Source organism: Mangifera indica, chromosome 10 (assembly GCF_011075055.1).
Source record: "Mangifera indica cultivar Alphonso chromosome 10, CATAS_Mindica_2.1, whole genome shotgun sequence".
NCBI classification, from domain to species: Eukaryota; Viridiplantae; Streptophyta; class Magnoliopsida; order Sapindales; family Anacardiaceae; genus Mangifera; species Mangifera indica.
In genome coordinates, this window is record NC_058146.1 from 10,122,058 (window position 1) to 10,194,146 (window position 72,089).

Below are 72,089 nucleotides of genomic sequence, written 5' to 3' on the forward strand. Positions count from 1 at the left end.
TTTAAGCATAAATCACCTTAATTCTAATACTTTACACACTTATACAAGTAAAGGGTATTTAAATAACCTAACTCAAATTATTTCAAGTATGTAAAGTATGAAATTCTTACCTTTTCTTTGCTAATTAGGTGATTTAAGTCTAATCTCCTTCTTTTCTTCTTCCTAACAACCTTAATCAACCAAAAACATAATCATCCATCAAAACTCTAAATTTGACATCTCTTAAAAATTAAACTTTTTACCTCAGAATTTATTAGAATTGATAGATCTACACTTTTTATAATTGGAGGCTCTGAAAATTAGGTAGTTTAACTAGGTTTTTTGATAAATTTTGCTTGAAGGAAAAACTTTAGTTAAAATTATGGAGATTCTCGGCCAAGGAAGAAGAAAATAAATAGTTGATTGGTTTTATAAGCCTTTTGGACTAATTTACCCTTAACCTTCTCCATAAATGACTATTTTATCCTTAGTCAATTACCAAAAACCCTTAGCACTATTATATAATTTCAAGTGTACCATTCAATTTACATTCTCACTTTGTCTCTTAAATCCTTTTAAAATAACAATTTTACCCCCTTTGAAAATTATTGCTCATTTAGTAATTTTCTATAATTCTTTTACAATTTATTTAAACAACAAGTTATAAAATCAACTCTAGAGGTAATTTTAGAAGTAGAGTTCACTGGCATACCTGAATCCGGTGTTATAGAATTAATGTAGGTAAAATATTATATATATATATATATGCATGCATGGAAAATCTTTAAATCATCATTTTGGTGGGCCGAAAGTAGAATTTTAGAAAACGACAACTAACCACTATTATAAAAGTATGAAGTTAGTTCATTCAAAAGAAAGTTAGTCTATTTCAAACTAAAATTTTCTCAATAAAATTACAAAACTCTTTCCCCTCTCTCAACCTCACAACAAAGATGGTTTTTTAGCTTGGTGATGGACTTTCTTTGGAGGTTTTGCATGTGGGAGACTCATTCCATTATCTTATTCATATAGGATGCAAAGAAGTAGATAAAATCCTTATCTTTTCTCTCTTTTACAAATGTATGTTTTGATTCTTTCTCTCTTGACATGTATATTTGTTTTGCATCTATTCTCTTCACCTAATCTTTCACCCTAGATCCAATCGAATTTGGCATTTGTGGATATAATTTTATATTAATCATTAATAAAATAATTTATTATTATTCAATTCCTATGTTGTTTATTTATATGATTGTATGAATATCATGCCCTTATAATAGTAGAATTGTAACAAGGAGATTAGATAACTAATCGTGAGAACTTAATGTACATATTAAGTAGTTATTCTAAAAATGTCCGTAATCCCAACATTGTAATAAATAAGGGCACATGTAATAATGTTAGGATTATCATAATATTAAAAGACCCCACTAAAAGTAGTGACAATTCTCACATGTCAAAATTGTTATAGACAGCTTGGTACAATACGTTGGTATACATTATAGATGTGTTCATTAGACTGACCTAACCAAATGATATTTTTCTGGATGGTTGTTCCAATGTCTATGGAATAAATCTTTTGAACACCATGGGCGCATGTGATCCTTTGACTTAAGATTACCATATCATCTCATATAAGAATCAGTATAATTTAATGTTATCCAATGTGCTGTCATAATTGGGATAACTATAAAGATTGTAATTAGCTATATCATGAGATAAATGGAGGTTATGGTTGATCGATAAAGGATTTGTCACTCCTGAGCATAGAAGAAGATATCTTACATGAGAATACTTAATGAAATAAATGACTTTAAATCTATGACCATAAGTGGATGAGGTTGTAACCTAATCTAAGTTAGTTATTTATGTGTATTAGTTTATATCGAGAAACCACTAAGATAGACACACTTTTATGTCTTAGCCTCAAGAGATATTGGATAATGAAAAAAATTGAATTGTGCATAGCTGTGATGTAAAAGTTAAAAAAGTGTCTGTTGACACTTTGTCATCCAAGTAACCATGATGTTTTGTTAAAGGCCAATCTTGGTCTATGCTTAAATTTGTCCCGAATTTGAATATTGCTACTCAATAGAGAGCTTATAGGTCACACACATAAAAGAGCTAAATTAAACTCAAAGGAGTGGATTGTTTGTTGATAATCCTAACGTTTAAAGTTGAAAGAAAGAGAGACTACAAATAGGTTGGGTTTGTCTAATGGGTTAAGAGGACCCAGTTTGAACATGCCTTAACTAAGTGCTAGTCATGCACTTGGTGAGAGAGGTGTCAACCATGCAAATGCATATGTCAATCAATACCTTGTAATAAGAACCTACTGGTCTGCATACATATATGTGCCAACCATGTAAGTTTGTGGCCTTATCGATCAACACACATATATGTGCTAGCCATTCAAGCCTTAGGTATGTCGCCCAGCACACACATTTGTGCCAACTATGAAAATGGCTCTGATAGATGTCAACTAAACAATACTTCATACTAGCTATGCATCTGTGTGTTGAAGGCGTCATGCACGCTTGGAATTCTAGTCGTGCTCCGATACCTGCACATATATATAGGGCATGATTTTTTGTAAAATAGAATAAGAAAAATAAAATGCACATAAACCCTAGTCGCTGGTTTTGTACTCTCTCTTTTTATCATAAACAATGATTTTAGTTAACAACCCTAATAGCCTCTTCATCTAGATTTTTCCTGTTTATGTTCGTGCTCCATAGGGATACTAAGGTGTCGCCTCATGAGGGTTAGATAACATACTTTCTCTAGCCACATGAAGGTTAAAGAAGCCATTAACGCAGGTATTAATTCTATAACACCGTATAAGTGTTTTGCATGTTTTATAATTATTATGTTTAAAACAAGTATCCTAACTGTGGTTTTTAGAATTGTTTTAATTGTAAATTTTAAATTTCGCTGCAGTGTAGGTTATTAACACCCTGAAAACCTTACACTTGCTAGTGTAGAAAGATTAGGATACCTTTAGAACCTAAGAAAAAGCAAAGAAGAAGAGTAATGGATATTCATCAAGGGATGATAAACAAAAGTTCATTAGAGTAGGAACGTCTATTCATCATGAACGAACGTTCATAGGAAAGAAACAATCATTGGTCGTGCTATTTGAATAATTTAAGAATAGTAATGAATCCTAAAAACTCCAAGTGTAGAAAAAAGACATGTAGCCAAGTTCCCTTAATGAAAAGGTGAAAACATAATAAGCACAAAGCAAGGCAACTCAAGTTAGCATACATGTTTATAATAATGGTACCACAATCAGAGGTACAAGTATTACGATCAGTACACAGGGCACCTGTGAGATACTCTTTTCATTACTTATAGTAAAGCACAGTCCGCAATAAGGCCAATAGTTCATAGTAGAAATTGATCACCCTCATTAAGATACGATGAGCTATAGTAAGCTCGAGTTTAATAGCAATCTGATAGTGGTGTAGAGAGTGGATTGCATTGTTATAATACTCATGTAGCTAAGATGCCAAATTCATGTTTCGACTTAGTCCGATCAGTAAGTCAATTATAGTTTAGTTAAGATTTAGTCAGCTTTCATATGTAAGTGCTTAATATGAAATAGGATCTTGGGAGATCATAGGATATGAGACACTGGGTCAAATTAGTGAGGCACGCTGGGAGACCTAGTAGGTCTTAAGAGTTTAGTTAGTTCAAATTGGATTCACGTTATTCAAGTGGAGTAAATAGTTTAATCTTGATGACCAACTGAGCCTATGGGCAAAATAGGAATTAAATATGCTTTACATTATGTTCCTACTTATATCACTCACCATCTTCTATTTTGTTTGTTTCGCAAAAGATAAAATTGAGAGATGGATGCAGTGCGAGGCTACAACAAGAGTGAGCAACAAGGGCAATTATGTCATTTTTATTTTTAAATGTGTTTCGGACTCGTTTGTTAAATCATGGATATTCCATTATGGTATTTGAATATTTAAATGCATTTTGATGTAATAATGATATTTTTACATGTTTTCGATCGTACGCTTGTAAATGAAGAATTTTAGTATTTTTATTAATAAATATGATTTAATGTTTTGTTTTCACTGAAATAACTGCACTAGTATTTAATATTAGTAATGTTTTCCTTTGCAAGACAATATTTCTAAAGGAGATATTACATGCCAACTCATGACACAATAGGAGTCAATCAAACTCTAGAGACATTAGATTATTCAAGTCAATCTAGTTCGGATTTTCAATTGAGGGTTTGGAGGACTTGTATTTGGTTTGAATTCAAACACATGAGCAATCATGATTTGAGCCAAACTCTTGTTTAAATTAAATATAGGAATTATGTTTTAATTTAAACTTGATAATCTTGGTGTATTTAAGTAAAAGTTAAAGTCTAAAATAATTGCAATATCTATTGAATTATGATTTATCCAAACTAGATAATACAAAAATCATATATGGGTTTGACTAAAACTCTAGCTCCAAGGTCTTTTCTATAAAAAGACCATTGTGTTTTCAGTTTTATTGATGCCCAATTTTACACACCAAATACCCATCCTATATACTGTGAATTTCTAGTAGTTTTCCAACATACAAAGTCTCCTTCCATTTGTGCTTTGTGTGGATATTGAGTTTCCTCTCTCTTGTGCATTGGAAAGCGATATTCTTGCTATGTAAAAACTAAATGAGTTATCCAATGAAAGTATACGGTTTTTGAACTTTCTTTGAATGTTCTATGCATATTTCATGAATCTTTCTTCTAAAAACAAGACCTACCCAAGGCTTTTCAAGTTTCTGAAAATTTTGTTTTATCTTTCACTGTCGTTGCCATTTTTCAATGCCCCAAAAACCTAACACATACATCCAAAACGTATGAGCATACATGGTGACTATTTATGCATGCACATTTTTGCAGGGTTTCAATTTTTTTAGGGTTTTTGCAATCACTGTTCACCCAAATAATGTCATGCCTATACATCTTGAAACACACTCCTTTGGACTTGACATTCCAACATACTAAAGAGTGTGATTTTGGCCTACGTTTGGTCTAAGAGCAACTTCAATATCTCCTAGCAACTATCAAAGGCAAAATAGTCGTCAACACAAGTATGATTATTATGAAGACCCAATATATGTTTATATATATTGTGTATTCGATGTTCTACGAAAGAGATATGAATGGAGATTTGTGATAATTGTTTAAATTTTAAATTACGATCAATGAGTATTTTTAATTTATGGATTATGCATGTTTAATAGAGAATGTATAAAAACCTAATAATAAGAACCTTAGGAGAACCACACCTCAAAAGCTAGCTATTGAGATGGGAGACCCCAAGGTCATATAAACCCTACACTAGTTGCCCATACTTTCCAATGTGGGATCCAAGTCTCATACCTTGCACTTGGGATCCTAACATATCACTACACTCTGCAGCCCCGACGCCCACACGGGTTAGCTGTGCGCTAGCTCCCTACTAGCCCCGAGCGAACACTGCAATGTCGATGTCACCACCTGTGCCGCACGATTGCAACTAGGAGACATGGTGATGGCTCTGATACTAAATGATACGAACCTTAGGAGAACCATACCTCAAAAGCTAGTTATTAAGATGAGAGAGCCCAAGGTCATATAAACCCCACACTAGTTGCCCATACTTTCTAATGTGGGATCCAAGTCTCATACCTTGCACTTGGGATCCTAACATAAGGTTGCAGAGCGTGGTGGTATGTTAGGATCCCAAGTGCAAGGTATGGGACTTGGATCCCACATTGAAAAGTATAGGCAACTAATGTGGGGTTTATATGGTCTTAGGCTCTCCCATCTCAATAGCTAGCTTTTAAGGTGTGGTTTCCCTAAGGTTCGTATTATTTGGTATCAGAGTCATCGCCATGTCTCTCAATTGCAATCGTGCGGTGCGGGTGATGATGTCAGCATTGCAGTGTTCGTCTGGGGCTAGCAGGGAGCAAGAGCACAGCCAGCCCACGTGGGCACCGGGGTTGCAGAACGTGGTGGTATATTAGGATCCCAAGTGCAAGGCATGGGGTTTTCAGAAGGACAGATTTCCTAGCAAAAGTGACAAGCTAGGAAATCTGTGAATACTATTTGACTGGAAAAGGTTGCACGTGTGCCATTATGAGTGACGTCAGTGTTGGCTGATGCTGGAATCCAACTCAAGCTCTTCTTTTTTCAAGTCTCCCTGCCAAACAACACGTTCCAACTATAACTCAATGGTAAAAGCACAAGAGTGGAAATTCCCCCACACATCACTATTTCAACAGTTGTTATCAACACTCCACTCCACAATAAGATGGTTATTTCCCACCTAACAGGACATTGAACAAAATACACTAGAATCCTCTTTTGTGGCCTCTTCAGATATTTTTCTCAGGTTTGTGAGTGTTTGTATCTTGCTAGAAACATTGACTTCATCCTATGTAAGAGATTTGAGCATTTTTTATTTCTAAAACTCTTACCAGATCAACTCTTATCTTTTATTGATTTTTAACCAACCTTTTGTTTTTTCTTAAATAGAACTTGAACTCCACTTGTTATTTGGCATATAAGACTCGGGCTGGAGTCATTATTTGATATGATGAATTAGTTTCAATGTAAGCACACATAAGAGGTTACCGTTGTCTCATAAAAGGTGTTTATACAAGATAACCCCTAAATAGTGTTTGTTAGCTCAGCTATTTACCTCCAAATGAGTCCCATGAAGCTAATGAAGTGATTCATGATACTGCTTGATTGTCATTTTCTTTGCCTTTTGTAAACGGCCAATTCTATAAATTGAGGATGTGCCCCTAACAAGTCCCCCCGTCACAATATGTAATGACTATTCAAGCTTTCTTGTCTCAGGGTTTCCCTATTGACTATGATGTGACCAAGAATCACATAAATCCGATAAATCTCTAAAACAATTTCATGCCACTTGATATGCTAATATAATATAACAACAATAATTATAAAATGCACTATCAAGGGCAAAACCTTTAGGCGTCATCTTGAACTGAATTATATACTAATACAAACCAAGCTTGGCATGAAAAAACAAATTTCTATCGCATGTTTCCCTCCCGCAAGACATCTATCATATTGTAAATCCGCTTGTCAGCCTGCGACTGAACCTGTTTTTACATGACAGTTAAAAATCAACATATAATTTAGAGGGCATCATCATACTAACCCAATCTGGAAAACTCAAGATAATAGCAATTCAAAATAGAAATCCCATGAGTAATACCAATCTTTTGTTAAGAAATTCTGATTGAATTTTGATTTATATGTTTTATTAGACTGTAAATGTGTCATACTATGTCGTCATAAGAACATGTAAAGTAAAATGAGCAAAAAGCAGAAATGAATGAAAGCACTGGTACCTTCTTAGAAAGGAAAATTACAGCATCAATAGTACCCTCAGCGTAAATTGATCTACCACAAACATTATGTTGAAACTCGAAAGAAACTCTGCAAAAATGAGGAGGAATAGTTAGTGGATGCTCATTTAAGACCAGAGTGATGAATTATATACCTGGCCCAAAAAAAAGCAAACAAAGAGAGAAGGATGCTTGTTATCACGTTTTGTCAGGTGAAGTGAGGTGATACATATGGAAAGCATGCCCAGCCAAATGCTCCTCTGGAACTCCCACCATCTCAATTTGTTGCTTGGGATCCCGGATCATTTGTATCTAAAGGAAGTTCAATAAGTAACAGATTCATGGTCAATAAAATAACATTTGGGTTAGTAAGTCGACGTAATGCTGATTTTTCTAAGACCAGCAAGATCTAGCTGGATAATAGTATTCTTAGATTTCAATAAGAACAATATTCAAAACAACAGAATGTTAACATGAATAATTGTCATCCTTTAGCTCAGGCTGATCCATCCATATGCATGTACACCTAATAGATAATGCAAAAGGCAGGGCTTTTAACATAGAGAGTTTGAATATCCTTGTCAGTCACAAATATCCATCCCAGCAACTCTATTTTATAATATCTATTCAAACAGCTACAATTTTAGCTTCACTATACACTTACCATGAGGTGGCTATGTCATATCCATAAAATATTACAATACAGAACTCGTAAAATAGTAAAAACTAGAAACTATTAAATACTCAGTCATGACAAGACATTGTATGCCATATAACACACCTGATCCATATCAAAAGAGACCCCCAATTTCTGAAAGCATGATATAACAGCTTTGGCAGTTCCAGATGTGTCCACTTTACTTGTTTGATGGGACTCCAATACCTTAATACAAAAAAAAATCAGCCACTAGCATTATTACATCAATATATCAACTTAATGAAATGCAAGCATCCTTTGATTTGTTACGCTCATTTTGTTTACCAACAAAAATATGATAAAGAAAGGACTCGTGTTTAGAATTCTAAATTTGAAAATCAATGCTATGTGTGTAGGGGTCTGTGGCTGAGAAGCAGAAGTTTGCTAAATGAATATCGCTTTTACACTAATCATTACTCCTTACAACGTATGCAATCACAATGAAGACTGAAAAAAGATATTAAAGCTGTTTGATCCTAAAATAATGCAGAAACAGAGAAGTACCTGAAGTGAATACCCAGAAAAGGCTCCAGGAAATTGCTCAGCCATTATTTCCATAGCTGCAAGGAATGCAACAACCTACCAAGCAAAATCATTAGGAAATTGAATACAATAGATCACAGTGCATCAAAGTATTTACGTTTAATTAGAAGTGTAGGATCCACAACACCTGCTTTCCCATTTGCGGGGAGATCACAGCATAGACTCTTGAGTTTTCTACAGTCTTATACAATTTATCCCTATCCCCTCCTGTGGTTCCCATAACAAAGGGCACTCCAACTTTGCAGTAAAGCTCTGCATTATCTACATTTTGCCAAAATAATCACAAGAAATCAAACTAAATATAGAGAAGCCTCTATGCACCATAATTTTTCTTTTTCAAACAACCAGAATCATGATCAGTTACCATTCACTGCACTTGGCACAGTGTAGTCCACCACGATCATGTTTGGATATTTATCAAAAACAGAAGCAAGAACACTTTCCCTGTCAGAAGGACCGTGCACCAGAATCTCCTTGCCACATACTTCTAATGTTTTCCCAGATTCCTCTTCCGAGCCAAATGATACAGGAACCAACTGAAGTCCTATAGTATCTGCTGCCTTTATAACGGCCTTGCCCATCTTTCCACTACAGCCATTTACCTGCAAAAATAGGGCAGTTCCAATGAGATAGGCAAGTCACTAATTCATATTAAATAGTCTAAACATATGCACCACCGCTCATAGCAAGTATCAAAAGAGAATAAGCAAAAATTCATATTTGACTTTCTACAAATCTAGTGAGCAAAGGAATTAAAACCAAAATAACACTTAAACAGGGGGAGACAAGAACTTGAAGTAGTGAAGCAATAAAGGAATAAACTGGAAAGCAGCAATCTCCTAACCTTTCAGTGTTCTTTTATGTGGGGAATTTTGCTTGATGGCTGCTTTTGTAATTAGTTTTCAGTTTCACGCCTCTAGATAGGCCTTTTGCACTTAGATTCTTGGCTAGTTTACAAGTATCCTCTTTCATCAATTTGCGAACAACTAGTTCACTTACATGTACAGCTTTCAGTCTATTCTGTTAATAAAATACTTTGTTTCCCATCAAAAATAAATAATGAAGGATCAAAACCACACAATCACAGAATTAAATGTTAATTATATAACATTTTTTTTTTTTAACTCTAGTTGCGTTCACGCTTAATTCATTTCACACATGAACTTCCCTAATTATTTTCAGAAATTCCAAAAGGGAGAAGAAAAAATACAACCAGAAATTTGCTCATCTCCACCAAAATAATAAGTATAAAATCATTTATCAAGCCATACTCCATCATTAAACAAGTAAATGCTGCCACGATATTACTCAAATGCAAGCAAATCAGTGTCTATCAACGATGTAAAAAACATGCTCTCGTTTCCCTTGGTTCACCATTCCTATCCAAATTGATGAGTTGAATTCTTATAATCCATTTTGGATGCGCACCTTATAATCCAAATTCACCATTCAGAGGGTCAAGTCAACATACCATGATGGGAATATTGAAGCTTTTTGAACCGGGTGTTTCCAATTCTTGAATTGGCTTGGTAGTTGAAGACATTGACAAAACTGCAGGAACCAAACATCTTGGCCTTGAGAAGACAACATTATTATTAGAATTATTAACATTATCAAAACCAAAACACTGTTTCTTGAAAATCTGTGTCTTCTCCAGGTAAGAAATGGCGGTGCAAGGAGCTTTAAATAACAATGCCATCACCTGTTACAAATAAATTTTGAAGAATAAAATTTCAGTTCAGTTGTTTATCACGAAAAATAAAAGCACAACAATTAAAGAATGTCACCTGGTTTAGAAGGATGAAGTTGGGTTCCGATGTCTCTTTGAAGCGTTTTGTAAAAGGAGACGACTGGCTAGCAGTGGGGGAGGAAAAAGAAAGAAATTCTTAAAACCCTAACACTCCGGGGTGGGAAATTAATTAAAATAAGTACGTTTATATTTTTCTTTTTTTTACAAACTCTGATGATTTTATTTTTTTAAGTAAATTTAATTTTTATTTAAATAATATTTTTTATTTTATTATTTTATATTTAGAATTGAACAATCTTTTTTTCTCTTGTATCATTATATTGAGTATATAGATTAATTTTTGTGTAATTATTGATATTTACAAATCAAAAATAAATTTATTTATTATGTAAAAGTTAATATTTATAAATTATAACGAAATAATAAATATAACTACACAAAGTATATGCGGGTGCAAAAAGATAGGAGCGGATGCAAAAGGGTGCGAGCAGATGTAAAAAGGTGTGTATTGATATAAAGAGTGTGAGCGAATGCGTGTAAGTATATGTTGGTGCAAAAGGGTGCGAGCGAGTAAGAAAGGGTGTGCGCCGATGTGAAAGGATGTGAGTGAATGTATGCAGATACATGCGAGTGCAAGCAAATGCATACTAATGCGAGCAAATACAAACGGTGGTGAGCAAATTTTATATATATATATATATATTTATTTATATATAATATATTATACCGTGTACTTGTATACATCACACGCACTCGTATGAAGACTCACACACTCTTGTGTATTTGTGTGTACCTGCATGCATCCATTCGCACCCACTCGCACCCTTTCGCACTTGTTCGCACATGTTTGCATCATTTCGCGTCTACACACACTCTATATGATTATGTTCATCATTTCGTTACGATTTATAAATATTAACATTTATATCATAAATTAATCTGTTTTTTATCCGTAAATATCAACAATTACACAAAAATTAATCTGTGTATTTAATATGATGATACAAGAGAAAAAGAAAATTGTCTATTTCCGCATATGAAGAAATAAGGTAAAGAGTATTATTGGAATAAAAATTAAATTTGCTTAAAAAAGTAAAATCACTCAGAGTTTGCAGAAAAAAGTTCAAGCAGAAAATTTTGTGCCTATTTTAATTAATTTCTCGGGGTAGACGTGTCCATGAGTTGAGTCAAGTCGAGTTAGGTCGAGCCAACTCTAGTTCGGCATATTGGGCCTATGGATCAGGTCTTAGAATTGCACAATGATAGGTCTTCAGGACAGTCCATAGAATTTTTAAGGCCTAAACCTGTCTCATATATAGAGGGTCGAGTCAGGTCTTAATCAAGCGACTCATTCAAACAAAATTAAAAAAAAAAAATAATTAAAAAATTTAAATACAAATTATTTTTCAATTTTTAAAACAACCGATAACACTTCAAACATTTTATTTATAATCTCTCACCTGTAGTAGAAGAATATCATAGTTATATGATGAAAAATATTATAAGTTTATAATATAATACAAATAAATTAATTTATATACTGTATAATTACAAACATAAATAAAATATATATCTCATATCATTTATCTACTTGTCTTCAATGTCCAAATTTGTGAATTATTTAAATATATCTTCTGCCACTTGATTTTATAATTTGAAATCAGCTTTGACCTAATCTTTCATACACATTATTGTTTCGACCATATTTAAGTGTAAATTATATCGTCTATCATCCAACACACATCCTCTTATATTAAAAGTGGATTTCGACGCTATAGTTAACATCAGAGGTGTTAGTAGATCGCGGATCATAAAAGCAAGCATAGGAAAAATTTCTGCTTTACCTCTCCACTATGTTCAAACATCTAATTTTTTAGTATTATATATTTGAACAATTTATGAATAATGGTCAATATTTATATAATTATAAAATTAACCATAATTTGTAGTTTAATTGGCAAGTTGTTTACCTCTATGCAAAAGAGACTATATAAGCAACTTTTTTTTGTTTGAACTAACGAGACTTACTTTTAATATAGAACTTTGTCAAGTGTTTTCATATTTTTGTTTATAAATACTATATATTTCAAATAAAAAATTTTGAATATATTCAACAAAATTAACATTATTATTAATTGATAATTTTTTATTAATAACATCAAATAAATTCCGTAACTCATTAGTTTTTGTCCAAAAATCTAAAACAATAGCTATAGAATAAAGTAAAGGAATTTCAATATAATATTTTAAAAATTTTTATTTTATTTGCCTAAATATATTCTGAAAAATATGATGAGAGTCATGAGTCCATGTGCTTTAAATATCACTTATTTCTATTTTATTATATATCATTGAACAAGTAGTTAGATAATACATAACCTAAACAATGGTTTGCAGTTGTCTTCAATGACTCTAACATGTTTATTAGAGTCATAGTTATTTCCCATTCTTGATATATCAAAAAAATAAAATTTATCGAATTTTTTGGTTGGGTATTGAAATATCATGTTATAAAAACTTCATATCATTCGTATGCTTTCAACATAAGATATGTTAAATTATATCTAGTTTTAATATTTACTTTTAATTTTTTTCTTCTTAACCCCATTAATTTACATAATTGATGATATGTTGTACAAGTAATGGGGATGATAAAATGTATGCAATAACATATAAAATTACTTGTATATGTTTTTAAGTCTAGTGCAAGTTTTCTTAAGCTATTAAATTAATAACATAACATGCACATCTAATATGAAATAATTTTTTATTAAATGAAGAAGATAAATAATTATACATAATTTAATAACTTTATCATTATTTTTGACAATATTAAAAGTAATTAAAAAAATATAATTATTAATTTTATATTCCTAAAAAATATTTACTAATGCACGGTAAATTATAATATCATTATACGGATATTCTAAATTTTTAAACGCAATAATGTTTTTGCATAATTGCTAATCAGAATTAATATAATAGACAATTACATATAGATACCATATATCTTGATTTGTAGTAATCTATAAATCAAAAGTTATTGAAATAACATCATTAAAATTATTTAATTCTCTAATAACTTTTAATTTTCATTAATTCATAATTTCTCAGTATGTCTGACCTAAGAGTTGACTTAAAAATTATTCTAAATGCCGATTAAACACTATTTTGTATCATCCATTCTAAAATTTCATCTTCTACATAATTAAAAGTTGATCAAAAACAACTACATACTTGACCATGTAGTCTTGCATCTTCATTTGATTGTACATGAAAGTTGATATTTCTCTAATATGTTCGAAACCGATCAAACCTCCTATTGAACTGGCGTCGGAACAAACAGATCATGATCGGGTGAATGTAATTTGTTTGTCCTCTGATCTCATATGGAATTTTTATACAATATCAATAATGTGTCAACAAAGATGTCTCTTGTCATTCATACTTGCACATATCAAACATGAACCATAATGTTCACATACTATTGGCAAATTAATTTTTCTTCAATCGTTTTCTCTATTTGATTGAAGTGCACTCACAGCATTAATGTTTGTTTTCTTTTTTTCTTTGTCTAATGCAAACTTGTGTCTGTATCACTTTCACATGTTAGTGCTCTACCTATTTCACTTTGTGCATCATCAATAATATCATCAGCACCAATATGATAATATTTAAATGAATTGAATTCATTTGACATTTCATCCATTTGTAATATTTTATAATGATAAAATTGAAATAAAAGCAGAATTATAAACACATAAAATTATTATTTACGAATTTAGATAATTTCTAAAAGAGAATTTATGAGAAAAAATAAGATTCAGAATATAATGAAAGAATTGAAATTGAGAGATTTGTAAAGAAAATTGGAAAATGAAGAAGATTTGGATTGTTTATATAAAAAAACTTAAAATAATAAAACAATGGCTTTTGCCTGTGTGGTAGAAACAACTGCAAGGGAGTTTGACTTCTGATTACTACAGAAGTCAACTGCCATTTATTTATTTTTTAGTTTTTCAACAGTGATGGGTTGGATTGGACCGACTCATAGGCCTAATATCTAGACCCATAGCCCGATTCGAAAGGCCCATGTGTCAAGCTCGACATGCTACAATGTTTAGTCTGGCCTAATTGACGTGTCTACATTGAGGTTTCTGGCCAAAGCACTTATTTCTACTCAAAGTTCATTACATTCTCAAATTAGTATTCGTTAACTACTAAAAACAGACCTATCCATAAACGATTAAAACTAACATAACCAATTAAGTTCTAAGGGTAAAATTGTTATTTGACTAGTAAAATATTAAAAATAATAAAATATTATCCATGTCCCTCATAGGTTTAAAAAATTAATAATTTTCTTTTCAGGATTAAACTTTGAAATATTATATTTTTCCCCTAAGATTTACTTTTTTTTCTCCCTCACATTTTCAGCGCCATAATTGGCCGACTTCTCTCTCTCCCCTTTTTTGGTGCTAGAAATTGAACAAAAAGCATCCTCATCACTAGAGGAAGGCGAATTGTCTTCCTCAAATGATGAAGACGAATCGTTTTTGTCCAAAGATAAGGGCATTCTCATCTAGTTTCTGTCGTTAATAAAGGGAAGAGAAAAAAAAGTTAGTTGGTAACAACAATGGATAAGGAAGAGAGAAAAAAAAAGGGAACCTAGCGGAAAATGAACATTTCAAAGTTTAATTTTGATAAAAAAATTGTTAGTTTTTTAAATTTATAAGAAAAATATATAATATTATTAGTTTTATTAATTTTAATACTCTATAAATAAATGTTTGAATTTTTAATAATTAACAGGTATTAATTTATAAATATAATCAACTTTGGATAAGAATAAGTCTTTTGGGCTTTATAAAATAAACAGTGAAAAGATAATTCGTTATTTTTTATTAATTATAAACATAATTATATAAATTTTAAAGACAGATGTTACACCAAATTTTTTATTATTTTCAAATCACAAGTTCTCACCCAAAGCTTGACCTCAAAACAATTTTTCAGCTCCTAGTTAGTATAACTAATATATTCCCTCTCAAAATTAAGCCCTAGTAATGAAACTATATTATTAAGAAGTGAAATTACTATTTTATCCCTATTATTTTATTTTTCAAAATTATTATATAAAATTAAATTAACAAAAATTAAAAATATTATTTTATATATCTAAATTATATAAAAAGTCTTTTATTTTCTTTTTACCTTCACCTCTTCTTCCTCTCTTTCTATAAATAAGAGTGTTTTGTTATATAATCATGTATAAGGGGATAAATTATAATTTTTAAAAATATTGTAGCCTTTTGTAAAATTTTAAGGGGTTATTGAAAATTTGAAAAAAAAAGTTTATGGTCTTTTGAAAAATTTTGAACTATTAGTCTATCCCTAATAGTTACAAAAATGATAGTTACCCCCTTTAAATAATTAAATATAATGTAACAATTATGAGTATAAATATCATATTACATTGCATCTATTGTAGTCATATTGTGGTTTCAAAATATATGAGAATCTAAAAATATGTTAAAGATTGATTTGTGAGTTTTTAACCTTTTTAAAGATTAAATTGTCATATTTAAAACGCTTGAATTAAATAGAAAGATATATTTTTTTATTTTTTAAAATTAATCAATAGTGAAATTATTATTTTATTTTACATCATTAGCTTTTATTTTAAATAATGTTTTTAAGCCAAACCGCAAGTGGGTTAATATTATTTGGGAAATTAAATTAAATGCCCTATTCTACCCCCATTTAAGCAAAAATGTCCCATTTTCCATCTCATAAGCGAAAATGCCCCATTTTCAAAGTTTTAAGCAAAAATACTTTGAAATTTTTTTAAAAAATCAAAAATACCATTCACCATTTCTATATAAACTTTCACTTTCATATCTTTTTTAGATCATTCAAACTCTCACTCCCACTTTCATTTTTACTTAATATTTGATACTATGGGTTCATTTGAAAGGAAAAAATTCATATTTTTGAATTTGAGTTGAAAAAAAATTAATTCATCAAAAAAGGTATTTATACGAATCTTAACTTAAAATTTAATATTATTTGTTAAATCAAGTTCGTATATTATATATAAGGACATTTGGATATTTGATAATATACTAGGGGGTTAAATGAAATATTAGCAAAAAATTGGGGCATTTTGAAGGTTTTAAATGAAATTTTAAAAAAAATATAGGAGTATTTCAATACAAGATAACATATAAAAGTGTTAAATGAAATGCTAAATAAATATAGGGGGTTAAATAAACTGTTAAAAAAATATGAAGACATTTTGATATTAAAGAATGCATGAAGATTTTAAATAAAATATTAAAAAAATATAGGGTATTTCGATACAAGACAACATATAAGAGTATTAAATGAAATGTTAAAAAAATATGATGACATTTTGATATAAACCATATATAAAGGTTGTAAATGAAATATTAGAAAAATGTAGGGGCATTTTGAACAAGACAATATATGATGGTGTTAAATAAAAATTTAGATAAATATAGAGGGTTAAATGAAATGTTAAAAAAAATGGAGTATTTTGATATTAAACAATGTAAGAAGGTTTTAAATGAAATATTAGGAACATATAAAGATATTTTGATAAAATATCAGGGCATTTTGATACAAGATAATACTCGAGGGTGTTAAATGAAATGTTAAATAAATATAGAGGTATTTTGAAATTAGACAAGATATGAAAGTGCTAAATAAAATATGCAGAAAAAGAGAGGGCATTTTGATATTATAAGAATATCGTGTTCATATATATTATGAAAATAAAGGATGCATTTTGATATTGTATAGTATATTAGGGAGTAAAAAAAATATTAGAAAAATATAAGGGTCAATTTGATATTAACCAATAAATGAGATAAACATTTTTGTTTCAGATAATGTATGAAGGTGTTTAATGAAATGTTGGAAAGTTAGAGTTGGCATATTGATATTCAACCATATTTTAAGAGGATTAAATGAAATTGTAGAAAAATATAATACTAATTTTGATATTGACAAATCTTTATTGTAGATTTTTCTGATAAATATTAAATTTTTTTCCAAAATTTTTCATTGTAAGATTGATAATTAAAATAGCTTATTATATCATTATTCATTTCCAAAAAGAATAGATCCAGTGTGATCAAAACACAATGAAATATATTGGAGGTTTTAAAAAATTGGTTAAAATTTTCTCTAGAACAACATTTGAAAGATTTATCCAACTTTTGAGTGAACATTGTGGTACTAATCCGATCCAAAACTACATTCAGCTATGCATGAAACCAAAAAAAAAATCGAGCTCGACTCTCCTATAAAGATAAAAAAATGATAAAGATGTGCAAACCTTACTGACATGTCATAATACTTCAAGGAATGTATTCCTATTTTTGTTATATATACTATAATCAAAGGACAAAAATGAAGAAGAAGAAATTGGTGGCAATGATGATAGTGAAGTGAAAAAGGAATCTGTTAGGAAAGACTTGATTAATTTTTATAATGATACATCATATATTGTTGCTAAATGGGTTCGTGGAGACGAAGAGAGGGTTTCATATTAGAATGACTTTAAGAAGAACGAGATGACTGATGTTCCACTTGATGAGGTAGACTTCAAGGATATATCACTTGTTAATTGTGATATAAATAGTCTCTAGTTTGAAGATTCTATTATAAGTGGCAGAAATTATTTTAGACCATATTTTGATAATGTCTCCACTGATCCATTTAAGTGGTTACTCGATTTTCTTCCTTAGCCTTCAAATCATCAAGTGATGTAGGATTGATCCGAGAGGGAAATACTATAAAACTTGGTGACATTTTTAATGATAAAAAACACTTGAAAGATATTGTAGACCAATTTCCCCTAGTGAAAGGATTTTAGTACAGAGTGTTTAAGTTAGACATAGGGAGGTGGAAGATTCAATGTTATGATGAGAAATGCAAATTGATTATATCAGGGAAAAGAGTAAAACCTAGTCAAGTTTTTCGAATTTGAAAAATGAATCACACGTACACATATTCAAGATATAGCCACATCACGGACAATCTGGGGCCCGAGCTTCAGGCCAATTAATGAACTCAAAGTTTGTGCTGAATGATCATATTTATTGGCCTAAAAAGATCATTATCGACATTGTCGATAGGTATAAAATTGATATTTTATATTCACAGGCTTAGTCAATAAGAAATTAGGCATTACATTCATTGAAGGGCTTACAAGAAGAGTCATTTATACTCTTACCCGATTATTGCTATAATTTAGAGCATGCTAATCCAAGAACTGTGACAGCTATATAAATAGACAATGAGCATCGCTTTCAGTAGTCTTTCATAGAGTTGGGTTGTTCCATCTGTGCATTTAAACAATATCTTCAAACTGTTATTTGTATTGATATTGTTTTCTTTAAAGGTCGATATTTAGGACATTTATTTCTCACGATAACCCTCAATGGTAATAACCAGATCTAAGCAATTGCTTTCGATATCAATAAAAAGAAAGATCATGAAACATGGTGTTGGTTTCTAACAAAACTCAAAGATTTTATAAATGAAATACCAAAGTTGGGAATAATATCATATCAAATATCATACTGTATAATTTGCAATAGCTGAAGTTTTTCCAAATGTATACCATAAGTGTTATCGCGATCACCTTCTCTATAACTTGTGATCAAAGTACAAGTGTAACTCATAGGTAACGTATTTATACATTTATACAATTTTTAAACCTTCGAAAATTGTATAAATTTTAATAACAAAATATTCATATTATTTATAAACTCATAAGTTGTGTATTTATATTGGAAAAACATGAAGTCATATAAAGTTTTTGAGTAAGCTTTCACATGCAAATAAATATTCTAATCAAAACAAATGCTTCAAGATTACAAATATATCTACCTAAACTTGAGTTTTTCTTCAAATTATCAAAAATTCTTTATTCGAGTCATGTCTTTGATTTCCATCTTGATATTCCTTCAAATGCATTAGGTAAATTTTTGCAATCTAAATTTATACTCAAGTAAAGTTATTAGTCAATATGATTAGGGACATATTAGTCTGTTATCATCAAAATAAAAGTACAATGACTTCTTGAGTCAATAATAATCCCTTATATTTTCCTGCTATTTTTTTAACACTATGATGTATTATCAAAAATGAAAATACCCCTTGTATTTTCTTAACATATACTAACTTGATATTTTTATAATATCAAAATGCCCCCTCAATTTTGGCATGTTTCTTAGCACCCTCATATTTTATCTAATTTTAAAATATCCCTTATATTTATTTGATATTATATTTAATATCCTCATACATTACTTGATATCGAAATACTCTTATATTTTTCTAACATTTTTCATTTAACACCTTCATATATTGTTTAATATCAAAATATCTTTATATTTTTGTAACATTTCATTTAACCTCTTCATATATTGTCAAATATTCAAATGCCTACAAACTTAATTTAACGAATAAATTAAGTTTTAGATTAAGATTTGTATAAATACTTTGTTCTCACGAACCGATTTTTTTCAACTCAAACTTAAAAACAAAAATTTTCTTCCTTTTGAATGAACCCACAATGTTAGATATTGAGTGAAAAATGAAATTTTGAATGGTGTGAAGAAAGTATGAGAGTGAAGGTTTACATAGAAGTGGTGAAATGTATTATTGGTATTTTTAAAAAAGTTTGGGGTATTTTTACTTAAACCCTTGAAAATAGGGCATTTTTGTTTAGAATTTTGAAAATGGGGTATTTTTGCTCAACACCATATTGGTGGGGTATTTAATTAATATTCCTAAAATTTTCAAGTGTATTTTAGCATATTTTATTGTTTCTATTTTTCGACCAATTTAAACTTTTTCAAAATTCACGAGTTTGTAAGATCATTATTATTATTATAAGAAATTGCATGCAATGCCAATGTACATAATTGCTTATATGCTTATTGATATGTTAAATGAAAATTAAAAATGAATAATGATAATGATAATAAAAAAATAATAAGAAAGTAAAAGGTATAATTGTTAATGCTAATTTGTTTCTTACATTTATTGAAAGTTTAAAGTTTTAATACTAATAATAAAGACTCCTAGATATATTTAAAAATTCTACTAGAATAATTTTAGAGGTTAGGTTTATTAAGATAAATTATGGAGGGGTCAATAGTATCACTCAAAGTTAAAAAATTAAAAATTAAAAAAAATTATTATTAGTTTTAAAAATAATATTATATACAAAAAACATTATTTAAAATAATTTGTAATGGTAACTCCTTATCTATAAATCCATTAGTCTAATCTAATTTTGAAAACATTAAATTTAGGTTTGATGAGTTTGGATAGATGAAGTGATTTTTAGCCCCCATTAAATTAATAACTAAATACACCTCTGTTTACCTGAAAAAACCTTTTAAACTTCTTTTAGCTTTGCTTAATGGAGTTTGTGTTCAAACTTCAAGCATTTGTTTGCATCAACTGTTCAAAAATTTTAACTTACCTATGATTTTTGTTCCTAAAATCTTTAACCAGGCTTTTTGCCTTTTGCTTTTTTTTTTTTTTCTGAATTTAAAATTTTAAACTAATCTTACTTTTTTCTAATTTAGATTTATTTTGTTGAGTGATTACTTTAATTATATATTTTCTCTAACAAAATGTTATTTGAAATAAAAGAGAAATGTTTCAATGATTTAAAAAATAAGCAATTTAGGTTTTTATAAGAATTAAAAGTTAAAAACAAAATAATATATTACAATATTTTTTAAGGTTTAAATTATAAAAAGGGAGAACAACAAAGGATCTATTTGGTGAGGCTAAAAATCACCTCCTTTTTGTTAGGATTGTCAATGGCACCTACTACATCAGACTTGATTGGTTCAAACTCAAATCCATAAAAAATTTTGAGCCTAAACTTTAGGTTTGTCTATTCAAGTCTCTTTTTTTTTTTTGTTTATATTTGGTTCATTAAATTTTTTTGAGCTTCGGGTCTATTTCAAACCTATTTCGACTCTATCTAAGTAAATTTTAAAAATTACAAAAACACTCATACATGTTTGAAAACTTTACAAATACACCTTTACCCACATTAAATTTTTGGGTCTATCAGGCCTCAAGTTTGAATAATATCTCTATTCAAGCCCAAGAGCAATAACTTAATGGACAAATTTTTTTATCTAGACTGTCTTAGTCCCTAAATTCTATTCAATATGAAATTGAATTTTTTGAGCTAAACATTTGAGCCTCATGTTGCCCAACCCAATTGATATAATACCTACATTAGGTAAAGTTTTCAAGAAGTGAGATGGTCTAAACTCTAAATTCACCTACTTTCTTTTTGTTAACAAGGACCTCTTGCTGAATTGACCATTCCTTCAAGGCTAAACTCAACATATAAAACAAGTGAAATCTTATGTCTAATGATCAACTCACAATTAATGTATAGATAAGTCAAAAATTTAATCTGATATGCCATTAATAGATTTCAAACTCATATTCTCTTGTTTAAAAATTTTCACTTTTATCACTTAAACAATCTAATGAGGTCTAAACTTGACCACTCTTCATGCGAGTTTCTATATCTCCTGTAGGTTTGGTGCAAGGCTACAAGGCCAAACAAATTTATAGTAAGGCAAAGGACTTATTCCCACCCAAAGTTTAGTGTAACCCCAAATGCTTACTTATTAATTTTCAAAAATTTAAATATAAACTATTAAAATAAACATAATAGGTTAATTTCATTATAAATGACTATTTTGCCCTTTTTAGTATTTCTTATACATACCCAAAGAAAATAAAAATTTATGAAAGAGTATATTGTTTAGAAAAATGCATATCCCCCCCATCTTAGGTTTCATCATTTTTCAAAATTTTCATTTTAGTCACCCCCCAAAGTTTAGAAACATCATAGTTTCACCCCTGTCTTCACATCATTTTCTCCCTTCATCTTCGACCAAAGAAGAAAACCAAGGAAGAGTGGCTCGATCTTGCCAATTTAGATAACCAATGAAGAGACCAACATTTGCAAGTGAAAAATAAAAAATCTGAGTGACAAAAACTTAATCAATTCACGTGATTCATTTTCCACAAAGTTGATTTGACAAAAAACATGAAACTAGTTGAGGAGTTGGTCGTGTGACTTGTCTTCTTTGATGTCGATTTGACGAAAAACGTCGAAGACAACTTTGATTCAACAAATCGAAGCTTCATCTTTTATCGACTTTTTGATGTTGTTGGCATTTTTTGTCATCGGATCTTTGTCTTCCTTCCCATCATCGTCTTTGTGCGCCATCGATTCATGACCGAAGTCCGATTGTAGCAAAGCAGGAAAAAAAACAAATTCTAAGAGAAAAAATATAATTTTTTAAAACTTAATCATGGGAAAAATTATTAGTTTCCTTGACCATGAGGGGAAATAATAGAAACTTTTATATTTTTAAAATTATTAATTAAATAACGATTTTACCCTTATAAGGTATTTGAGTTTTTAAAAGTTAATAGATGAGAGTTGAGGTTACACTAAAAGTATTATTACGTATATTTACTTTAGATATATAAATATATATATACTTATATCTGTTATTTTATAATTAGATATTATTTTAGTTTTAATTTAAAATTATTAAATTATATAATAATATATATAAATATATATATTTATACATTCAAAATAAGTATACGTGTAAAAAAATCTTTACACCCATGTTTTACAGACGTGAATTAGATTTGAAATTTAGAGGTGCCTAGACGGGCATGTAGTTTCCCCAACCCCCAAACCCCCAAGGAGCAGGAATCCCCCTGATGGGTACATAGGGGAGATTATACAATTTTCTATTTCTTTCAAGTGGGTTTTCTGGGTAATGATTTTTTCCTTTATCTAGCTTTCGAATAAACAAGAAAATTGAATAAGTTTTGGAATGAGAAGATATTTGGGTTTGAAATTTTTACAGAAAAAAGATTTTAGAGGAAAGTTTACGGTTCTTGTTATTATTTTTTAATAGAATTAATTCAATTTTTCTCAAATTGTTTGGTATCATATATGATCTTAGGCTAATCCAGAGAAAGCCACCGAACAACTCTGTCTAAACCCTAAACCTCCTTAACCATGTCGCCGGCTTCGCTTCGCCCCCGTTGTCTTCTCTCTTATCCACTTCACTCACCTTCCCTAAGGGTAAAACTATGCACTCTAACTTAATATTTTATTTTGATTCTTCTTTTATTGTAGATGTCCTTCTTTCAACATTATTTTGTGTGTTTTTGCAGGTTATATCATTACTCGCAACATTTCTAGAGCGCCTCGTTTCTGCCTCTGCTTCATCACATCAACCTTGTTGGTAAGCCCCTTCAAGTAATTTTTCCTCATAAATCAAAGATTATTTTGTTGGCCAATTGACTGATGATCTTCTCGATCTCACCAGCACAACAGCAATTTTATCAAGAAATCTTACTTTTGACTCTAGTTCAGGCTTCAACTTCAATACCCATTCTGTTGAAGGAAGTGATCTTGGTGAGAATATTGATGGTTCTGACAAAGACTCTGGAGATTCAAGTTTCTTTGGTAGTCATTATGGGGACGTTGAAAAGAATAAAAAATCTAAACTTGATAGATTTGATGAGGTTGAGGATTCTGATGAAGAAGTAGAAGATGGTGAGTATAATAGTGATTGTAATGATACCTTCACAGTTTTGGAATCTTTTGATAAAAATTGTATCAATAGAGAAGATGTAAGGAGAGTTGAAGCGGAGGAAGATGAACTTAGACACCCTTTAGTGAGAGAAGTTTGTAGGTTGATTGAACTGAGGTCAGCTTGGAGCCCAAAGCATGAAGAGGAATTGAGACACCTGTTACGAAGCCTCAAGTCTCAGCATGTTTGTGCTGTTTTGCGTTCTCAGACTGATGAACGTGTTGCTTTGAAGTTTTTCTACTGGGCTGATAGGCAATGGCGTTATCGGCATGATACAATAGTTTATTATGTAATGCTTGAAGTCCTCAGTAAGACAAAGTTGTGTCAGGGTGCTAAGCGGGTTCTCCGGCTTATGATACGTAGGGGAATTAACTGCTGGCCTGAAGCGTTTAGTTATGTAATGGTGTCTTACAGCCGGGCAGGCAAGTTGAGAAATGCAATGCAGATACTGACTATGATGCAAAAGGCTGGCGTCAAACCTGACTTATTGATATGTAACACTGCAATTCATGTTTTGGTGGTGGGAAACAAGTTGGAGAAGGCATTGAGGTTTGTGAAAAGGATGCAACTTGTTGGCATTACACCTAATGTTGTCACTTATAACAGTTTGATCAAGGGATGTTGTAATTTGCAATGCATTGAGGATGCCCTGGAGCTGATCGCTGAAATGCCTCATAAAGGATGTTCTCCAGATAGAGTTAGTTACTTTACTGTAATGGGTTTTCTATGCAAGGAGAAAAGAATTAAAGAAGTGAGAAACTTAATGGAGCAGATGGTGACAGATGGAAATTTGTTACACGATCAGGTTACTTATGAAACTCTTATCCATATGCTCTCAAAGCATGGCCATGGTGATGAGGCTCTTAAATTTCTGAAAGAGGCTGAAGATAAGGGATTTCAGGTTGATAAAGTAGCATATAGTGCTATTATTCACTCTTTTTGTAAGGACGGAAGAATACAGGAGGCAAAAGAACTGGTGAATCAAATGTTTCAAAAGGGTTGTATTCCTGATGTAGTTACTTACACTGCTGTTGTTAATGGATTTTGTCGGGTGGGAAAATTGGACCTCGCCAGAAAGATGCTTCAGCAAATGTACAAGCATGGCTGCAAACCAAACACTGTGTCATATACTGCCTTATTAAATGGGCTTTGTCGTAATGGAAAATCATTAGAAGCTAGAGAGATGATTAACATGAGTGAGGAAGAATGGTGGACTCCTAATGCCATCACTTATAGTGTTGTGATGCATGGGCTGCGGAGGGAAAGGAAACTATCTGAGGCTTGTGATGTGGTGAGAGAGATGATTAAAAGGGACTTTTTTCCAACACCAGTTGAAATTAACTTATTAATTCAGTCTCTTTGTCAAGAGGGAAAAATCAATGAGGCTAAAAAGTTCATGGAGGAATGCCTAAACAAGGGATGTGCTGTTAATGTAGTGAACTTTACTACTGTGATTCACGGATTTTGTCAGAATGATGACTTGGATGCTGCTCTTTCATTGCTGGATGACATGTATTTGAGCAACAAACATCCTGATGCAGTCACTTATACGACGATTATTGATGCTTTGGGGAGAAAAGGTAGAATAGAAGAGGCAAGTGAACTTAGTAACCAAATGCTTCGAAAAGGTTTGGTTCCAACAGCTGTTACATACAGGACAATTATCCATTGGTATTGTCAGATGGGTAGAGTGGAAGATTTGTTACAATTGCTAGAGAAGATGCTTTCAAGACAAAAGTGTAGAACAGCTTATAATCAAGTTATCGAGAAGCTATGTAATTTTGGAAATTTGGAAGAGGCTGATAAACTCTTGAGTAAGGTCTTAAGAACTGCTTCAAAAGTTGATGCTAGGACATGCCATGTGCTTATGGAAAGTTACATGAGCAAAGGGATTCCTTTGTCTGCATATAAAGTAGCTTGTCGTATGTTTAATCGGAATCTGATCCCTGATTTAAAGTTGTGTGAGAAGGTGAGCAAGAAACTAGTCTTTGAAGGAAAATCAGAAGAGGCAAATAACCTTATGCTAAGATTTGTTGAGCGTGGAAAAATTCAACCTTATAATCAAGAACATTTGCAAAGCTAGAGCCTGATGTGTTCTTATAAACTTAATATTCTGGATGGATATGATTTCATTTCCCTTTTGCTTTTCTCTGGTGCTATCTACAGCTATTCTGCACAAGGTATGTAGCTGTCTTTTTCTATTTTCTCGTATTGTCATTTTTCTAATGATTAACTTATTTTATGCCATGTGTATGAAACACTACAGGAAAAACACCTTTATGTGACACCATTTTGTGGCTGTTCTAAAAAAGCAGCCTCAGACATTAGAAATATTTGAGTTAAAAGTACTTAACGTATTTAAAACAATTACTGTTACATAATATTTAAAAGAAGTACAGTTAATTAAGGAGAATAAACTCTCAGTCCATTTCTTTGCTCCCAAATCCCGCTATCTCTATCACCAATCTTCCCTCTCTAAAGCCCTTTTCAGTCTAAATAATCTCTCAATATCTGGTTTGATCTTTCTGAATCTCTGAAATTTTGACAATGATCTCTCTAAATCACCGCCCCTAGCATTAGTCTCAATCTCTGGCTTGGTAAGCTAGATCTCTACTCAGTCTCGCAATCTGGGAGTCCTTGGCATTCTTTATAATCGAATGGTTATTACCATTTAGATAATATTCATTGCTCAGATGCTGATTCTATTATAGGCCTTCGTGGCATTTTCTGTTTTTGTCCTTTTGTTTTTGCACTTATTACTTGTTTGTTTTCTGTGAAGCTCTACTTGAGTATACTATCTAGTGGGGATAATATTTGTGAAGCCCTTGGAGCATCAGAAATAACCCTAAACCCCCTGCTGTTACTTAAACGTTATAAATGCTATGTTAAATTAAACAAAATTAGGGAAAAATGGTAAATGTCTATAAAATATAACAATTCCTTTATTCAAGATTTTTTCTTTATATATATATAAAATAAAATAAAACACCACTTCCCTTTTTCCAGATTTATCCACTCCTCTCAATGGCTGTCAACCTTCCTAAACCCACTGCATCACTTCATCTATGGTTCACCCACCCAACTCTCTCATTGTGCTTCTGTGACTCACCCCAACTACACCTTACTGTGTCGCACCCCACTTCACACCTTGTGATCACTGTTAAACACCCTATCTCCTTCCTGTTGCATCCACAGCCTTTCTTGCACTACTGTTGCAGCCTCAACCATCTCAACCTCTCTCTGCCCTTCCATCCATGGCTGCCCTTTACAGTCAAATAGACTAAGAAACTGATCAGGAAAATATTGTAATGGGGTCTGTTTTGTGGTGGCTAAAGGATAGCGTATTTGATATATGAAGTAGGTTTTTCTGATTCACTAAACAGTGATTTTATGGTTGGTTTATTGAAAGTTTTTGTTCTTTGAGATGGCTTTACTGAAATGAGTATGTTTTTTGAGAAGGTTTATTGAAATGGATTTGTTTTTCTGATTACAAACTTACGAAAATTTTGAAGGAAAAATTAACCAAAAAAAGATAGAGAAAAATGTGAAGAAAAATAAATCAGTGGTTGTAACACTGTGGTGGGTGGGGCCAATGGAGTGGGAAGGTAAGTGCATTTACCATAGGGTGGGCTTGGGGGCTGTCGAGATTGGGGCGTAGTGGTGAAGATGACATGAAAAGGGGGGTGAAAAAACTATCATGAAAATACCACTAATTAATTTACTTTTCTTTAACATGAATTTAGTAATTCCCTGTTCTATTTGTGTTATGGATTAGTTTTGAGAACATTTCTTTATTGCTATTTTCCATGGGTATTGTTTTTCATTTTAATTTTTTTCCCCTATTATATGTAGTTTGTATATATACTATAGATAGCAAAAACAATAGCTTTAAGTTCTAATAAAGGAAGAGAATTTACTTAGTTGAGTGTGCTTTGAGAAATTAAGCAGCAACTTTGCATGGCCTTAATGATGGGAGTCAACATATCTGAGTTCCCACTTGGATTTCCAAATGGCAAATTAATGGAGCTTGGTTTGATGCCATTCTGAGAACCAATGGAAAGCTTGGCTTGATGACAAGAAAGAAACTAACGTGCTGGTAAGTGGCTGGTAAGTCACCCTCATTGTTATGAGCTACCATTTCTTTTCTATACACAGTGTTACATTAATATTTGTTTAATTATGATTAGATCTGGTTGTGATTTTGGTGAAGATGGTGGCATATTTCATGGCTCCATGGCGTGGGTCTTGCAAATTCGTGAAACTGTAAATTAAATTATTAGCTTCCAAACTTATTCAGGCACTGTGTTTATCAAGATTGATAGAATAAGCTGTAGGTAAGTAACACTCTTAATTATCTAAAATACCTTGTGTATAAGTTATGCATATATTGATCATAATGCCGCCTTAAATTAAACCAAGGCTCTATACATGGAAAGTGGCTGATTGTCACCACTGTCAATCATATTCACCTCTTTACTACTGCTGAAATAAGTTTGTTAGTCCTTTAAATTTCATATTATTGGGGCTTTTTGAAGCTATTGTTCGCTTTTTCAATTTATATATGTTTACTATGGTTTTCTGCTTGTTGTAAGGATTTGTGCTTGATTTAGGATATTGCAATACTGTGTATTTTTGCAATTTGTTACGGTTTGTTATTTGTTTCAATTCAGGAAGCAGAGGCAAAAGAAAATCTGAAAATTGTTAATTAGTAAATCAGTTCTTGTATCCGGGAGCAAGATTTAAAATTGTCTGAACTGGAATCTGAAAATCAGAAAATCAAAGTTGAGCTGGAGGACTTCGAGGACAGAAGCCTCTCACTTGAAGAACAGCAGGCATTTATAAGACTTGAAGAGCACAATCGCCAGTTAAGCAACAGGTTAGCAATTCTCTGCAAACCGTCGTCACAATGGTACCGATTCTGTGGTATTTAAATTTCTACTCTGCAATGGTGGTGAATCTTAATGTTGTTAGTTGTATTGGCTTTCCGAAATTGGGATTCGGATTAGAGGTGATGCATAAGCAATTTCTATCAAGTGCGTGCTTTATACTTATAGCCTACCTTTAATACCACAGAGTAGTCATGAGTAAACTTAACCATTTATGTCATCGGATCATATTCGTATTGTGTTAATTTAGATTTCAGATTGAAGCCCGTAAATCTTAACTTGACTTGAAATAGTATCATGGCAAGAATTTTCAATTCTAAATCGAATCGAAATATTTTTGGGTTAATTTGATCCGTTCTGAATTAATATAAACTATGTAACAGGTAAAGTCACATCAAAACATAACATGTAATGACATGATTTGTTATGAAATAACATACTTTATCAAATGTCAATGAATAAGAAGATATGTTACAAACTAGTATATAAAAAGATATTTTGACACAAAATAATATATTGTTAAAACAAAATAATTCTTTTCAAGTTAATGGTAATAATTTGTTTTTTTTATATGATCAATTGTAGAGAAAAAATAAAATTCATAATTAATTATCTAAATAACTTTATAATTTTAATTTTAAAATAATGCAATTGAAAATCATCGAGATTTTTTCAATTCATATAGTGAATGTAATTGTTATAAATATTAAAATTATTAATAAATATATGAATATCTGATACTAAACATAATAAATTCAAATCAATAATACGTATAATATACCATTAAAATAAAAAAAAACAATTGGGGGTGTGCCATATAACCGGACTGTGTACAAATAAAATCTCATAGATGACCCCCAACAAAAATCTTACACTCATGGGATTGAGTACCACATGCATAACTACCAGATTAAGTCCTTCATGGCTGAAGCACCTTATTGAACTTAGAAAATATGTAAAATTTGCTAATCTTATCATATGCATGAAAAACTTGATATATTTCCAAAAACTTGATTTGTTTGTGCTCCAACCCCTAATGAAACTTATCTTTTGGCTTGCTTCTCGTTTTCACCACTTTATTTAAATTGCTCATGACTCATACCCTACTTCATATACTGACTTGAACATGTTTCATACTTGTAACATAACTTTAATGTTTCTTGAATTTGTGAGATAGCTTGTTGGAATAAGTGTTCATTATAGAAGAATAATCGTTCAACTTCTGTGTTATGAAATAGACATTCACAACTTGGAAACAAACATTCACTTTCTTCTCAATTGAACATTCACTATAGTTCTCATCATAGTCATGTACATAAGGGTATTTTTCATTATTATCTACATGGATGATTATTTTCTACTTCATAACTAACATTTATTGTGATATAATATACGTATTAAGAATGATCATCCCTGTCATTAGAATAAGTGTTTCATTGCAATTCTATGTTTCTTATTCCAATAGGGAACAACCGTTCATGTCCTTATAGTGGTTATTCTATTGAGTCTATAAAGACCAAACACAATTGTTTTGGTCAAAGTTCTTTACACCAGTCATCAACAAATATTCTCTACAATCTAACAGTGTATTTCCAGTAACTAGAAAATTTAAAATGTCCAAAACAACTACAATTAATCTCATCTAATACATATTCATACCTAATTCTTCACCATCAAATTTCTAGATGTGTATATACATATATCTAACATATCTTTCCAACTGTCACACCAATCATGCATTCAACTACAATAATTTTGTCATACAAATCATATAGTTGTGCCACAATACTCATACTTTCATTAACAGTGTCTCAACGCCCCATTCTGATCAATTCAACAATCTATGTACACACAACAAAAATTTTCTTGGATTCCTCCGACCGTGATCTCTCTCTGGATGGATTTATTGGGTAGAAATATTGAAGAACAGATTTAGAGTTTGTTTTTCTAGTGTTTGGAATAATGGTATTCTTACAGTACGGGTTTTTTTTTTTTTAAAGAATTTAGACCAGATAATTATTGGAACATGTGTTCACCTCCTTTGAATGGTTATTCATCACTTAAACTATTTATTGATGTAATGTAATTTATCCACTTGCTGCTAGCAGAACAGGTGTTCCACCCTTTAGAATGATCGTTCAACCCTTTATTTTAAGAACACAACCACAAATAGGAATCAATTAGCAACACTCCGTGTTAAAAGGAACTATAATTTTGGATCTTTTCCTCATCCACTGCAAAGATATTTAAACACTTGCATATGTGAATGATTAAGATCAATTTACGTAACTAGTAATCACAAACCTGCGAAGATCTCATAAATTGTGCATTATAATTTCTCAGTAATGTGTGGTCGATCACAGTTAAATTTGTCATGTCTATGTAAAGCATCTCAAATCCTCACCTCAATGACAAACAAATTTCACCAATGCAATTGAGCTTTGAATGAACAAACACCATTCATAAGCACAGGCATTGCTACGTATGGGTTAAGTTAATACATTCAGCCCAATCGAGTCAAATGCAGAATTAAGTGAACACAGAAGCAGATTCCTGGATGATTTAAGGGTTCCTAATAATGCAAAATGATTTCAAAGTAGCGAAGATGGAATGCAGTAAGCTATTTTAACTAAAAAATACCAGAATATCTCATTTGATTCCTAATCCTTTCCGATGGATCATCTGCCCCTGAAATACTTTACATGTTTAAAAAAGGAAAAATAAAAGGTACTCCCAAACTTGTACAGTTGATGCAAATTGATGCTTTCTGAAGATTTCCAGAGCATAATAAAATTGTGTATAACAATTTCTATAAAACCTCAGACATTTTTCTAAACCTAAACCAAGGCAACTGCTTCTACAGTGGCATATCTGCTAGCTTAAAAGAGTCAATAACTTTTTCCAGTACACAAAATTGAACTCATCTGACAGCAAATTGAACCAGTTAATACACATTCACCATTGTAGCTTCAATTGTTTTCAGTTATTGCCTTTTTTTTTAAGTAATTAATTAGAGGGTTTTACAAACATGACAAGGGCTTGAATCTAGATTTTCTCCCTAAAAATTCTAATGCTCTATCAGTTTTGCTAACCCTTCTTTTATTATTATTTTTTTAAGCTATTGCTGCTGCTCATATATCTGCATATATGCCTCAGAGAGTGCAACCATTTGAGGAAGAGTTTCTGAAACATGAAGATCCTGCACCTCATACCTGAAAACATGGATAGCAAATGTCTCAGTTGAAATGATTGCTGAATTTTAATTCACAGTTTGACAAATTATGTATAAAAGGAACATTACCATAATTCTTCTGACTTCCGCTGCACAAAAACCCTGTAGAACCCCTCCTCAGGTTTACCATCATGAACAATATTGGCAATCAAATCATACTTGGAACGCAATTTTTCATTCTCTTTCGGTGTTGGCAAAGGTATGTAGTCCTTCAATTCCAAATTTTTCACAGGAAAATTGACTGCAACAGTAATATCAGTTAACACAAGGCAGTGCAAAGCCAGACTATATGTTAGAATTGAGACACTTATCCTCGATTTATAGGGTAGTTTTTATTATAAAAAAAATATCTAGGTTTCAAATGGGGGATGAGAGAAAATTATTACGGTTTCTGTTATTTGGACAGTCATCTTTGATTAATTGTGGAAGATATCAAGTGCTATGAACAGCCAGAAAATAGGAGGCTCTGGATTTCTCGAATTGTCCAAATTATCCTTGTAATCCTTCCTATTTGTGAAATCTATCAAAATAGACTATCAAATAGTTTTTATTTCATTTTGTGTTTTGTTGAATAAAAGGCTGGATTCCTATCACTATGATTCACACAAGAGGCCTTATAAATTCATTAGATGAAAGGACTACTAACATTTTCAGGAATTAAAACTTACCAAGTGTTGGATTTTTTTCCACAAAAAAATTATTCTTTGTGAAGCGCCGCACGTGAAGGATCAAGTATTGTGGTAATCTTGTGACACGATATCTCATTCTAGCCACACGAGGACGAACAACCTCAGTCACCATTTCCCCATCAAACTTCTTCAATATATTAAATAATGGAACCTTAAAAAAAAAAAAAACATAGATTAGCCCTCGAAATGATAATAAAGAATGCATATTAACACTTTAGAAACTATTCTTTTTCTTGGCTTAATAATAACTTTCCAAAGCTTTCCTATTTCTTAAATCTATGGAATTAATGTCATCATTAAAGTCCCAATCTATTCTATTCAGGCTAAATGCAACCACCATGAACCCCCCCCCCCCCCCAAAAAAAAAAAAGATTAATAAAGCATCCAAAACATTCACAAATTCTCCAAAATTTGGCTAAAGTATCAGTATTTTGCTCAATAAGGAAAATTAGAAAAATGAAAGGAATTGCCCAAAAGCGGTCCCAATCCTCCAAAGAACATGCAAAATATAAAATAGCATGCACATTATATGCAGAAATCCTTGACACTCTTATCACATAAGATTGTTCCAAAAACACTAGGAGATACTGAAACCAAAGCTAACGTTTTCAATTAAATAGTGACAAGGTGTCAAAAGAAGAAGAGTTTATGAGGTACAACTACTTCAACTAAAAATTCAACGAATAGAGCTTATTAACATAGATAATCTAAAGAATAAAGTCTTTAAGAATAAGTTGGTATAAATGTAGAAGAGTTGTCAAATACTAAATTAGTTAACATAGATCTTATAGCAAATAAAGTTTTAAGAATAAGTTGATGATTCTCTACTAGCTTGGTTGTATAAATGTAAAATAATTGTCAAGTGCTAAATTACCCCAAAAAAAAAAAAGGTTTATGCTTCTCTGGTAATATTTTAGAAATAACATGAGCATATTTTACTATTTCAAAACTTCAGAAGGGAAAAGAAAAAGCCTTTCTGTTAAACCCAAAATTTGAGCTTCTCTTAGTAAACATCAATCAATTATTTAATCACTTGTATGCTCTACTTAAACTGCAACCAAACAACATAGAAGTTAATTGAAAACAGTTTTAGACACAAACTAAATGAATTTGGAATGTGAGACCATTTGTGGGTTCTTGCCTAAATCAAACACAATAAGCCAAAAACTTTTACTCCCATTGCACCAGCAATTACAGCTTCTAAAATTCATGCTCAGAACCTATTATTTAGTTTTGTTTCTCCTTTCATCTACCTAGTGCAAGAGCTTGGAAGTTAAATAGCATCAATACAGTAAATTATCTTCAGACAACAACAAATCATATCTGCTTGTATTCATCAATACGCTTGCCTTTGTCATGCTTTATCAGTACCACAATTTGGTTCTATTTTGTTCAGGTTGAAGAAAAAATTTAGTACCAGAATTTCAGCTTCATTTAAATTAGATTGCAGTAGATTTGAAATTAAAACCCTATTAGAAAAAATTAGAAAATACCTGAGGTATGATATTTTTTTCCATCACATCTTTGAAAAGAGGTGGTGGTGGCAAATCAAGGCCAAGCATCAGGAACGACATTCTAGAAGTTTCCTTCATAATAGTATTCTGTTCACTTCCACCATCAGTTATCTGAGCAGCATTCAGATCGTCACCGTTTTCTTTCTTCTCAGAGATTGCATTACCAGGAATCTCCTTTATAACCTCCAATTCCCCCTATCAAGTATTATATTTAGAGTAAACACAAATTGGTAAATGATAGAAACAAGCAACAATCCTATGATAATGAACATCAGGTTGGTAGAAAGAAACCTGAAAGCAGTCATGGATGATACTAGTATTTTTCTTTGTTGTTCTAAGATCTGCATGCAGTGTGTTAAGAAGCCATGACATGAACTCAACAGGATTGGATTGTGCACCTATACGAAAACGTTTTTTACTGGCTTTCATAACTGCTTGCAGAAACTCGTGTGGACTCACCTGTAGTAGCAAGATATTCAGAACACATGAATTGAATTTTAGAAATTTTTACTTTTAAGAACCACAACTTCATCAAAATAAACTTTAAGGAATATACCTGTCCTTTGAAGTTTCGGGCATGCCAAATCTTTCTTGTGAGTTCTCCAAATCGATGAACAAGTGGAGATTTGCAGTGTTGATAGTTTTCCGGGATAAGAAAGAAATTTCTTAATGGAGTAACTCTCATTAGGGATTGAATTGTGACATTCACAAAATCAGTCTCCTTAATGTTATTCAAACCCACCTAAATTTTTGAGAAAAATACGAAGAACAAGACAAGCATCAGTTACAGCAACAAACCTAGTATCTTATTTCCCATATCAGTGGTATTACAACAATGGCCTAGAGGTATTAACAAAAAGTAATAAATCTGTAAGTGAGAACAATGATAACTACCATTCCTGGCAGGTAGTCTGAACCATCCAACGCCCTAGACCACAGCTTCTTTTTGTCAAGCTGTTCTACTTGATCCTTGGTAAACCTAAATTTACATTAAAACAAAATTAACTTGCAATTACTTAAATATATTAATGAGAAAATAGTATTATAGCAACAAAGAGTGACAATGAATAATTTGACGAAACAAAAAACTATGCCAACTGATTATGCAGACCCTCTGGAAAAATTGATTGATCGGGAGGGTGTAGCTCAATTATGCATAAGGATATACCAATTAGAAATGAACAGAAAAATTGGACAAATATAGGGTGGATATAATGAGAAAGAGGCACAAATAGTCTAATATAGGGAATACCTTGGGTTTAGCACATGCCGAATATCATCCAATGATGGATCATTAATTTCATATCCGTCGGGAAGGCAGTAAACTTTCTCTGTTCGAAGGTTGATATAGACATGGTGTCCTGCTTCCAAACTATGAGTATATGCATGGGACTTCTGTCCTCTTCCTTGATAATACTTCCCACAAACCAAGCATGCATACACATTCAAGTTCGACAGAGAAACAGAGCAAAACTTCTCAAAATCAAAATCCAACACCTGCCAAACATAAAGTAAATACTAAAAAAATATTTCCAAAAAATAAAACCAACATCTTTTATCTAAATGATGACAAAACGTTTAAATATATTTATCCATATATATACTTGCCAATAGCAGACATTCTTCTCTAATAAATCAGAAACACAAACATACAAAACAAAACTTGTAAATTCCTTCCCACATCACATATTATCTATAGTGCTTAACTTGAGTTGGGTACCTGACGATTAACAGTATCTAGATAAGGACAGTCCCGCCTTACTTCAACGACTCTGCTTCGTTTCCCTTGACCAACCCCTTGATCATCACGGCCATCCTCATCCTCATTCCCATCTTCTTGAACTCCATAACCATATTGTTCATCCTTGGCTCTACTGGATCCTCCACTAAGCACCCTCCTTCCAATTTCTTCCTCATCCTCCTCATCATCATCATACGTGTTAGCTAATGGTAATAGCGGGTTCTCAAATCCAAGAGGAGAAGGGGATGGTGACGACTGCTCTGCTGCCACTTTTAGCCTCTTTGAGTACCCATCTTCATTCCCACTATCACCATTTTCCCTCTTCCTGGACATCTTCAAATTTCACTGTTTAAACACACCACCGAGTTATATGAAGCAGCAACTAATTAAATATAAATTAGCATAAATTGAGATCCCTAGTACGTCAAAACAAACACAGTAGAAAGGAAAATGGAAAGTTTACTTCAAAGCGTTCAATCAATAATAGCACTTGTAATAACTGAATAACAATAGAATTAACCAATAACCACCAGATTCAAATTTGGAAAAAACAGATGAAGCTTTGGTAGGTAGCTGTGAAAAGACAGAAGAATAAAACTGTAGTGAACTTTCAGAGTCAAATCTCACAGATATTTTTATGAAATTTGGCAAAAAAAAGAGTGACAACAAAGAGAAGATAAGAAAATATGAGATTACAAAACACCTACACTCTATGGAGTAGCAAGGCTATGAGAGAAGGAAGGGGGAATTAGGTTGGTTTGGTGGGGCGACGGGTGAGGAAGGCGGAGGTTGGGCTGCCAGCGCAGCGGGATGCCAAGTGGGGTAGATTGGTTGTGAGTAGGAACGGTGGGGATATTAGTTGCCGAGTTTGTAAGGGGCTAGAGCTGCAGATTTGCGGGATTCCGCAGTGGGGGTGAAACTGCTGCCTCGGGGTGGAGTGGGGTGCTTTGCGACTGTTGTTGCTTTTAAATTTTAGGAAGAAGAAAAGTTGGTAAATGCAATCAAATTTAGGGACATTTGTTTCGGGTTACTTAGACAAGGCCATCGGTCATGGCAGGCTGTGTTGTGCCAGCTCCGATGTGGTCCATCACATTTCTAGATCGGATCATGTTTAGATGGTCGGGTTGGTTTGCTAGCACCTGAAGGCTCAAGTACGGCCCACTTGAGTCGTGCCTTGTGGGTTGGTCTGCTTTTTAATTTTTAATTTTTTAAAAATATTTTTTATTTGTTTTCACATTAATAGAAACAAGGAGGCTACTTCTAAACTTTTATTGAAAATGTCTCTCTTATAAAAAGGGAATACCATACTTGTATGATAGAACAATTAAAAAAAATCATATATAAAGAAAATAAATTAAATTTTATCATTTTCAAGTATCAATATCTTTATGCATATTCAACATTTAAATTCTTGAAATCTTTAAAAATATTGTTCACTACACAATTTTGTAACTTAAATTCAGTAGTCACCAAATCTTTTATGTATATATTTGTTTTGACCATATTTGAGTGTAAGTTTGACCATCTGTCAATGAGGATGCATCCATCTTCAATGAAAATTAAGGGAAAATGACTATTTCCCACCCAAATTTTAGTCAAATTTCAAAATCACACCCACGAGAGATAAAAAGCCTAAACTTTTATTCATGACTAAACCTCTATTAATTTTTTCTGTTAAAGGGAGGGGTAAAATAGTCATTTTATTGTTTATATTAAAAGTTATAAAGTTTATTACTTTTCCCTCTACCAAGGTTTTAGAAACTAATATTTCACCTTTACTTAAAGTTTTTAAATTTTGAAAAGTAATATTTTCACCCCCAAACCTAGGAATTCCATATTTTTCAAAACTCAGTCGCCTCTCATAACTTTCAAAAACAGCAGTTTCACCTCTACTTTTCAACTTCATCTTCCGGTCTCATCTCTAATTTGCTCCTTCTCCTGGTGTGACGAAGAGATCTTCATCTCCTTATTGCACGGTGGTATGATGAAGAGATCTCTCTTTGTTGCATAACCCAGATGACGAAGGAAGACGTCCTTCATCGCTCGTCATGTAGTCCTTCATCTGTTCTTTCAAATCTAGACAATGAAATGTCGTCCAGATTTGGAAGACAAAGTTTCGTCCTTTGTAGCCGAAGAAGGGAGATTGGTGCAAAACGTTGGTCGTCAATGGTGGTCGGAGAAGGAAGTAAACTTTAGAGGTGAAATTTAAACTTTTCAAACTTTTCAAACTTTGAGGATGGGTTAAAGTGCTAGTTTTTAAAACTTAGAGGGGAAAAATGATAAATGTTGAAGTTTTAAAGTTTAAAGGTAGAATGATAATTTTATCTCTGTTTCTAACTGAAAATTTGGATGATAGTTTGGTCATGAGTGAGAGTTTGGGCTTTTCATCTCTCGTGGGTATGACTTTGAAATTGGGCTTAAATTTGGGTGGAAAATAGTCATTTTCCCTAAAAACTAATTCAAATGCAACATTATACACTGATCATATGTCATGCCATAACATTGAAACTCATTATTTTAGGAAAATTATCAATATTAATAAAATTATAAAATTAGACATAATTGGAACTTTCACCTACTAATTATGTGCCTTCCGGTAGGATTAATCACATGCGTGATTTATCTTTAGACGAATCACCTGAACAAACCTGTGGTTTATGTATAGTGTTTTCATATTTACGTTCATAAACATTATACATATCAATAAAAAATTATTGAATATAATCAATTCTAAAGTTAAAGGCCCTCACAAATTATCACTTCTAACTTCTAATAAATTTTGTATTTTTAAGAATTTTGTCAAGGTCCAGGCTAGACTTGGCAATTCGACTTATCGGGTCATGTTCATATCGTGTCAATTTAGATTTTGGATTGAAGACCCTATGCCCTAACCTGACTTAAAAGAGAATCGTGTCAAATTTTTTTAACTCTAAACCAAACCCAAAATTTGCAGGTTGACCTAACCTAATCAAAACTATGTAAGAAGTAAAGTCAGAGCAAAACCCAACATGTAATGATATAATTTATTACAAAACAACACATTTGATCAAATGTCAAAGAATCACTCGATTTATTACAAAATAACACATGAAAATACATTTTGACACAAAACGATATTTTGTTAAAACAAAATTGTTTTATTTCAAGGTAATATTAATAATTTACTTATTGTCTTTTTATATGATTAATTGCAGGGAAAAAAACATAATATTATAATCAAGAACCTAAATAAATTTACAACTTTAATCTCAGAATAATGCAATTGATAATTAATAAGATTAATAACTACATATCAAATATTTAAGAAAATTAATTTTTAATCTATATAATGAATGTAATTGTCATAAATATTAAAACCATTAACAAGTATATGAATATGATACACCAAACATAATAAATTCAATTTAGTGGTATTTATAACAAACTAACCGAAAAAAAAAACTATAAATAGTTTTTACAAGTCTATTAAAAGTCGTTATTAAATTATAATAAATATCTTTAGTAGAAGATGATAAAATTTTAGCAAAAGGCCTAAGACTAGCTCTTTTAAGTAAATATTCAAAATTTGTCAAAAAACAAAAAAAAAGACATCTAGCTAACCTATACAATGTTCCAAGAAGCAATGGATGTGTAATCTTGATTTGTTGTTTGGTGTTGATTCAAATTAGAGAATACGGATTATGTATTGAAACTCTTCTTGTCAGATAAAGAAATGAATAATATTGGAGTTTTTTTATGATATTATATTATACAATAATTTGTTCAAAATATTCAGGTTAGTTGAGGTCAATTCGAATTGGTTTCGTGTCAATTCGGACCTAATATGGTTTTTCAAGGTTCAACCCTAACTTGACTTGAACTGCTATTTGTTTAAAAAATCATAACCTTAACCAAATTTTTATCGTATCATACGTGTTGGGTTAATGAGTTGTGCCAAATTTTGTCAGGTCTAATCGAGGCTAGTGCAAATAATGAAAGTGTTTCTTTCTAATATTTTTTTAATTTCTTTTTTATTTGTCTTGCAATATCTCTAAAAACACTATGAAACCCATAATCTTTAAAAATAAAACTAACTTCTATTATGTAATCTAAAATTAAACAAGCTATTAAGTATAATATATCTAAGCATTGATCATTAGCCGTATTAAAGGGTTTCAATATATTATTGATAATACTAGTTATGTCTTGATAATATTTAGTTAAAAAAATAGGATTTTTATAATCTTTTCGTTGGGCAATAAAAAATTGCATTATTGCAATTTCGACTCCTTTACATGATTTTAATATTAAATATATTGAATTCCACGTAGTTTTAGCATGAGTTTTAAATTTTTTTTCTTTTTGTCTTAGTCATATTTGTTTACACATGGTATATTTGTATATGTCAGAAAATTTAAAGTGTGTCATATCGAATTCTGTGAATTACAGTAAAAATAAATTGCATACCTGAATTTTCAATTCTATTCATGTTGTTAATTTAAACACGTTTTGAGGGTCTGATGTGGGTTAATTTTCACAACCCCATTTGTCGAGTACTACACTTCGATTGGGAATCTTTGGTTTCTTGTGTTTTAGTAGTTTACCTAAGGAAAAGAGAAAAGAATTTTTCTCTTCTGCCAAAAAATGCATACCTTACCTTGAAAAGGCAATTTTGGACATATTTATAATTGTCCAACTGTCCTCAAACTTCCAGATAACTACCTTAGCAATTTTAAGCATTTGGGTCAGGTCGACCTATCAAGGGTGGACTTGAACCCAATGTCTCTCTCTCACACATGACGAAAGACTCAAACCAAATATGTCATGCGACCTCACAAGCAACTTGCACTTGAGAGTTTATTACTATGTATCTATTAGGACTGACATAGTTGTTTCAACCCAAATAAAAATATAATAAAACGTTAGGTTTGCAGTACTCTAGACTTACTTGATAACACTATTTTCCTTTAATCTCTCATTTATCATTGTGTTGTTTTCCTATGTATCTATGATCAAGTTTATTCTCTCATATGAGTGACATGATCGATCTGTCAATGCACATACATAATATATAAGTCTTCCTTCTTTACTTGAAATTTTTAATTTAAACTTAATTTTTTTTCTAATAATGTTCCATAGACCAAATCGTGTGTGATCATAGGTGTCAAGCTAAGATAATAATACTAAGAGTAAACATTAAATAAAAGTAAAGAGTCAAAGGGTAACAACATGAGATAAACCTCATAAAAGTTTCACACAGTGAAAGAGTAGGGATTCATCTTCTCACTACTTCAACTGGTTGTCTTACTTAGACCCATATAGTATGAATCATGTGATACAATGTGTATTCCTCACAATTGTCATTAGTTCAACACTGTACAGATCTTAGTTCAGTTGCTACAACCAGAGTCTAACTTAAGTTCTTAATTATCTTCACACTTGTAGGTATTTATTCATATTAAAAACTCACATATGACATACACAAAAGTTATTTGAACATGGAAAATCCAAATTAGTCATTTTCAAATGTATGTGTCAATGACCTCATCATGATCAATCATTAAGGCGATATTTTAACTTTGACAAATCTTTTCTCAAGAAATTTCTCTCATTGACACGTCTTCTTAACACCACTTTTCTCAAGAATAATTTGTCATCTTTGCTTGTGCTCTTAAAGCCAAAAGTGATTACTCATGTGAATAAGCTAATTTCTAACTTGTGTAACATTGTAATCTTATTGAGCTAAAAACGATATGTATACAATGAAAACCCAAGAATTTCGAGATGCAAGTTCAAAACAAAATAAATTTGAATTCATAGTTTTCGATGTTGTGTCATCAATCATAATCTATGCAATTAAGAGTTTTAACATATACAAGATATACATCTCTTGAAACAAGTTCAATTAAAGGATCAGTGACCATACGATGCGTAGAATTATATTATACGTTTATTTCTCTCTTGGAAATAATGTCTCTTAAAATATTATGTCTAATATTGATATGTTTGGTTATATTATAAAACTCAGGATTTTTTATGAAAGCTATCTCATCTTGATTATGTCAACAGAAAACTATTGCTTCAATAATATTATCTTGTTTACCCAGATTTATAAAGAATCTTCTTAACTAAATAGTTTCTTACATAATCACTAAATAGGCTAGATAGTCGGCCTTTATTGTAGATAAAGCCACATATGTTTGTTTCTTATCACTTCAAGATACGAACCCTTTTAGAGTAAGAATATATACCCAGAAATTGATTTATATTGGTCTAAATTACTTTCCTAACTGGAATCTAAATAGTCAATCAAACATAAATTTGATCTTTCATCATATAAACAATAATCTATAAAGCCTTTTGGCCTTTATTATAGATAGTCTTTTAGTGCTTTTTTCTAAGATTTGACCAATATCGACTAACTAGCCCGACAATAAAAACAAATGTCTGAGCATATACGCATAACAACATACATAATACATCTTATGACATTTGAATAAACAATTGTTGACATTTTTCTTCTTTCATTCTAAGTTTTGGGACATATCTCTCAACTCAGTAATTTGCCATTTAACACAAGAGTATTAACAAGTTTGTAGTTTATCATATTAAATTGTTTTAGAAAATTTTAAATATAATATTCTTGTGATAGAGTCAAAAGTTTCTTTGAACAATCTCTTTAGATTTTAATTCCCAATATCTAATCTGTCGCACCTATATTTTTTACGTAAAAAACATGGACAACCATCTTTTGATGGTCATCATTTACTTCAAATCATTTCCAACTATCAACATCTCTTCACATACAAAGATATAATTATCAGATTTTGTCACATAAATACAATGTTCTTGTTTAATCATCATAAAGTCATAAGACATTGTAGTCTTATGAAACTTCAAGTACCACTATCTAGATGACAATTTTAGGTCATATGTTGATCTTTGAAACTTACATACTTTGTGCTTCTGACCTATAACAACGAGATCTGTACATCGTTTCATATAGATTCTTTGTCAAGTTTTCTACTAAGGAAAGTTTTATTGACATTTATCTGATGCAATTCTAAATCCAAATGTGTTACTATAGCTAAAATCAAATAGATTAAAGTAAATCTTATAATTGACAAAAACTTTTTCTTCACAATCTATACCTGCTTATTAAGTATGGCTATTCACCATAAGCCAAAATTGTGTTTATTTATTGAGCCATCTGCCTTACAATTGATTTAGAGAATCCATTTGTACCCAATGGGTTTTCGATCTGGTGATGAGTCAACCAAAACTCTAGACTTGGTTTGTTTCTATGTATTTTATCTCTTATTCCAATACATCTTAGCATTTTTCCTTGTCAAGGGATGAGATAACTACTTTAATGATCTTAGGTTCATCATCTTAAGGGGTGGTTATGAAAAACTTGTTTTTAATTTCAAATGTCACTAAGGTACTTTCGAACATTCACTCTTACGTAATTGAGAATAATTACTCCTACTATCCAAAATAGATTGAAACTTAATCTTAATGCTCTCACTAGGTTGAGATGGATAAAGCAAGCAATTAAGAATATTGCTCCCACCATCCAAAATAGGTTAGTGTTTAATCGCATTTGCTCACACTATCATGAACAAGTATAAATGTCATCTTTTAAGACTCAACTAATAATCGTTAAAATACACTTATCCTCATTCTTCTCCCATCTCATACAAATGAAACTTTTTTCAATATCATCCTTATTAGGAAAAATATCCTCTATGAATATAGCATGTCTTGATACAACTTTGGTTAATCTTCCAACGGAATCCTCCCTAATGAACAATACCTTTTGGAGTGTTCAACATATCTTATAAAGATACATTCTTTTCTTCTTGATCCCAATTTTTTAAACTCATGAAAAAAGTTATAGATAAACACTATTAACCATTAAGGTCGCAATTAATTAACTCGAATTTTTTACTAGTCCATAACTAATAACAAATAGAAGTAACTGATTTAGTAGACACTCGATTAAGTATGTTAGCAACAGTTAATGTTACAATATCACAAAGTGATATTGAAGATTTACTTGTGTTATCATTAACCTAATTATTTTCAATAGAGTTTAGTTTCTCTTCTCTGCTATACCATTTTGTTGCAAAGTTCTTGAAATTATTAGTTGTCATACTGTTCATTTTTCATTACTTAGTTTCTTAAACTTTTTAGACAAATACTCAAAACTTTAATTAGCTCTTAAAACTCTTATCATTTCGTTTGATTGATTAAAACAATCTATTGCTTCTTACTTATAAGAGATTAAATAAACCAAACCGAATTGAGTATAGTCTTTTATAAAAGTAATGAAATATAAGACACTATATCTAACTTTACATTAATAGGAACACATGTATATCTAAGTATATAAATTATAAAGGAAGTTAAGCTCTTATAGTTTTTTCAAATGGTTTTCTAGTAGTTTTTCCAACTAGGCAATGTTGTTATTTAGGCAATTCCAGTTTTGTGAGAGTTCTTAATAAACCTTTACAGACCAATCAATTCATTCTATCATGTCATATATTTGCATTAAGATCTATATTTTTAGGAGAAACAAATAATGATAAACTAACATTATCACAATGAAGAGTAACACCATATAACTATTCAACAACAAACCAAATTCATAGAAATCACTTTTATTACATTTTGATAGAGCACCCAGAGAAATTCAAATTATATCCTAGTTTAAGAGAAACAAGAATGTTAACCAAGATTCATCGAATATTTAGAATAGATTGGATTTCATATAGGTATAGAATTCGAACACCTTGCAAAACTTACTTGCTCATGTTTATCCCTCTTACTCCAACCCTTGTGTTGTTGCCTATATAAATCTAACTTACCTTTTTCAGAATTCGATAGAAATCCATTAAAGCTCTTCTATCATAAATTATTTGATCAGTGACTTCTGAGTCCATAATCCATATAGGATAATACTCAATTAATATCATAGTATTATAAACTAAAGTTTTGTCACTTCATGTAGAATGAGATAATATCATTTTAAGCTCTATTCATCATAGGCGAAATAAATCTCATTACTTCAATTGCAACATGTCATCTTGTTTCTATTTCTTCTTCTAGTATGTTTGCCACTTTATCGTTTTAAATTCTTGTTCTTATTCTTTGAGCATTACATGACCTCTTTCCTCTACTTGAACCTAGGCCACTTACTTTTGAAACCATAAATAACTTTTGAAACTCTATTTTGCAATGTATGTATGAGTATTTGGTCTAGTTGCCTCAAGGACCCTTGTTCTCTAGTTCAATGTGGCAAAAATTATTAAAAAAGTCTTTATATTCTCATTGTGGATCATATGCACATTTGTACACTTTCACTTTTAAGAAGAGATCATTTTACTGCATAAACCTATTACTCATTTGCTAGGTTATGTTTGGTTGACTTCAGTTTTATAACTATATTTGATATTATATCAAATTTAAAGATCAACTGCCTTTCTTTTGGGACTGTAGTTTCTCTAATTTTTTTTTATCAAAATCATACTTATAGCATATGTAATTGAATATTATTAGTACTCGTATACTAGATCGTTATTCATGGAACTAGTCAAGATATCACACGAATTAAGTCTCGCTTCTTACATTGTGATGTGCATCCATATCACGTTTGTGTAAGGCACAATTCGAGTTTCTATCCCTTAGTCAGTTGTAACTTTATCATAACCTTATTTACGGCCTCTAAAGTCTTTTGCTCATTTAGGATGTACTGTATCTTTAAATGACATACATCAAAATTATCCCTATTCAGTTTCATCTTCTTTCAAATCAGCCATTATGTTCTAGGTTGTTATGGTTAATTAAATCATAGAGACATTTCAGACACAATTAATCAATGAAACCAAATACACATCAATTGTTGTAATTATGCATTAAAATTTAAAAGGCCAAAAGACTTATTCCCACCAAAAGTATAGTAAAAATCCAAACTCCTACTCTCTAATTTTTAAAAACCTAAACACCCCCTATAAGCAAATTTATATTAAGGGATAAAATCATCATTTACTAAAAATTTTAAAAAATTAAAGTTTTATCACATTTTCCTCCCCAAGTTTAAAAATCTCACAATTTCCCCCAACTCAAAGTTTGAAAAGTGATAAATACCTTTTAGGGTTTGTTCTTTCTTTCTCTAATGTCGATTCGTCATCTTTGGCTGTCGACCGTCCTCCCTCCTACCTTATCTATCCCTCTTGGTCTCTCTCTCTTCTTTTTTTGACCATCTTTGACAAAGACGAAAATGAAATCTTCTTCATCTTAGTTGAAAATGGTTGGAAAGGAAAACGACAAAGACTAAGGGAAAGATAAGGTGGGAGGGAGAATGGTCGATGATTGGAGACAACAAATCAATGTTGGAAAGAAGTGAAAAAAAAAAAACCCTACAAGGTATTTGTCACTTTTCAAATTTTGGGTTGAGGGAAATTGTGAGTTTTTTTTTTAACCTGGGGAGGAAAATGTAATAAAATTTTAATTTTTAAAATTTTTTTAATAAATGATAGTTTACCCTTAACCCTAACTGAAAGTTTTAACATAAATTTGCTTACGGATGAGTGTTTGAGTTTTTAAAAGTTGAAAGATATAAGCTTGGGTTTCACTATACCTTAGGTGGGAATAAATTTTTTGGCCAATTTAAAATATCTCACTTAAGACACATAATCAAAAGTTCACTATATTTCCAATTATCTCCCGTGACTCAAATGATTGACATTTTAAAATTCAATCCAATTATACCAATATTAATTCTAAATGAGAATTTTACTAAATTTTACCAATCTTAGAATTCTTATATTTGACAATTATAAAATGTGATACAACAAATACATCACTATTATAACTAAGACCATTTAATCAACCTGTACCATACTTACAGTTACTTTATTCATGATAAAGTCTCAATGAAATTTACGGTAGGTCAAATACCTTGCATTTCGTTAATTTAGGAATAACATCAAAGCAGTGGGTTTTCTCACATACATTACTATGCGTTACTCTTAAGCAAACTATAATGTATTCATACAATCCCAAAGTTTTTAAAATTTTTGTTCCGAACAAGATCATTAATTACGAGGTTAATGGTCATATATGAATATGAATAAACTACACATTACCTTTTTTCCAATTAAAAGAGTACGACTTATCTTTAAGTCTGAATCTTTATTGTATATATAGTCTCAAAATGCATCATGAGATTATCATATGATCATATCTTATACTAAATGTGATGGTACCGAGTCAACAAGCTTGCATGAATTAGAAGCATGTGTTTTGAAACATCGATATGTGTTTTCATGAGCCAAAATGAGGTATTACATGTCATTATGCATTGTAGGACCTATAAAATATATTCTACATATAGATACAAGCACAACACAACTACCATGTGTTAGAAAATAGGTTTCATGTGCCAAAACACGTAAGAAATAGTAGATTATATGTTGTCATACACCAAAACATGGCCTTACTCACCTTCATGATTTGAAATAGCACTTGCACACAGGGTCAAGTGCCAAGGATAAGCCACACATGCTGCCATGTGCTGGGAGAAGTCTCTCATGCGTTAGTGGACTATTATTGACTAGTGTTGACCAATTATTGTTGACTGATCAACTGACATGAATAGGTGTTGATTAGTTTGTGATCAACCTGATTGACCATAGGTTGACCTACTGACTAGCGAATTTGGATGATCCGTTGACCAAACGAGTTTCCCAACTTGATTGTAACCTGAATTCACAAGATAAACCCTAATTTTTGGCCATTTCAATTGGTCACCTTTTGACAATCTTCTGGCAACAAAACCTTATGGCTTTTATAACTCTTATGTTGATCGTCTTACTTAGACCAACAACAGTTGCCCACATCATCAGAATCTAACAAAACGGTGACGAGAAGAACATAACTTGGGTCTCGGTTTTCTAATGATTTTGGCTATATTTTAATGCGATTTCAAAACCAAATCATGTAACACATATCCAAACTATATTCTAACATGTATCAAGTATTAATTTCATGCAACTTGGTAGAATTTAATTTGTGCCCAAAATATGAATTTGAACCAATTTTCAATTAAAAATCACATAATCCAAAATTTAATTTCACAGATTACATGGCATATGCACAACCTATGCTCTGATACCAATGTTTGAAAATTTAAAGCATATCAAATTGAATTCTGTGAATTATAGAAAACATAAATTATGTACCTAGATTTTCAATTCTATTCATGTTGTTGATTTGAACATGCTCCAAAGGTCTGACATGAGTCAATTTCCATGACCCTATTTGCCAAGTATTGCATTTCAATCGAGAGTCTTTGGTTTCCTATGTTTCAGTAGTCTGCCTGGGAAGAAGATAAGAGAATTTTTCTCTTCTACAAAAAAATGTGTACCTCACCTTGGGGAGGTAGTTTTGGACATATTTATAAGTATCCAACTACCCTCCAACTTCCAGGTAATTGCCTTGACAGTTTTAAGCATTCGGATCGGGTCAACCCATCATGGGTGGACTTGGATCCAATAGTATACATGCTAGAGATAATGAAATTTAAATGATGACATGTTTAATATAACGTATTTGATTTTTTTTTAAAACTAAACTCATAGCATCTTGCACAATTAAATTCATTATGTGACATGCACATCTAAGATAAAATGGTCTTCCTTCAAATGGTAAATTTAAATGGTTCAACATTAAGTCAACTACTTTATCATTATATTTTGCATTATCAAATATAATTGAAAATATAGACTTGTTAATTTTATATTCATTAAAAAAGTTGGCTAATGCTTAATAAACAGTGACACTATAATGAAAATGTTTTAATGCAATATCTTTTTCGCATAACTGTTAGTCAAAATAAATATAATGGACAATTGCGCAAATATATCCTAACTCCTTATTATTTGTCTAATATTGATTTAGTTGAACACATTTTGTTTAGCCGAATTGTTTAAACTTGATTAATTTTTATGTAGTTGAACTTCTTTTGATGAAATGAAATGGTAAATGTTCATTTATGGAAACATCGATATTGTGTTTGAGTTTGGGTTTGAGTTTAAATATTATTGATATGATGGCTACAATGAATATATCTTGATGTGTAGAATGAATATATATGTACAATGGATATGATTGATATATGGATGGTTGTTGATGCATACTTCTCCTTTTTTATTTATGACAAAAAAAGGGAGAAAGAATTGATGTGTGTTACATGCAAAATACAAAATGGTATCTAAAAATTGTGTTACTTTGAATGGTATAAAAAGGATGCATTAATATGAATGTTAATAAAATGTTGATGAAATGGCATTAAAATTGCATTGATAATGTTACACAACATACTTGGTAATTGATTAACAATGAATTGACATGAAAACTTGGTAAACAAAAGTAAACAATATGACTTAAAGTGCTTTAAAACGTTATAAATAGGGGGAGTATATAGGCATTTTGATAGGGAAAGTTTTTAAATAAAAAATGGCCAAATCAATTGCATTTTTCAAATGTTTAATTTGTTTTGTAAACTTTTTTTTGCCATCAATCAAAATAGGAGAGATTGTTAGACCCCTAAATATTTTGATGATAACAAAAACAATGTTAAAATCACTAATTTATCAAAAGCATGACTAAGGTCATGACCAATTTGGAAAAAACTTGAAAATGTATGCATCAAGGTAATGCACGATCGTGCACCTACGGTGCATGCCAATGCATAGTTGAATTTAAAGTTGTGCATGCAAAAGTACAAGAGCATGCATGGATCCCATTTGTGTCTCTAGAATTTTTGGGCTTCAACATGCACTTCATATATAAGACCAATCACAAGCAAAGTATTCTCGTGCAACAAATCTTGTTCATGCCTTAATTAAAGTCAACATGGGATTTTGGTCAAGGTTCATGCACAATTGAAGTCATTGATTATGATTTAATGACCATGTGACTTATCGTTATTTGGTCATGTTTGAAAAATGATTCTTTAACTGTTAATCCATACTAATACTGTAATAACATGATCATTATCATCACTCACACTAATGTCATATCATTTCATTCAACGGAGATATTTGATATGTCTATTATATGATATAATTACCCAAGTTATGTCATGTTCATAGGGAACAATTTGATAATTCAGTTTGTATATTAAGTGAGTCATCCAAACAATTCACATACATACTTTATATCATCACAAATAAAAAAAAAAACTTATGTAAATGAACAGAAAGATTACTTCTTTTATTAATAATTCACATAAATATACAAACAAGATTAAAATGCCCATAGAACTGACAACACAAATAGTTATTAGGTCATACACTAACAGTCTCGTATTTTTATTTGATCATATATGAAACTGGACATTTTCCCTATGTGCCCGAAATTGCTTGTATCTCTTGTTACACTGGCATTGGAACCAATAAATCACGATCGAGTGAAAGCAATTTGTTTTTGTCCTTTAAGCTAGCGTGGAATTTTTTTACAATAATCAGTAATATGTCAATGAAGATGTCCTATGCCACTCATACTTGCATATGTCAAACATGAACCGCAATGTTTACACACTACTCGATGAATTACTTTTCTTCGATCGTTTCTTGTATTTGTTCGAAATAATCCCACACCATAGGCTTTTGCTTTATTTTTCTCTTTGTTGAACCTGTGGCTATCCTACTTTCACCACTTAGTGTTCTACCTATTCTACATTGATCATCAATAATATCATTAGCATTAGCATGATAATAGTCAAATTGATTGAAATCATTTGACCTTAGATCTATTTGTAAAATATTTTTGATAAATTAAGTTATAACCAAAAATTATAATTAATTAACGAAATTGAAAAGAAAATGAAATTATAAACACAAAAAATTATTGTTTGCGAATTCAAAGAGTTTCAAAAAGAGAGTTGATGAGAGAATATGAGATTGAAAATAATGAAAGATTAAAAGATTGAAAGTATGAGTGTATATGAAATTTGGAAAAGGAGGAGGGGGGTTTATATAGAAAAATTGAAATGAAAAAACAATATTCTTTTTCTTTGCAAATGGTTATATTTGTTTGTGTAAGCTGTCTTGGAGTCATATAGGGTGATCGACTAATCACGCAAATCCAAGATCCCAACGACCCAATCAACATAATCAAAGTTTATAGGGATGAAAACCTATAAACATTGAGAAATTATAATAGATACATGTGTTATATATAAATAAATTATAATGAAAACACGTATATACAATACCCTATCAACCTCCCTCCATGGTTTGTCAAACAAACCAGGGGTGTAATCCACCTTTACAATCTTTGTGAATAGCTCCGCCACTTATACCCATCCAATGGTGCGGTACTCCAACTTTTATATACCATCCTGATATGTCTCACGAAGAATGTGTGGGTCATATAACTCTGTGGGACGATGACTTATTGCTCGTGTTGGCACCAAGAAAGAATCTACATGCTGAAATGCATATAGAACATGAATTGTATTATGTTTTAATGAATATATAAAACATTTAGTCAAAGTCAATGGATATAGACCACTTAAATCATTGGTCAGCCACTTATGCAACCTAGCAACTGTGTGTCAAAAGGTAGATTTAGACTTCGCTCTTATGTAATAAACCTTATGGTTGTCAGATTTTACAACTCTAGTTTACCATGTGAGGAAAGATTCCTCATGCTTTGCAACAGAGAATGGAATGGTCTGAATATATCGTTTCACCCTCGATTTGATTGGATTTGTGTACGGAGAGAGAACAAGCATACCTTTCTAGATGACTCTACCATGAGCAGTTCGCAACAACTGAAAAATTAGATAAAATTGTTAATTTAGTATTTCATCTTAATTAACAAATACAATCAAATAGGTTAATGTTACCTTCTTGATGTACGACAGAGGAGGTTTGGCGAGGGAATCCTTCATTGTTGTCATGTCAACCATTCGTATCCCTGAGATAGACTAGAGAAGTAATTTAATATTATCAATGGTCAATATATCTAAAAAAATACAAATTATAATAGATATACCTCATTTTGCTCTCCTTGTGAAATAACCTCGAGTAACTCGTCCCCTAGTGAACTAATATCAATAACCCTTTTGCTCGTGTTAGAGATCTTAACAATTAACCACCATTGTTCATCTTGAAATGAAGAAAAAACAATTTAAATATACATAATAATATTTAACTTCATTTAACTGATTGAATAACAATAATCTACGCTACCTCCATGGTCAGGGAAAGTATACATAGAGAACTTTCAATTGATACCCCCTCATAACTAGTAGCCTATATCTATATTAATAACAAATTGTTCAATGACATTTCATATAAAATATATTAACAACAATTAATTACAAATCTCATGTAGGGGAGGTGATGGAATTAAAGGGTCGACCAATACCTCCTTATGCCAATACCCTGTACGAATATTAATAATAAATTGTTCAATGAAATTTCATATAAAATATACTAATAACAATTAATTACAAACCTCAAGTGGGGGAGATGATGAAATCAAACGGCCAAAGGGTTAGGGCTTTCTAACACCATTATAAGTATCCTGTACGAAGTTAATATATATATTAGATAAACAGGTTAATATGATTTATAGAACGAATAAATAAAATGTGGCTTTATCACCTAATCGACGATATCTAATTATGTATGCGTCATGATGTCTTCCAAATGACTCATACAATCCTTTAATTGAGACTTCTGCTCTTGCAAAACAGACATCCAATCCCATAATGAAGAAATCTTGCCTAATATCATATTGCCTTAGTTGGCTAATGCAACATCTAAGGGGTACATAATGGGTGATGCAGTTGATAGGCACTCGTGCATTAGGTGCTCGATAGCAACGTCTTGAATGCCATCTTAGTGGTTGAGGTCTCAACAACAAGATATGTAGTATGCTCAATAACAGAGGGCTGAACATCAATAGGTGTCTTAAGACTAGAGGCTTGAATATCCATAGGTGGTATAACTGGAGAAGCTCCATCTTCTGTTGAGGAGGATGACGATGACTGGGGATCCAATATACCTATGTAGGCAATAATGTCAGTATACCATCATGTAGTCTCCTCAATCGGTGATGGTTAGAGTGAGAAATTAACATCATCCTACTTGTTCATATATATAATTAAACATATTTACATTAATCAATAAATCAGTCAACTAATCAATTAACAATTACATACCTTATCACCGATGAATATAATTCCCATATAACTCAATCTAAGAATATCTCTCTTATGGCACCTAAACATCTAAAGAAACACATCAATAGAAACCAAGTCCACCTAATTATACAAGGTGTTGATCATCTCATATATCTAATACTATAATGTAAAATATTAATGTTTATATTCAATTAATAATTTTTTCCCTGACAATAAATATATATACTTAACAAATATACATTTACTTGGAATGCTAGCGGGAATCATATATATCATATTTATGCATGTCTGGCATCTGACTTGAGTAGATTTTGTCACTCGCCTAACTCATGGACACATATGCCATTTCCCATACCAGAACACCTTACGATAAGGAATTAAAACCGTTCAAATGATTGACCAGCTGGAGATAATCTACAAATATTTTTTTTCATTTATCGTTCTCCAGTAACACTATATGAAAGTAATACAATAGGGTCATTTTGATGACATCGATATCGTCATCCCCTAATGACCTTGTCAAGAAAACTCACTCCAAATTATGATATTACACTTTTTGAAATCCCCGAAAATAGGTATCTCGAATCCTATCTTCAAATTCTTATGGAATATATGATGAAAGAGCAGTGATTTGATTGAATGGTAACTTTGTCATAAGTGCAAACTCAAATGGGATAAATCTCATATCAACCCTATTAATCATAAACCAAAACTCACTTCTCCTTAATTCCTGACACAACTGTCGCAACATGAATGAATGCACCAACACTCCATTAAATCTTGTATAAGGTAATTGGAGCAAATGCATAAAACAGCTCATTTCAAACAACCATAACTGTGTCTGTGTCAATGTTGATTTAATTTTGGATATTGCGATTCACTGAACACGAAAAGTAACCTCTGCTCAAAAGTGTTGTGCCTCATCGGAGATTTTTAATTCGCTATTCTCATATTTTCTTTTATGGGAAATATGCTGTAAAAAAGAAATTATTATCATGACAAAGTTGATAAGAAGTTCAGAAAAAACATACATAAAATTAAAAACAAAAATAAAAAACAGACCTCAAATTTGAAAACTACAAGTAGAAAAACCTTAGAATGACAAACATTGAAAAATTGATTTGAAATTTAAAAACTACACGGCGAAAAACCTTATAATAAAAATACTCAAAAATTGATTTGAAATTCGAAAATTATACATCGAAATATCCTAAAATGATAAACACCAAAAAACTAACCTAAAATTCGAAAACTTCATGTCAAAAAATCTAAGAATGGCAAATACCAAAAAACGGGTCTAAAATTCAAAAACTACATATAGGAAAACCATAGAGATGACAAAAATTGAAAAACATATTTAAAATTCGAAAACAGCATGTTGAAATACCTTAGAATAAAAAAAAAACTAAAAAATCAACCTAAAATTCAAAAACTACACATCGAAATACCTTAAAATGATAAAAATAAAAAATGAACTTGAAATTCGAAAACTACATGTCTAAATACCCTAAAATTACAAATACCAAAAACTGACTTAAAATTCGAAAAATATATGTCCAAAAACCTTAAAATGACAATCATCGAAAAATAGACATGAAAATTGAAAACTACAAGTCAAAATATCCTAAAATTACAAAAACAAAAAAATTGATTTGAAAGTTGAAGACTTCACATTGGAACTGTAAAAATGGCAAAATAAAAAAAGATGATCTGAAATTCAAAAACTAAATATTGAAAATCTCTAAAATAATAAATAGTTAAAAATGGACCTAAAATTCAAAAACGACAAGTCGAAATACTCTAAAATGATAAAAGTTGAAAAATAAATTTGAAAATTGAAAACCACACATTAAAAAAAACCTAGGAATGATAGAAATAGAAAAATTGACATTAAATTTGGAAAATACATATAAAAAAACCCTAAAGTAACAAAAATCGAAAAATTGACCTATGAATCATAAAAATTGAAAAGCAAACTTGAAATTCGAAAACTACACGTTGAAAACCCTAAAATGAATAAAATCAAAAAATGAATATGAACAAAATCAGTTTTCCCCCTAATCTATTTTTTATTTTCCAATAGGTCCTAAAGTTTCAAAAAAGATCAATCCCCCTCGAATTTCCCCTGGTTCCCAGAGAACCCCCTAGTGTTACTATTCAAAATACCCCAAGTCGCTCGGAGTGCTCACTAATTGAATTTTCGTATTTCCTCCCCTCCCCTGTGGCTTTGACCCAACCCATGGGAGATTTTATCTACTTTGGGGATTCCCAAGGTCCCTTAAGATGTATTGTCGATCAAAAGTATGGATTTTCTGACAAAAAAATTATCATTTCAGCCCATATATCAACAATAATTAAATCTAAACCTAGTTTAACAAAATATCCCTAAACAAATTCAACAAAAACAAGCAAAAATAAACACATTTTATGCATTCTTAAAAACGAAACCCTAAAACTACTAACGCTTAGAATCTTCAACAAATCGAAAAACTCTAAACAATAAAATGATTTAAACAAGACAATGGATGAAATACTAATCTTCTTTGTCATTTTCGTCACTGGATAATTCAAAAAATACCAAAAAATATCTGAAGAAGTCGAGGGGCCTTTAAACTTGGGAGCCTTAGGTTTTCCTCTAAATTCTAACACTGAATTCGTGGGAAATTTGGGCGGGTTATGAAATTTTTTTGTTTATATATAAGCGCATTTTAGTAAATAGGGCATTTTTGTGTAATGTTTAAATTTTGGGATAAATTTCTTTGAACCCTAATATTTAGGACAATTATTTAACATCCATCATAACTTGGAGGAACGCTTTGCTATTTAATTATATTTCAGGGGAAACAAAGTTATAACTAACCAATAGTTCACCGAAACCGAGACGACGATTCCTCACCTAAACTACTACATTTGGTTTCGATCACTCAGAGAGACCGCATAACAAACCCTTCACCATGCAAAACCATGAGGATTTTGAAACGTCTTGTGAGTTTGAAGATTGGGGAAATTTCGCAGACGAGGATATCATGAACCAGCAATCCGAAATTCGGGTCGAAGAAGCCCAGAAGGTTCCTTTCGTTGCCGACAAGGTAGCTAAAACTTACCCTGATTTCTTTTTTCTTTTTTCTTTTTCTTTTTTTTTCTTTTTGCTTCTTTTTGCATTTTGTAGTTTATTTGTTATTCAGGTCTGTGATTACATGTGTGTTTAGTTCCAAAAGCAGTGTGGTACTGTACCGATAACGTTACAGGGGTAATTGCAATAAAGAAAACGGTAGCTTTTATTGATTTTGCTAATTGCAATTACGATGGTTTATGTGTTTTATATTTCTACTTTATTGTGATTTGGGTCTTATTGCAAATGGGTTTAGTTTCTGAAGCAGTATGGTATTGTCTGGTAACGATACAGGGGTAATTGCAATAAATTGAATAGCCGAACTGAAGTTATGATTGTTTAAAGTGCTGTCTTCATTATCCAGGAGTAGATTCACAATTTGTCCGATACAAGATGAAAGAGCAGATTAGCCATGCCCCACTGGGTGTAAGCAAATAACTGCTAAGCAAGAGTATAAAAGTAAAAAAGAAAACCGTGGAATTCATACATATATAATAGTCCAAACCAATAAATCAAACCAAGGTTATAGGTATGCCCAATCTGGCATATAGAAAATCAAATAATAACTATGAAGATTTCCAAGGATCAAAAGAGGACAAAGCAAGAAAGCTCAAAGCCCAACTGTCTCAATGGACTTTTGCGGCCCCAGAATCTTCTCCCTACAAACATAAAGGGAAGAAAAGAAATAGCAGCTGCACTTTCTTACTCATGATCAGCAAGAACAACCCTCATTGACAAGCTTTCTATGTCTTTTGTTGCTCTTTATTTTTTTGATTTGGGTGTCTGATTATCTATATAGTTTCAGAAGCGATATGTTACTGTCCTGGTAATGTTACAGGAAAAATTGCCATACGGAAAATGGTAGCATTTAGTGAATTTTCTGCCATGTGTCTTTTTTCTTTTTGTGTTATTAGGATCTCTGATTGCTTCCGGTTTTAGTTTCAATGTTTCAGTGCTAGTTTGCTGTACACAAAATGGGAGATTAAAGGAATTTGCTTATCATGTGTCACATGTTAGTGAAATTATGACTGTTTAAAGTGTTACATGTTGTAACTTATTTTTGACTTAGCTCTCTGATTACATATGGAAAAACTCTCAGAAGCTGTGTGGTAAGGTCCCAGTAACAATAGAGGAACAACTGCAAGACTGAAAATGGTAGCATTTATTGAATTTTTCAATCGCACATCATTTTTTTTTTTTGAAATTATGGTTTTTCGAAGTGTTACATTTTGTATGTTATTTTTGACATGGGACTCTGGTCCCGTATATTATAGTTTCAGAAGCAGTGCGGTACTGTCCTGGTAACATTACAGGATTATTGATTGCCATACAGAAATTAGAAACATTTATTGAACTTTCCAGTCATGTTTTGTATGTTATTGAAATAATGATTGTTGAATTATAGTCTGTTACTCTGTAGGGAATATCATTTATATAAAAGAAGTGCATAAAATTAATATCTACATTTTGTACTTCATTTGTGATTTGGGTCTTTGATTACACTGGTTTTTGTTTCAGCAGTGTGGTACTATCCCTGTAAAGTTGCAGAATTAATGTGCAATACAGAAAATCGTTGCGTCTATTGAATTTACCAATCACATGTTGTATGTTGTTGGAATTATGATTGTTGAATTTATATTTCACTACTATTATAGGGAAAGTTATTGATGTGAAACATTCACATAAAGGTAAAGTGTTACCAAAGTGATGTAGATACTGTTATTTACATTGTTTTGTGGCATTTTCATACTTGTTTGATATTAGTCATGCAGAACATTCGATTAATATTGTAAACTTTTATACTAGTAAAGTGAAAACAGTGATTATATTAGTGACATGAAATGTGTAATTTACCAATGTTATTAGATTGTTGACTGATCTGGCATTGTTGTCAGGTCAAACACTATCTCACATTGTTTCTTCGTGTAGCGATCTGATATTCTTGCTGGTTCAATCCGGCATTGTTTGTTTATTTGTATTGATTGTGATGTCCTATTGTCAATGACTTCATTTCTTATATCCTGATGTATTCATTACAGGAACCTCTTTCTGCATTAGCATCGGAATATCAATCAGGCAGTCCAATCCTGTTGGAGAAAATAAAGGTTGTTAATTTGTGTATTCTCTTGTGGTTTATTGGTGGCAGTAATTGTTTGCCTCTAAAAGTAGTCAATGTTTCTTTTTGCAGATTCTTGGTGAGCAGTATGCTGCCATTAGGCGTACACGAGGAGATGGGAACTGCTTCTTTCGAAGTTTTATGTTCTCCTATCTTGTATGTCTTAATATCTATGTCTCTAGATCATACTGCTATTTCTAATTTTGAGCTTCCTGTTTGGGGCAAGTTAATACGCCTAGAAATTTAGCTGTTAAACAAATTTTTGTTTGCCGATATAGGAGCACATTTTGGAATCCCAGGATCAAGGAGAAGTTGATCGGGTAAAAGCCAAAGTTGAAGAATGTAGAAAGACACTTCAGAGCTTAGGCTATGCAGATTTTACCTTTGAGGACTTTTTTGCGGTAAATCTAGTATTTTGACTCTTTAAATAATAGGGATTTGGTTTTATGTTTTTTGGGATCTAATGCCATTAATAGTGTCATTGTTAGACTGAAATTTGCAATTTACAACAGAAAATTGTAGTGACTAATATTTTTTTTTTAAATTTGTTATTGATCTTAGTTTAGCTAGTGAATTGGCCTTTCAGGAATGTGTCATCTAGGCTTCATTGTGTCTATTTGTTAATTGAAGATTTTCTATAATTTCTACAGAAGGAAAAATAATGTTTCATATGATTATTGAATTTTAGGCCATCTTATGACTTGCAAAAGTTAAAGGTTATTATTTTTAATATTTTTACTCTTGTTGAGGGTTTCATCATTGTTGCTTCTAATCAATGTTTACTTGACTTAGAAACCAATACTCTGAGTACTAATCCCAATGAAAAATTTTTCCAGTTATTCCTTGAGCAGCTGGAAAGCGTTCTTCAAGGAAATGAATCCTCCATTAGGTGTGGACCCTGTATTCTATTTTTTCTTCATCAATGTTGATAATTTTAAGGGAAAAATGGAGTTCTTTAATTTTATTTTAAGTTTCATATTTATCTTCCTTTTGCTTGTATTTATGTAGTCTCAAACACCATTGTTTAAGTTGTCTAAAAATTTTTGTTGCCTTCCTAAATCACAAGCAAAATTGTTCAATTAATATAGTTTTTCCGTTTTATTTCTCCTTTTCCAGTCACGATGAACTTGTAATTAAGAGTAGAGATCAGTCAGTATCTGACTATGGTGAGTGAATTTATAAACTTATAGGCATCATCCTATATTTATATTTATTCTCCTGACATATTTTGGTGGTCAGTTGTAATGTTTTTCAGATTTGTTACCTCTGGTGAAATACGAAAGCGCTCTGAGTTCTTTGAACCTTTCGTACTGGGTTTAACAAATGCAACAGTGGAACAGGTCTGCTTTTTTTTTTTGGGGATTTTGTGTGCTCATGATCATCTGCCACCTTTCCATTCCTTAAAGGAAACTTATGCTGCTATAAATTAGAAATTATGCGTCTTTCTTTATGAATTACTTCTTATGTTTGTGCTTATTGCAAAACTGGACAAAAAATATCCTGTTATTCATCCATAATTAATAAAACATCTCTGCTTGTTCATAATCTGATCTTTATAGGGAATTTAATGAACTTCAAAAAATTTTGGTTTGAATTTCTATGCTTTTGATAAAACACCAGTAGCCTTTTGATTCTATAATGTGATTCTTCCTCTCTTTCTCTAATTTTATGATCTTTTCTTATGCAGTTTTGTAAGTCATCAGTGGAACCAATGGGAGAAGAGAGTGATCATGTACACATTACTGCCCTTTCAGATGCATTAGGTGTACCCATCCGTGTTGTGTATCTTGACCGCAGCTCATGTGATACAGGTGGTGTCAGTGTGAATCATCATGATTTTATTCCTTATGGTGCACTTCAAACCGCTGCAAGTGGCAGCACTGAGGCCATCAGCCCTTTCATTACCTTGCTTTATCGCCCAGGCCATTATGACATTCTCTATCGAAAGTGATGCCCCTTCTGCTTCTGGTATGTTGGTTTTGCTTCTTTTCATTCTTGTGAGTTGCTGTTAAAATGGTGTTTTTACCTTGTGCAATGGGTTTCGCTTGTGAACCTATCCCAACCACGCTTGTTAGGTCCTTTGACTCATGGAAATATTTTTTTAATATTTTTGTTAAAAAAATTCATATGTGGTAGTTCATCTAATGACCATGGACAGTAGTATTGTTTTGTCTGATTGGCCTTTTATCTGTCTATTGTAAGGACAATATATAACGTAAACAAAACAAGTCTATGCTAAAATAGCTTGTGTATTTTTAAAGTGCAAGCAGGCAGTGTGTTGCCATAGCCCATTTTGATTGGTTAGATTGGCAGTGAAAACATTTCCACATGATATAGATCTTAACTCTTCTTGGAGGGTTAAGGAGGTTTCGTTTAAGTAATGACATTTCTTTTAATTTTCTTTGCTTTATATGCATTGCAGACTGTCAACGGTGGCCTGTGAAAGGTTCTCACAGAGATGCAGTGTTGACTTAACAAGCTAGGGCTTTATCGTTTGTCGTCAAGTGACTTGAGGTTCTAAACTGTTACATGCTTTGATCAGTTTGTGAGGACATAAACACACATGTAACATTTTATTCAGAATTGCTCCAGATGAGCAAGTCCTCACCTGTTATTCGTCAGAAATTGAATGATTGAAGAAAGAACTGTCAATCCTGCAATCAGATACAAATGTGCTCTTTCTTTTCGTTCCCTGACTTTGGTGTGTCACTTTAGTTTTTAGCAATTTCGATTACTTAACCTCTAGCTAGCAATTTCGATAAGCTTTTTTGCCTCTGCATGAATATTTCTTTGAAATGTCTCATCATACCCCACCTTACATGCATTCTGATTGATGTTTATGTCTGTCATATTTGGAGAGGAAAGATGTTTGTTAGAAAGCATCGTGTGTCCTTTCGGTCAATCATGGTTCTGAAATAGATTTTCATAGTGAATATTTGAGCAGGAAAAAATTATGGGATTACTTGAGCCTGATTCCATGTCCATGTAATTTTTATTGGTTTAGTTCACCATCAAAGCGAGATCAACTTACATCAGCAATAAAATCTGAAACAGATAAACCTAATTGCCCTAATCAATTCTCCAATCAGATCAACTTGATCGAATTAATCAAACCAACCTGACTTATTGAAATAAACATAAATACAACAGCGTGAGCCACAGACGTACATTCGGTAATATTCAGAAAAAATTAAGGCGAGAAATGCAAGGTCACATTCAGATGAGAGCCAGCAGATCTAAAAGATGACTGGAACTGAAATCTTCATTTCAAAAATTTCCATAATCACTACCAACATTAATAACATACAGTTAGAATGAGCCCCGAAATTTTTTAAAAAAAAAAATTAAACAAAAACGAAAATGCCCTAAATGAATTAGCAGAGACGCCTCCTTCAAGCAGTGGTAAAGAACTCAACATTTCTGAGCCAAATCTATACATGTATATATTCTCAGCTATTTTTGTCAAAAACTTTCAGGGGCTTCAATTTGTTTTTTCTTTTCAGTCACCACTCACCCCAACTAGTGTCACCAAGATTTGAGGTAGATGTGATCAGTTATGTAAGGTTAGTCACAACAAAAAGTTGTTTACTCCGACTCCTTTACAGAGTTGTCTCCATTAGAAGAACCCTCCCCCTCCCCCTCCACATTCCCAAGATTTGTGCAGGTTCCTTGATAGTTGTCAGCAGGGGTAGCATTGCGTACCTTTCCTGGTCTAGTTCTATCGTTAACCCCCATTGGGAATGGCACCTACAAGTGAAAAAGGTTGTTTCAGATAGTCCTAATATCAAGTTTCTGCTTACATATCCTTGTGGGGATCACCTTTTCACATCCATTTATTATAAAATTAACACTGTCTCCCAAATAAATAAATAAATAAAGCATGTTCTAGTCATTTTATACCTGATCTCCCGCACTGGGACCATCAGTGTTGAAAAGTATAGGCCGGCATCGTTTGTCCTCATTCATCAAGCTGGAATTCTGAAAATGTGCAATGAGAGCAGCTTTTCCTTGTATGCGAGCATATGCAAGTGATGCCACCTTTTCGCTGTTGAACTTTTCCCACTTCTTTCCATTGAATGACTACAAGAATTTCATTTCTGTTTAGCTTTAAGTTCTAAGAATATATTCTTTATTCCTACATGAGTTTTATAGAACAAACCTGATAGAATGGAATGATCTGGCTAGGATCTGTCATGTTGATGAACGCATAACCAACATTGCATTTGTTCTGCAAACATATATGAAACAAGATGAGTAATTCTGACGTCTACATATGGTATGTTCACTTCTTCCTGTACCCCAATCACCCACAGAATTATAAAACATCTTCCAAAAAAAAAAGAAAAAGAAACTTGCCTTAAAATCAATTGGTAGATATATAAAATCATATGTTCCTTTATGGCATTCATCAATTGCAGCCAAAAGCATCTTCGATGTATACCTGCATTTGCCAATATCATAATTTATTATGCTAAAAAGAGAAGGCCATATATACATGCTGATCACTTTCATTGGCAGCAACAGAAAGAGATAGATATAGGCATTCCTAAGAGTTCCTACAATCTAGAAAAGGAAAGGGTCTAATCAAGAGCACAAAGTTCTCTAAAAATTAGCTCAAACTTGATCTTATTCTCACATCACAGAAACCTTTTTATTGGGCTTCAGGCCAGCCAAATAAACAATCAACCAATCCAGTTGTTGCCACAACTAGAGGAATATTAGCACACCCCGCAAAGCAGGAGTACCTTTAGAGTTATGCAAATTCACAAGAAGGAACCAAGGAAATTAGTGCTCTATCCCTAGAAATAATCCCAATAAATAAACAGATTGAAGTAATTGTGACAATTTAATATATAAATGCTTATGCCACAGATCCAAAACAACAAAGTTAGTGCTAGTGCTAACACTATAACAAGTACAAGCTCATGTTTAAGGATGCGCTAGAGCACATTCTTATGCTGATGGAAGTCCATAAGCTAACTTTTTAAGCCCTATTGCTAGCACTAAGTTCTTCATCCATCAAGTCAGCAAATTCAACAAACTGAACAATAAGCAAAGCTTTAGTGTGCAAAATCATCAAACTCTCTCCTCTTTTGGTTGCAAGCATTCAGTTATTTACCCATCAACTTGTCTTCAACAGCAGGATAAAAGAGCAACTCTTCAGCATTTTATTTGACTTCCATCGATATCATTTTTTAAAAACTAACATGTTTTAATGGGCTTGGAGGTTCTCTAAATTATCTGCCAGCTCACTTATGCCAAGGAAATTTCACACAATAATAATGTTAAAACTACTAATCATGAAGACTAAGGAAATGCTGCTACATAAGTGAAAAGAAAAGCCACATACTTGTTAGGAATATTCTTTATCATGAGCGTCGTTCGGGTGTCTTCCCCTTGCAATATGCGGTCTATATCAAGTTCATACTGTTTTTTGTCAGTCTGATTCACACTGCCTTCATTTCTACGGCTTCTAACACGTTCATTAGGAATATCAAATGAATTCATCATTGGAACCATTTGTCCTCTGCAACCAAAGATCATGGACCTCTGCTGATGGGGTTGGAACCCTATTTTTTTTGAGGGAATAGCCATTTCCATGGAATTCCCACCAACATGAGCAAATATGTTATGAGAGGCATATTCCATAGGGTGCAATGAGTTGTTAGAAATCCTCATACTCCCAAGTGAACCCAGATGGAAACCAGAAACCTCATGAGATTTTGCCGCATATGCATGCCGCCTGTCCCATAGAGAAGGATCAACAGCTGGTGCTGAACCCACATGATGGATACCAATCGGTAAGCCTGTATTCACCATATGTGATGGTGATCTTGGAAGTCCATGCAGTCCTGGAAAATAAGCATTACAAATTCCATTGACCATTGATGGTGAATTTGGCCATATAATGCCTGGAGGCTGGGGATGATAGGAGTTACTCCAAGTAGAATTATGTGTAGGAAGAGAACTGCTCCCACTACCGGCAGACCCAAAAACTGAGTAAAGGAGAAAAAATGAAAAACAATAATATAAAAAACAGTTATTTGATACATGCAGTTCCAAAATGAGAAATATCACAATGGTTCAGTTCAATATAGAGCTAGTAAAACAAAAGAACATTAGATGACTACTTAATTTCAGATACCAATACATCAAATATTACTCAATTTGTTCAGCAACAAAATAGGTTAACACATGCAACACCAAATCAGAAATACCACTTGGCCCACAGGTAAGACATGTAGGCCAAAAAAGTTCCAAAAGAAAATACTTACAATAAAGCATCTAAAGCTACTTTCAGCCGTCAGATATCTTTCCACACTTTTGAATCAATAATGCTAAGGCATTTCAGCAGTCACAATTCAGAAGTTAACAACTATAATTGATTGTTTCTACACGATTTTGGGTCTAAATAGAATGTTGTGTACACCAACAGCTTTATTTGGTGGATTCATAAACCAACCCAAGAAACATAAACATAGATAAATATAGTGCCAAGTGATCCCATGGCACTTACCTTGTTCACCAAACCCAAAGGAGTGTCCATATGAACCAACTCTGCTGAACTGGCAATTGTCGGTTATTTCTGGTGGTTTAAAATTGACATTTGCAGAAATGGGACCTGGAGAATTGCACTGAGCCCCATTTACTAAAGCAGCATGATACTCCGGAAGTGAATGAGGGTGAAAACTTGATATGGTTTGGACACCAAATTTTAAAGGACTCAGTGAGTGATCAAACTCAGCAAGGCCAGATTGAGGGACAACTGAATCCACTCTCACCAAGGAGGGCAAAGAGTTAGGAACACTTGAAGATATCCCTGGTTGAACAGATTCGAGAAAAGGGACTTTTCTAGTAGAGTGTACACCTGAACCAATTCCATTATCTGTGCTTCTAGATGACATTGAACCACACAATTTTGACCCTGTTAAAAAATGCTTGTAAGAAACATAAATACATAATTGCTTCTGATTTGAAATTTACAAGGAATGTCCTTTTATTGGCAATGATCATACCAGAAAACTTGGTCAAATTATTAGGAGGGCTACTCTGCTGCTGTAAATGGCCAAACCCATCTTGCTCAAGCTCTGTAGCACACTGTTGTGCCAAACTAAATCAAAAGGAAACTTAATGACAAATTAAAGAAACAATAACAAATCATACAGCAGTTATTAAACAATTAATGCTAACATACTGAGATAAATAAATGACAGCACATATAATTGTATGTATGAATCTATATTGCAGATATACTACTTCAAACTGATTCTCCAAATTTTTTTGTTAAAAGAATTGATACTTTGCCCCAGGACACCTCAGTTTGATGGTTATTTTCAGAGACACACTGGGCCCATGTAAAAATGAATATAAAGACAAGTAAATATGCTTAGGTAATACCAATGTTTTGAAGCCCCTGGATGACTTGGCTCAACCTTAATTTGCTTCCCAGTAACATTACTCCTGTTCAAAGCTTGAAGAGAAGCCTCTGCAGCTCTAATATCATAAAATTCAACAAATTTTTTATGACCCTTTTCAGTGGTTTCATGGATCTGTAGCACAGGAGCAAGCATGAATTAACCCTGCAGTCTTAGTGATCAGAAGACCAAAAAAATGAAGCACAAACTAACCTCCTTGATTTCTCCATATATGCCAAAAATCTGATGAAGTTCTTCACTTGAAACAGATGCATCAAGGTTAAATACCACAAGAGTGCCCTGGTTTAAATCTTTTCCTAAAGGGATGTCCTGATAACAAATAAACCATTAATTCATGGTGTTATAGATCAGTATTTATACACGTGACATAGAAATATGGGTTACAAGTCAAATATTAGAACATATGCACACATGTAAATGACAATTCAAACAACATGGCTGACATTGTCATAAAAGCTACCAAGAAAGGTACATTTATACATGAAGCTTACATTTGGACTTGAATAATGAATGCTGAGTTTCTTATGCCTCATCAGTTTATTCTGCAGAGCTTTCATTGCATTTCTAGCAGCTCTAATATCATAATAGGAAATCATAACAAAACCATGATTCTTGCAAGCCGTATAAAGAGTGTGGATATCTCCATATTGCTGCACGTTCAAATAGATGAAAACAACTGGATCGTCACTCAATGTCGAAAACAAGCATGGAGTTCTAATGGTAAAACCCAAAAAGACAAAGAAACACAAACCTCAAAAACGGTCTGTAACTCAGAATCTTGAACATCACTATTTATGTTCCTCACAATCAGTGTTCTAGAAGGGTGATCCATGGTTATTGCACCATTACAAACCCCAAGCTCACCAGCAGAAATTTCAGAATTTTCTTCTACTGCAGGAGAACCATCATCCCCCAAATCCATCCCCCCAACACTGTTAAAAAAGTCCAACTCATCCATATCGTCACCACTACCGGGTTGGATAATGTGGTCAAGCCCATCAGTCACTCCCGAAAACAAGTCATCATCATTGGGAAGAAGATTTCCAATAGTTTGGGCCTCAACTTCTTCAAGAGATTCAAAAGGTCCCTCTTCCTCATAATGTGAGGCTACAGTCTCAACTGAATAACCATGTGGTGCAATGTTTGAAGACAATCTCACTGCAACAAGAAAATTCACATGAAACAGGTTATCTACACTAGAATAACATGTGATTTCTTGAAAAAATCACCCATCAACTGTATGTAGATAATACAGGCTATTGCTAAAAAAAGCACATGATATAGCAGCAATAAGTAAAATCTCCATATCAAGAAGCATAAAAGGGGGAAAAGACTTACTTTTCCTACTAAATAACTCCGATAATGAGCTCGAGAAGAGACTGCTCTCATATTGCACAGCCATTTTATTAACTTTGTCACCCTCTCCAAAAGAGGATGCCTGCTGTACATTCAAACAAGATCTGGTCCCTATCTCATGGTCTACAGGTCTCAATAAAGTCATGGACTGCTTGGCAGCTCTCTCTGCTCCCACTGCATACTGGTCTAAATGAAGATTCACTTTTGGGTCTCGCATTAGGAAAAACTTGGGATGTTCCAGAGACTTCACAGTTTGAAATTCCACAGCAATATGTTTCTCTGGAGGAGATGAAGCAATTGACTTCCTGCTGGCTGTTGGTCACACTATTTCAGATCTCACTCTTCAATAGAAGCACAGCTCTTTATAATGAAAAGGCTACATTCTGTAACTATGATATCAATTTATAATTAGTTATAATCATCTATTATTTGAATATCTAAAGCTTGACATTTTGAAGCACTTTCAATTCATGAACTAAAGGTCTTCTCTAAATTAAAAAATAAAAATAGAAGTCCACAGGCAACACCTAAAATTTATTCTAGTCAAATGCAAATTACCAAGCAATTTCATTCTTAACTAGCATTTCTTAAAATGGCAAAGATTATTAATACATACACACAGCACAGCATTTTTTCTTCTGAACAAGAAATCCATAACTGAATAACTACCTTAGAGAAAAGAGAAAAAAATTAATCCAATATATCCAAGTAATACCCCAAGAGATATTTCTTTCAATATGACAATGATGTGCAAATGATGGGCTAATATGATTAATGATATAGATTAACGTTCACAATGACATATCTTTTGAGATTAAAAGACTTAGAATGTGTAACTTTAGTCCAAGATTCAAAGGGACTATCAATCATTCTCTCTTTTTTTTTTTTTTTAAAATGACATAGAAATACATTCATTCACCAAATACTACCTTCCCTAACTCCAAACACCACATATCAAATTATACTCACAAAATTCAATGCACAATGTTCAGTCCAGCTACAACAAACATAAGACTGTGCACATAAATTTAGTGTTACGAAATTTTCAACTGCACTTAATCGTAATTGGCTGGCTTCCAAATCTTCAACAGAAATTCTAACAGAACCAGAAAATAGGTCCCATTTTCTCTTTAACCGTGTAACTCACGACAATAACAACACAACAAAAATCCCACAAAAGCCGTAATCAGGGAATTCCAAATGGCAAACTAACCATCACTTTTTGTAATCAAGTAAAATCCAGCCCTTATTTAAATTCTACATATATAAAAAATGTATGTTGTGACTAAGAGGACGAATTTAAATCCATGCTGCCTGCAAAGGGTACCGGAATTTCCATAATTTTAAATTTAAAAGATTAACATTTTAAAATTACTAACCATGATGTCCAGGCAACGTGTTTGACTTCCAAAAACTGACCTGCCTCCGTCGAAACAAAACAAACAAAATTTTAAAACACAATTAAAATTAAAAATAAAGTAATAAAAATTAAAATTAAAAACAACAACTCACATCTTCAGCTAAACCCTGCAGCTCTTCAGAAGGCATGATCAAATTCGCAAAATGGCACAAGAGCGCACCGTATTGATCCAAGTTAATAATTACAAATGCTTTTGAATTTGCTGAATTAATCTACGATCTCATTTTTAATAATAACAAATTTAAAAAATCAAAATTAAAAAATTAAAAATTAGAGGTGGAACTTCGCATTGAACGGCAAACAAAGTGAAGGAGAGAAATGATGAGGAATTTAAACAAGGAGGTGGGAGGGACATATTTAAATTAAAAATTAAATTAAATTTAAAAAATAGAATGAATTACGGCTTAAGGCAAGGAAATTTAATTGAAGAAACAAGGCATCATATGTCTGTGCCTTGTACGCACCGTTTTGAATTTGATTAGATTCTTTCCTACATTTCACGTCAACCAAAACAAAACAAATAATTCTCCGGCGAGAGTTTCAGTTCTCGCCGGAGGAGAGAAACTGAAAGCAACGGCCGAATAGGAGGAGGAGGAGGAGAACGGTTGGGTGCCGCCGATAAAGAGAATTTAACGGCGTGAGGTGGTGGTGGTGATTGATTATTGATTGATCTGTGGTCTGGGGGAAGTCTCAGTGTTTTCCCTGTTATTTTATTTGATTTTCCTTTCTTAGTTGCGGTGATATGTCTCCAAGAGCCACGCTAGCGGGTCTGAAGATCAAGAAATTACAGGATTAACCTTGCAAGAAAACGACGTTCTTGCTAATTTTATCAGAAACTAAATTTATAGTACTTCCTCATTTTTAGAATATTTTTTATTTAATTATATCCAATTCTGTAGTTATTATTATTTTTTAATGATTTATTTATCTAACTTTTTTCATCAAAATAGTTCTATTTTTAATTATGAGAATTCGTTTTCTTAATTTTGCATTAATCTTAACATATTAGATAGAATTTTTATTATTTACTGTATAAATAAATTTTACATGTAAAAATTACGTATACTGTTTACTTTATATTTTGTGATAGAAAGTGATTCACGATTAAAAAATAAAAATTAAAATAAGAAATTATGATCATAGATTTTTTTCTAAAATATAAAAAGAAGAACATGTTATCTACGATTATTTGACTAATATATTCTCCTGATTAATTTTTGTCTATTTATTCTATTTTTCTTGTAAATCAAATTTATAAACTATTGATACTATATAATTAATAATTACAAATAAACATTTTTATCATCTCACAAATACTTTTTTATTTTCATATTATTGGATGTAAATTGCAAAATTAGTGATTGAGCATAATGCTGAAAAATTCACGAGCTTGTCCTAATCATAAAACAATTTCATGAATCTTGATATTAATTTTGTTAACGTGTACTATTATATTTAATATATAAATAAGTATATATAATATATTATTATATGATTAAATATTATTCTATTATTAATTCAAAATCGTTCAAAATAATGTTTTAATTATGATGATAAATTATGTATGTGTCTATTTGTATACAAAAAGGCCAAAAGACTTATTCTCATCTAAGGTATAGTGAAATTTTAAACTCTCACCCTCCAATTTAAAAAATCTAAACACCCATTTATAAATAAATTTTTATTAAAAATCACAGTTATAGTTAGCGGTAAAATTGTTATTTAATAAAAATTTTAAGTTTTATTACTTTTACTTCCTAGGTTTAAAAACTCACAATTTTCTCTTAACCCAATATTTGAAAAGTGACAAATATCCTCTAGGGTTTGCTCCTCTCCTCTTCAACGATAATTAGCTATCTCTAGCTATTAGTCGTTCTCCCTCTTATCTTATCTCTCCCTCCGATCTTTCTCCCTTGCCTCTCAAACTTATTTGACCAAAATAAAGACAGACAAAGATGATTTGATTTTTGTCTCAGTGGAAGACAAACGGAGAGAGATCGAAGAGAGAGAGAGACAAGACAGGAGGGAGGACAACCAATCGACACCGAAGAGGAGAGGAACAAACCTTTAAGGGTATTTGTCAAAACCTTAAACTTTGGATTAAAAAAAAAAATATGAGATTTTTAAACCTAGGGTGACAAATATAATAAAACTTAAATTTTTTTATTAAATAATGATTTTACTTTTAACCTTAATTGAAATTTTTAATAGAATTTGTTTATAAGCAGGTGTTTGGGTTTCTAAAAATTGAAGAGTAAAAGTTTGGGATTTTACTATATTTTATATGAGAATAAGTTGGGCTGGATAGCTTGGCTCGCAGCCAGCTCAGGCTCAGCTCGATTTTTTTATGGCCGACTCGAGTTCGGCTCGAGCTCGACTCGAGTCAAACTTCGCTAGAGCTCGACTCGAGCTGAACTCGACTCTATTCGAGTTCAGCTCGTTTACGGCTCGGTTTGGTTCATTTTTCATATCAAAACGTCACCGTTTTGTAATATATGTGGATCAAAACGATGTTATTTTATATAAAAAAATTTTTAAAAAAATTACTGAGCCAACCTGAGCTCGAACTCAAGCTGACTCGGCTCGAATCTAACCCTAAGAATAGGTCTTTTATTTATACAATAATTATATATACATATAATTTTATTATTTTATTAAGACACATTAATAATAAGATCTAATGGTATATATTAATATTAAATCATTCATTTCTTGGAGGATTTGCAAATTAATTTTATAAGTGTAGTGGATATGGTACATAAATTATCATTAATGTGTTTGACTTCAATATTACAATTAGCATTGGATAATAATAAAGAAACGGAATTAGGGGTGGTTAAGGGATAGTTTGGTCCAAATGGGGAAGTCTTGTTAATTTAGTAGAGCCTCCAGAAGCGTGTGCCGCTTAAATTCGTTCATGTCAGAAGTGCTTGAGAAATTATCGCCTGCAGAGATCATGCCTCTTTTTGTAATTACAGAATTTAGTGTGGGATAAATGTGGAATCACGGAATTAAAGGTTGTTATAACTAATTACGGGAACAAGTCTAAAAAAGGGTTCATTATTTTTAAATATAATAAAAAAAATTAATATCGATATTACGTGAAAACGGCCAACAATAACATTAAAAATTAGGATAAACAAGGGAATGACCGACTGAGATAATTTTTTATTAATAAAAATAAAAAATATTAAAATTAATAAATATAAATTATTATTATATTTTATTAGATATAATAAAAAGATATTAAAATATTATTTTAGTTAAAAATAATTAAATATAATTATTTTGATATAATTTATTATATTAATTAAAATTTTAATAAA

The 72,089-nt window shown here is 31.8% G+C and overlaps 5 protein-coding genes across 16 annotated transcripts; 2 read left to right on the plus strand and 3 right to left on the minus strand.

Annotated features, from left to right (window-relative positions):
• Positions 1-6,712: 6,712 nt before the first annotated feature.
• On the minus strand, positions 6,713-10,519 carry LOC123226966 (4-hydroxy-tetrahydrodipicolinate reductase 2, chloroplastic-like). 4 transcript variants are annotated; one of them, XM_044651552.1, is made up of 9 exons: positions 10,387-10,519; positions 10,071-10,301; positions 9,078-9,201; positions 8,727-8,860; positions 8,561-8,635; positions 8,141-8,242; positions 7,562-7,671; positions 7,363-7,450; positions 6,713-7,110 (listed from the first exon to the last, which is right to left on the minus strand). In XM_044651552.1, the coding sequence occupies exons 2-9, from the start codon at positions 10,296-10,298 to the stop codon at positions 7,042-7,044; spliced, it is 930 nt and encodes a 309-aa protein (XP_044507487.1). In that variant the 5' UTR covers positions 10,299-10,301; positions 10,387-10,519; the 3' UTR covers positions 6,713-7,041. The 4 variants fall into 4 exon arrangements, 3 of the variants coding, with proteins under 3 accessions (XP_044507487.1, XP_044507486.1, XP_044507488.1); XM_044651551.1 differs by having other exon boundaries at positions 8,964-9,201; XM_044651553.1 differs by having other exon boundaries at positions 8,964-9,201; positions 10,071-10,150; positions 10,387-10,505.
• A 12,626-nt stretch (positions 10,520-23,145) lies between these two features.
• Positions 23,146-29,109, plus strand: LOC123228281 (pentatricopeptide repeat-containing protein At5g41170, mitochondrial-like). Of its 7 annotated transcripts, XR_006504660.1 has the most exons (7): positions 23,146-23,230; positions 23,423-23,544; positions 23,637-23,707; positions 23,792-26,238; positions 28,007-28,154; positions 28,246-28,392; positions 28,729-29,109. XR_006504660.1 is itself a non-coding variant. In XM_044653629.1 (3 exons), the coding sequence occupies exons 1-3, from the start codon at positions 23,479-23,481 to the stop codon at positions 26,139-26,141; spliced, it is 2,487 nt and encodes an 828-aa protein (XP_044509564.1). In that variant the 5' UTR covers positions 23,237-23,478; the 3' UTR covers positions 26,142-26,239. The 7 variants fall into 7 exon arrangements, 1 of the variants encoding a protein (XP_044509564.1); XR_006504659.1 differs by lacking the exon at positions 23,146-23,230 and having other exon boundaries at positions 23,237-23,544; positions 28,007-28,165; XR_006504661.1 differs by lacking the exon at positions 23,146-23,230 and having other exon boundaries at positions 23,237-23,544; positions 28,007-28,165; positions 28,269-28,392.
• A 2,582-nt stretch (positions 29,110-31,691) lies between these two features.
• Positions 31,692-37,118, minus strand: LOC123228374 (U4/U6.U5 tri-snRNP-associated protein 2-like). Its single transcript, XM_044653751.1, has 10 exons — positions 36,828-37,118; positions 36,100-36,465; positions 35,632-35,876; positions 35,274-35,358; positions 34,936-35,121; positions 34,671-34,838; positions 34,359-34,574; positions 32,845-33,016; positions 32,246-32,417; positions 31,692-32,156 (listed from the first exon to the last, which is right to left on the minus strand). The coding sequence occupies exons 2-10, from the start codon at positions 36,451-36,453 to the stop codon at positions 32,063-32,065; spliced, it is 1,692 nt and encodes a 563-aa protein (XP_044509686.1). The 5' UTR covers positions 36,454-36,465; positions 36,828-37,118; the 3' UTR covers positions 31,692-32,062.
• Positions 37,119-56,152: 19,034 nt separating this feature from the next.
• Positions 56,153-61,237, plus strand: LOC123227427 (OVARIAN TUMOR DOMAIN-containing deubiquitinating enzyme 1). Its single transcript, XM_044652220.1, has 9 exons — positions 56,153-56,412; positions 58,475-58,540; positions 58,624-58,707; positions 58,830-58,952; positions 59,388-59,440; positions 59,668-59,717; positions 59,791-59,891; positions 60,239-60,519; positions 60,974-61,237. The coding sequence occupies exons 1-8, from the start codon at positions 56,278-56,280 to the stop codon at positions 60,500-60,502; spliced, it is 876 nt and encodes a 291-aa protein (XP_044508155.1). The 5' UTR covers positions 56,153-56,277; the 3' UTR covers positions 60,503-60,519; positions 60,974-61,237.
• A 504-nt stretch (positions 61,238-61,741) lies between these two features.
• On the minus strand, positions 61,742-69,474 carry LOC123227426 (protein MEI2-like 4). 3 transcript variants are annotated; one of them, XM_044652217.1, is made up of 14 exons: positions 68,856-69,474; positions 68,723-68,762; positions 67,326-67,655; positions 66,739-67,145; positions 66,479-66,637; positions 66,180-66,296; positions 65,950-66,101; positions 65,568-65,662; positions 65,069-65,476; positions 63,902-64,547; positions 62,908-62,992; positions 62,711-62,779; positions 62,452-62,631; positions 61,742-62,298 (listed from the first exon to the last, which is right to left on the minus strand). In XM_044652217.1, exons 1-14 carry the CDS (start codon positions 68,889-68,891, stop codon positions 62,137-62,139), a joined length of 2,886 nt encoding a protein of 961 aa, XP_044508152.1. In that variant the 5' UTR covers positions 68,892-69,474; the 3' UTR covers positions 61,742-62,136. The 3 variants fall into 3 exon arrangements, with proteins under 3 accessions (XP_044508152.1, XP_044508154.1, XP_044508153.1); XM_044652219.1 differs by having other exon boundaries at positions 67,326-67,726; XM_044652218.1 differs by having other exon boundaries at positions 67,326-67,732.
• Positions 69,475-72,089: the final 2,615 nt, after the last annotated feature.

What these genes read in the sequence shown, in the direction of transcription:
- LOC123226966 (XM_044651551.1), bottom strand. Translation starts at nt 10,298, where the DNA reads ATGGCATTGTTATTTAAAGCTCCTTGCACCGCCATTTCTTACCTGGAG. An exon ending in GCTTCAATATTCCCATCATG is followed by an intron (nt 9,202 to 10,070) that starts GTATGTTGACTT and finishes CTATTTTTGCAG; the next exon opens with GTAAATGGCTGTAGTGGAAA. An exon ending in TAATTTTCCTTTCTAAGAAG is followed by an intron (nt 7,111 to 7,362) that starts GTACCAGTGCTT and finishes ATGTAAAAACAG; the next exon opens with GTTCAGTCGCAGGCTGACAA.
- LOC123228281 (XM_044653629.1), top strand. Translation starts at nt 23,479, where the DNA reads ATGTCGCCGGCTTCGCTTCGCCCCCGTTGTCTTCTCTCTTATCCACTT. An exon ending in TTCACTCACCTTCCCTAAGG is followed by an intron (nt 23,545 to 23,636) that starts GTAAAACTATGC and finishes GTGTTTTTGCAG; the next exon opens with GTTATATCATTACTCGCAAC. An exon ending in TCATCACATCAACCTTGTTG is followed by an intron (nt 23,708 to 23,791) that starts GTAAGCCCCTTC and finishes CGATCTCACCAG; the next exon opens with CACAACAGCAATTTTATCAA.
- LOC123228374 (XM_044653751.1), bottom strand. Translation starts at nt 36,453, where the DNA reads ATGTCCAGGAAGAGGGAAAATGGTGATAGTGGGAATGAAGATGGGTAC. An exon ending in TAGATACTGTTAATCGTCAG is followed by an intron (nt 35,877 to 36,099) that starts GTACCCAACTCA and finishes TATGTTTGGCAG; the next exon opens with GTGTTGGATTTTGATTTTGA. An exon ending in CAGACTACCTGCCAGGAATG is followed by an intron (nt 35,122 to 35,273) that starts GTAGTTATCATT and finishes TCAAAAATTTAG; the next exon opens with GTGGGTTTGAATAACATTAA.
- LOC123227427 (XM_044652220.1), top strand. Translation starts at nt 56,278, where the DNA reads ATGCAAAACCATGAGGATTTTGAAACGTCTTGTGAGTTTGAAGATTGG. An exon ending in GGAAATGAATCCTCCATTAG is followed by an intron (nt 59,441 to 59,667) that starts GTGTGGACCCTG and finishes CTCCTTTTCCAG; the next exon opens with TCACGATGAACTTGTAATTA. An exon ending in CAAATGCAACAGTGGAACAG is followed by an intron (nt 59,892 to 60,238) that starts GTCTGCTTTTTT and finishes TTTCTTATGCAG; the next exon opens with TTTTGTAAGTCATCAGTGGA.
- LOC123227426 (XM_044652217.1), bottom strand. Translation starts at nt 68,891, where the DNA reads ATGCCTTCTGAAGAGCTGCAGGGTTTAGCTGAAGAT. An exon ending in TGCAGGGTTTAGCTGAAGAT is followed by an intron (nt 68,763 to 68,855) that starts GTGAGTTGTTGT and finishes CGACGGAGGCAG; the next exon opens with GTCAGTTTTTGGAAGTCAAA. An exon ending in TAATTTGACCAAGTTTTCTG is followed by an intron (nt 65,477 to 65,567) that starts GTATGATCATTG and finishes ATTTTTTAACAG; the next exon opens with GGTCAAAATTGTGTGGTTCA.